At 36.8% G+C, this 72,089-nt stretch overlaps 2 protein-coding genes and 1 long non-coding RNA gene across 4 annotated transcripts; 1 reads left to right on the forward strand and 2 right to left on the reverse strand.

The window, feature by feature from the left end:
• Positions 1-3,541: 3,541 nt before the first annotated feature.
• On the reverse strand, positions 3,542-15,838 carry LOC134665502 (uncharacterized). The gene is made up of 9 exons (XM_063522476.1): positions 15,718-15,838; positions 11,513-11,622; positions 10,680-10,791; positions 10,344-10,424; positions 6,764-6,996; positions 6,150-6,282; positions 5,586-5,691; positions 4,771-4,860; positions 3,542-3,640 (listed from the first exon to the last, which is right to left on the reverse strand). Exons 4-9 carry the CDS (start codon positions 10,373-10,375, stop codon positions 3,542-3,544), a joined length of 693 nt encoding a protein of 230 aa, XP_063378546.1. The 5' UTR covers positions 10,376-10,424; positions 10,680-10,791; positions 11,513-11,622; positions 15,718-15,838.
• A 647-nt stretch (positions 15,839-16,485) lies between these two features.
• On the reverse strand, positions 16,486-17,551 carry LOC134665563 (uncharacterized). The gene is made up of 3 exons (XR_010098383.1): positions 17,471-17,551; positions 17,274-17,364; positions 16,486-16,594 (listed from the first exon to the last, which is right to left on the reverse strand). It is a non-coding gene; the product is annotated as an uncharacterized LOC134665563 (long non-coding RNA).
• A 26,508-nt stretch (positions 17,552-44,059) lies between these two features.
• Positions 44,060-68,678, forward strand: LOC134665048 (fringe glycosyltransferase). Of its 2 annotated transcripts, none has more exons than XM_063521837.1 (8): positions 44,060-44,563; positions 51,623-51,671; positions 51,904-52,006; positions 60,961-61,135; positions 63,055-63,140; positions 64,478-64,548; positions 65,433-65,610; positions 67,369-68,678. In XM_063521837.1, exons 1-8 carry the CDS (start codon positions 44,261-44,263, stop codon positions 67,421-67,423), a joined length of 1,020 nt encoding a protein of 339 aa, XP_063377907.1. In that variant the 5' UTR covers positions 44,060-44,260; the 3' UTR covers positions 67,424-68,678. The 2 variants fall into 2 exon arrangements, with proteins under 2 accessions (XP_063377907.1, XP_063377908.1); XM_063521838.1 differs by having other exon boundaries at positions 44,063-44,563; positions 60,961-61,120.
• The last annotated feature ends 3,411 nt before the right edge of the window (positions 68,679-72,089 follow it).

The raw sequence follows: 72,089 nt of genomic DNA on the forward strand, positions 1-72,089 counted from the left end.
TCCATGACGACTTTTATGACATATATAGTGCATGGCCGCCATTTTGGAATCCGAAATGGTCATCATTTTCGAAATCGGGGCCCCCTAAAACCTATAAAACGACATCCAGGACGACTTTTATGACATAGTGCATGGCCGCCATGTTGGATTTCAAAATAATCATCATCATCGAAATCTGCGCCCCCCAAAACCTATTAAACGACACCCATGACGACTTTTATGACATAGTGCATGGCCGCCATTTTGGAGTCCAAAATGGTCATCATTTTCGAAATCGGGGCCCCCCAAAACCTAAAAAACAACATCCATGACGATTTTTATGACAAAGTGCATGGCCGCCATCTTCATCTATATTTTGTTGCACACTTACCTTGGCCGGAGACGTTCGGAATTTTCATTCAGTTTCCATCCGTTCGGATTGGCCGGTCGAAGTATTTTGAAGATGGCGCCAGCATAGCTTGCCCTGTAAATCCCTAGAATTGTGTCAATTTTTTGTTTGTAATGAATATTTATGTCCTGGATGTCAGTCATTTAAGCCAAATCTCATAGACAAAGAGGCAAGCTATGATGGCGCCATCGCCATCTATGCAAACCTTTGACAATTGCCAACCCCATTTCGAACGTCTGTGGCCTTGTGGCGAGGCTAAAGTCGACAATTAATTGAAAACGCGTGCGAATATAGTTGTCAAATCAAATTTGTCAGTAAATAAGAACGAACAAACTGTACTCGTCCTTTTCTTTCGGGTGCTAGTACTGGTGTAAGACAAAGATAGTATGATTCTCTCTGTTTGTGTTTGAAACGAGACAGTCCTTTGACAAACTATAATTGTAAGCTCTGTGGAGCCTTTAACTGATTCACCATAGAGATTAAAATAAACTGTATCTGTGGTAAGCCGTAATGTTTCTTAGTGTAGAACCTCTACCTTCCATAGTTTCTTGCGAAATGTCAAATACCTATACTATGTTTATTTTTATCTTGCTAATTATTTCAAAATGGTAAATTTAAAGACGATATTATAAAAGTCATGGACATATATATTACTTCGTAAGGACGCGGCTAACGAGCACTAAAAAGGGGGCCGCTACATGGGTGTGATATTTGCATTTATCACACCCCGGCGCTCAGTCGTGTGGCGAATTGCGCAGTAGAAAGTTGTCACGCAGCATAACACAAAAATGCCTTATTGCGTTGTAAAAGGGTGCAAAAACCATTATAGGAAGTATAAGAAAAAAAATGGGATCTCATATCATCGGTAAGTAATTTCCAATTAGGTTTATTTATTGCTTAAAACCAATTTTAAACGATAATTTTATTTCATTCTCACGAGCAACTAATGTTCGCTCGTACGTCATAGCGCTAATGCATTAACCTTGTAAGGACGTCATTTCTCTTTGGAAGTTATTATGAAGTAGAAATGCATACTGCGTGATTTGTATAGGTAAATTTACTTAAATATGATTAGTTGATTACCTACCGGATATAATTACCGAAATTAAAGTACCTATTGTCTGTCTTACAGAGTTTGTTCCCGTTTCTTTTACATAATTATTAAAAACATTCGAAATAACAAGATCAAGTATTTGTTATTGTTTTATTCGTTGACTTAGGTACCTAGTATATTAATTCTTGTCAGGTTAAAGTTTTTAATTAACTGTAGGTAAAACTCAAAAAAAATTAACAGGTGAGCGCTAGAAACAAAGCGCGCATTTTCAAACACCGATTAATTCACATCGCTGTATTTAATACTTTCCATTACCTACTTATATTTTTGCATCATATTTGTGGACAGGTGGCACGCTCTCGTTTCGGAGGCCAAGATTCTCTTTGGATCACTGAGCCAAAATAGTTAGTTTGTATTGCTGTTTCCTTCTTTTTTACTCTACCTGTTTTGCAAGCAAGAAACTAACAGAAATAGTTGTTCGCCGCATTTTACTCGCGAAAGCTCGGGAGGTACTTATCGAACTGTACTGCTGTAGCTAGTAGCTCGGCCAACTTGTCGACCTTGACAGAGCCGGCTTACACAGGGCGGCACACCGCACTGCGCGAATGTTTAAAATATTGCATTGCCACCTGAGACGATAATGACATCACGAAATAACGTAGAAGAACGGAAACTTATAAGGATAAGTTCGCCCATTTTAATACAATAAATATGTTAACTAAAGCATTTATTACGAGAATCATAAGTAATACATAGGCAAAGGGTTAGGTTAAGACATATGTAGGTAGGGTAGAAAAGGGGTTTCAGTCGATGTGTGGAAGGGCGGCACCGTCGTCGAACCCAAGCCACCAGGCGGGGGACTTAAACCGGTGGCGTGTGCCTCGGATGCACATGGTGGTGGCACGTATAACGGCGTTACTGATCCTGCATCTCAGCCAGCCCAGTACAGTACTTAGAGATCGGTTCCAACGTTGAGATATGGTTTCTGCCATATGTTTTATAACGGAGGACATTTGGGGTGCATAGACGCTGTCAACAGATGTTACAAGTGGTGTGAAAGTTGCATGTCGCATTTCACAGGCCGTGGAATATTTTCTCTGTTTTTCGTCTTCAGCTGATTTTAGTACAGATGTCACGGGTCTTGAGAGGTAAGAAGGAGCGTCAGTGTCGACGACACGGATATCAAACAACGCCAACAAATACAACAAATAATTTTGATTAACCATAAACTTAATCGACGCTCTTCTGATATAAACCGCGAATAAACTTAACAAGCCTTGTACGCCCGTACAAAGTTATCGCGAGAGTCGAGCTCACGTAGTTGTACGCAGTGTGTAACAGATGGCGCTTTTTTGCTGACATGAAGATCGCAACGGGCAATTCATATGCATGCGCTCATCCATAGTTTATATCTATGATAAAAGTGCAAGCCGAGCGCTTTCATTTGATACCAAACTCGACCATACTTTCTTACAAAAAAGATGACCAGAAATGCATGACCCCTCACAAACAGCTTTTTAGCATTTTAAGCTCTTCTAGCTTAATAACCTCTTGATAAAGCCTGCTCATAATTTAATGACTAAAATTTACTGCCCTCAACTACACGTTTACCCAATTGCATTTAAATTAGGACAAATTTACTTAAGTTCTTGAGTATCAAACTATCTTCTGACAGTTCAGCTTAAAAACATCGAAATGCCGGGACGTGCCGCTAGCCGGCCGCGTGTCCGAAGTCGAATGTAAGAACTTCGCTTCGCTTCGCTCGCTCGTTCGATTATGTGTAAGTTGTTTGTTAATTTTAATTTTTAATCTTTAATCTAATTGTAATTTAAATTTTATTTCATTTAAAATATGGACTGTCAAGTGTCTGAAATAAATTATTTTTATTTTATTTTTTATTTTTTTTATAACCCGTGCCAAGTTCCATACAACCACAACTGGTCAGCGGAATCTCCTGGGAATTTGCGAATAGGTATAACCAGGGATATGTATTAGAATGACCCAGCAGTCCTAATTCAGTCGTGTAATATTTATCTGCTACCTAGGAATTTTGCTTGCTAATTTTGTGAGATGAAAGTCAATGAACTACAGGAGTATATTTACCACGACTCGTCGTAAAGAATGCCTCCATCATACATCATTAGGCCGTAGCCTCCGTTTACATTCACAGCTATAGGGCCGTGGTTGATCAAAGCGATCTGTAACAATTATTAGAACAATACAGTATAAACAACGCCCATTTGCTCAAACAACACGCAATGCCTTATTATTAGCCGTAAACATTAATGGCTATGCATTTAATGTTTACGGCGAATAGGCACATAAATATATCGAGTCATGGTTATGTTAATGTTTCCTATTTACAGAGTACGGATTCAAAGGAACTTTATTGACAAAGTACCCTCTACCAGGCGTGGCTCACTCCGCGATTTCATCGCTTTGCAACAGGTAGCTAAATACAAGTACATCCGTTCCACACCAATTTTGGTGGCTAGCGATAAGCCGCGCGTGGCCACAGAAGAAATAATAGAACTACCGTACAGAAAGGACACTTCCTACAAACCCGAAGTTTGACAGCGATTCAGGGTCGAATCATGCTATCCCTTTCTAATATATGGCACTATCCCTTTCGGCTATTTAGGGTTGTCAAAATTCAAGTGATTATCTTATCTGTGGTCGTGCACGCACAAGGAAGTCAAGTGGTGCCAACCCTAATAATTGCTCGGAGCAATGCAGAGCCGAACGGAGCCGAGTTCGACCGAAGTCAGGAGTGTCTCCCCACTGGCGTGGCGCTGTCGCCACCTAGCGGCCATATCAAGACAGATTCTGTCTTGATCGTAACAGACGCGTTTTGTTAGAGAGTGAGTCTTCTGTACCTAGTACTATTATTTATTCTGTACCTCTACCTTAAGAGAAAGCCACTACGTAACTGCTGTATTCGTGTTCTCATATAAATAAGGCAAATTGTCAAACAAATAGTTCCAGGACAGGTCCTGAAATGTCTCAGGAGACAGGTTACTACTTTTCTTAGAGTTTTTTATTCAAGTTACCATCCAGCAGATAGTAATTTAGAGTCAGACCAAGAAAAGTCTGCAGTGATTATGATTGTTTGACAAGTGTCATTCTAAGCGTAAAACTTATATATATACTTAGGAAGTTTAGATAAAACTTGCACTGCGTGGGCTATCAAAATTGCTGCAGACTTTTCTTGGTCTAACTCTAGTTAGCACAAATATTTATGTTCTATTGGTCTAAATGAATTTGAGTTTTATGTTACTAAAATTGTAAATAATTATTATTCTTATTCTAAATAGAATAAATAAGGCACCTTGAGGGCATCGACACTGTTAGGGATGACATTCGTGTATCCTTTGATTTTGAATGTCTTCGTCATATTTTGCATCTTACAAAATCCATTCTGAAACAAAGAACATAAATTAAAAACATAAAGCATAAAAAATCAAAGCTGCTTACCGGTTTCCTTATATTACCGTTACCTTACAAGTACTCCGTTATGAGTGTTATGACTATCAAAGGAGTTGTTTAGAGCCACACCGCCACACAGCGTCTCCCTAGCTAGCATCGTCGTTTAATCAACTCTATGGCTGCTGCTCGAAGCAACGTTGGTGCCACTGCCCAGCGACGCCATTTTCCATAGCCGCCGCTCAAAAGACGCTAGTGTGGGGTAGCCCTTATAGGTTTGTCAGTAATATCGTGTAAGGTGTCCAAAGGACCCAAACACAAACCCATGCACGAGGGAGGATTACCTGTATTTTTTGTAACCAACAATAAGTAAAAAAGGAGAGGAGTTATATACAAAATAAAGGTGACGTCATAACTCCTCTCACTTACTCACTTTTTTTTTGGTGCTTCAGGTCAAATTGATTCAAATGGCCTAACAATCAATCGTACCGATTTTCATACTTTTAACACCCTTTGTAATGTTTTTGGTGAACCGCTAGCACTATACCTACGGTACTCAAAAACGTACGAATTTAAATTTTTAAATTTATTTATTTAAAAAAAAAAATCAGCAATTTTTATCTTTAACCTAATTTTGCGGTTTTACTAGCGTTGTGAAACCATATTTTAAAGTTAGTATGTAGGTCAAATTCGGTCAGTATTGTATGTATAGGTAGGTACCTTGTTAGTGTATTGGCCATATTCCTGTTGTAAGGGTAATCCATGCTTCATTATCCACTCGTAAGACTTCGTAGGACTTCCGCCCTTACAACCTTTATTTCCGTATCTGTAGAATTAGAAAACATTCTATTTTATGAACAAAATATATTATTTGTATAATCTTAATAATTTACTGACAAACCTACATTTAGTTGTAGGGTACCTAAAATAATAATGGTCATTTCGTAGTGTCTTCTTTTTCTTGACATAGAACTTTTATTGCCGGTCTAACTAATTATATATAACGTACTTATCTTGTTCTGTCAATCGAAAGAAAAATGTGGTAAGTACTAGTAGGTACCTATACCTTTCGAGCAGCTAGTGTGAGATACGAAATTTTCATAAAGTAGTGAATATTTATATTATGGGGCTCGAGCCCGTGCCCATTGACAAACTCGTAATTTACTGTGTAACATTAGTCACCCTCTAGTTAAGCAATTAAATTTGAATTCAAAAGATCTAGATCACTTACAGTGCAAAAAGCTTTATAATAAAATGAAAAATTTATAGTTTAAATTAAATTACCCCCAGGAGCAGTCTACGAGAGCTTGTTCACTTAGTTTCATCCAAGTACCTCCGTTGCTCCGAGCCAGGGCACCTTCCACGACAGCCGTCGCAGCAAAGGCCCAATCAGACTCACATCCTTCATTTAACGCATCTGGAATTCATTCGTCTTTCAGTTATAGGGTTATACTTGTAGCATATACCGGGTGTGGCCTATAACACGAGCAAATAATTAAAACATAAATCGTACTACTCAAACGGTGACACTTTTGTTCAACGACTTTTAAAAATTATGAAGTATTTAGACTCCCTATTTTTCATACAAAATAAATATTATCTTCAATGGACGCCATCCCCACGCCATATCATTGTGATTGTCGTTGCTTGTCACGCCTTAAACGTAACAAAATTCGCAATATAAGCCGCAATGGCTTAGAATAAACTTTAAAGTGTATTAAAAATCAAACCACAAGTTTTGTTTAAAAGTCGCTGAACAAATGTTGGCCAGTATGAGGAGTACAGCCTACAGTTTAATTTTTTGCTCATATTACAGGCCACACCCGGTATGTGACACCGCTAACTTTGAGTGTATTCGATGTAATTTCTCTAGATCTGTGGTTCGTTCAGGAACTTACCCGACACAGGACCTACAAGGCCCTCCACCCTCAAATCATACTCCTTAGGAACAGTGTTTGCTATTTTTTTTATTTCTTCTTCTGAGTAAGGAAAAGGTATGCTTCCGGTTTTAGGCTTTCGGTTTTCACTTTTCGGACTTCTGTACTTCGAAATTTCTTCATCAATACGGTCGGATAATTTATTTAGTGCTAGTTTATAGCCCAGATTTTTATTATTTGTACTAGTTACTAGCCTGGAAAGAAAGTTTAGATTAAAATGAAACGTAATGTCTTCTTCTTTACCCTGCCCTTATCCTACGTCATGTAGGGTCGGCACAACATGTTTTTCTCTTCCATTCTCCTCTGTCTTTCGTGTCCTTAGCACTCACTCCTTTCTTTCTCATATCCTCTTTCACACAATCCATCCATCGTTTTCTGGGTCTACCATACGCTCTCCGTCCATCAACATTCATCCCTAACATTCTTTTACGTAATGTAATATTATGAAATATCAAAGTACATTTGGACGTACTCGTAGTTACGCGAAAACGTTCCAACCCACAGCGACCCCATTTTGAGATAAACGCAATTTTGTGTTTTAGCGGTACACTTTTTCCCTGTAATTATTTCAGGCAAATACTATTGGTTTTACTGTGGAATGCCAAACTGGTTATTGAATGATATGCATATTTTTTGTAAATACATAATACAAGGGGCATATAAATAGGTAAAACGAGTTTGAAACGTTTTCGCTAAATTTAATTTTGTATGAAACTTGTTAAATAGCAATTATGCATAAACGTTCCAAAACGAATTTAAGTGTATGTAATGAATTTAAATTGACCTAAAGCATATAACATTGTTTTCTTCTTTTTGGTTATTTAAGTTTGATTGGTTAAGTTTTGGAGGAGGAAACAGTCGAGTACGAAACCTCGATTTTTGAGATTTTTACGCAGGATGTTTCGCCTGTCCTCTAGGCTCTGAGCAGCCCTACGGACATCCGCCTCGTTTTCCCCCAGGAGGGCTAGGTCGTCTGCATACCCAATAATTCGGTGGCTACCGTTCAACTCTACTCCGCCACCAGAGGCTATAACTTTCTTGGTGACATATTCGAGCACCAAGTTGAAAAGTATGGGAGAGAGAGCATCTCCTTGCTTGAGACCCGTACCGACATCAAACTGGTCTGTTAGGCCGACTCCCGTTTTCACCATCATCCGGAGCCGTCCGGAGGGTCGACGACCGGTTGGGCGTCCTAGGTATCGCTGGAGCGATGAGGTCGTGAAAGATCTGAACGAGCTCGGTGCCGTCGATTGGACAGAAACGGCGCATGACAGAGAAGCATGGCGTTCCTTAGTGTCAGAGGCCAAGATCCACTTCGGGTCACTGCGCCACGGCAGTAAGTAAGTAAGTAAGTATGTTTCGCCTGTGCTGCAGTTGTACTTATCGCACTAATTTTAAGGGCGGAGTCAAGTTTCTAAATAAGTACACAGACAGAAAAGTGATGGGCAATCGTCGACATTTAATGTCGATAATCTAGTGATGTAAGAAGCGCTGGTGGCCTAGCGGTGAGAGCGTGCGACTTGCAATCTGGAGGTCGCGGGTTCAAACCCCGGTTCGTACCAATGAGTTTATCGGAACTTATGTACGAAATATCATTTGATATTTACCAGTCTCTTTTCGGTGAAGGAAAACATCGTGAGGAAACCGGACTAATCCCAATAAGGCCTAGTTTATCCTCTGGGTTAGAAGGTCAGATGGCAGTCGCTTACTTAAAAACTAGTTCCTACGTCAAATCATGGGATTAGTTGTCAAGTGGACCCCAGGTTCTCATGAGCCGTGGCGAAATGCCGGGATAACGCGAGGAAGAAGAATCTAGTGATGTAAGAAGTTATCGATAAACCGTCTTGTGTGAAAATATCTAGATCATCCTGAGAGACAAGGGGTTTTGGGTTGAGAGGGAACACATTTTTGAAGTTATGTACCTATAAAATCTATTTTGAACTTTTTGATTCTAATATTTCAAAATTGAAATTGATATGAAATTTATTTTATTGCATGGTCATGGGTTTACAAAATTCTTTAGGTACAAGATTGGCGATTCGAAATCTCGCACGAAATATCCGAATAGAGATTGGGTATAATATTTTAATTTTTTGTTTTTTTTTGAGGTTGGGTGTTTCGAGATCTCGAGAGTCACACTTTCGAGATCGAGATTAATATCTCGACGAGATCGAATTTGACAAAGTAACTAAAAATGAGTTATTTTAATCAAAAATCTCTAAGAATTCCATATTCATAAATATGTCGGCGGCACATCGGCATATTTTTTTTTCAGATTCCTGCTACTCTTTTTAAAAAAAAATTGTAATTATAAAAAAATTTAAAATACGTTATTTAGTCTTTTCTACTTTACTCACTTTTTTGTTCGAAAGGGCATTTTTTGTTCTAAAAATAGATTCCTTGTCCTAAATTTATCCGAAAATAATATATTACATGCCCTAATAGGTATAGTTTTAGAGAAATGCAGCTCCAAGTGAAGCGCGGCAGTGTTGTACTCCCCCCCCCCACTAATTGAGAGGTGGCTCTCGATGTCTCCCCGGTCTGTATCTGCTCAAGACCAGCTAAGAATCAACTGTGCCAAGTTTCAGCGCATAGTCACAAAGTGCAAGGTCCCCATACAACGTTGTGCGCTAACAAACCAGCTACATGACATTTAATGACAGGTAGGTCCGCGGCGGCGTTTCGTTTCACATGTGCGTTTCGTTGGTGCTGTCATTTTACGGGAGCAAAGAGTAATAATGTTGCCACCTTTATTGTGAATAGTCCATTGATTGTTTTGACTAAATACATAAACTTAAATATACCATAGTTATTTATTTTGGTAAAAAAAATTATTTTCTCTCGAACATATTTAATAGCAAAAATGGATCAAGTATACGTGGATCGTTTATAGCAAAAAATTAGAAAATAATATATTATAATAAAATGTTCCAATTTATTTAGAACAGTCTTCGCAGCTTAAAAAAACAGTATGGATTAATCTAATAGGTTTCAAATTACATGGAACATTTTTGCAGAAATAAAAAATGTATAAAGATTTTGCAAAAACGTTCCAACATATGTACATGGATCATTTAAGAAAAAATTAAATGTGCGTTTTATGAATTTAGTATAATGTTTCAAGACAAGTGGAACATTATAACGATATGTTATTCTATAAGGAGTTTTTAACAATATGTTTCAGTATGCATGTAATGTTTTTACTTTATTTTGAGTACACGTCCTTGGTATAATGGTGGGTTGGAACATTTGGGTCAAACTTTATTGATGAAACTAACCTAAAAATACTAGCATCTTTGTGTGCACATGATGTAATATGTCAAAAATAGTACCCTGGTTATGGTAACTCATTTTCGAGTGACTTGTGGGTTGGAACGTTTTCGCGTAACTACGTCCATTTTGCAAAAGCTCGACGAGAGTGTCAGAAATAACTATACAATATATTATTATTTACTCGTACAAATAATAAAATCTAAGTATATGTCTAATTGGCTCATCAAAAGTCACTCTTACTCTAACTTATTTTAAAATGTTTCTTTACCTCCAACTTTTGTAGAAATTGCGTTTTCTCATTTCACGTTCTTCGTTATTGGCATATTGTTTTCCAAACTGCTGTATATACCTAGGAAATTCAAGAATATATATTAAATAAACAAACACATTATGCAACGATCGTTTATTGTATTTAATATAACAAACCGACACAACTATGAAAATGTTGATTATTTACAAATGTAGTTCAAGTCAATATATTCCATTGTTCTGGAGGTAAAATGTTTTCACGATTGTGTGTGTATACTCCTAGTAACTGCTGGTACCTAGTATCTAGGTTGAGTATAGGTATTAAATAAAAAACATGTACAAAAATTGTCCTTACGTAGAAAATGCATTATCAAATTCCTTAATTTCTTCGGCATTTAAAGTCAGGAGATAGTTATCATTGAATTTACTATCAGCTTGTTCATCATTTTTTCTGGTTGTGCAATTATCTGTAAAATAAACGATACTCGTACAAGTTGTCCGTACCGCAATGGTAGTTTTAAGAAAACATTAATTTGTGGATATTAAAATATACAAGTCTTAATAACTAATGAAAAACAAATTTATATTTCCTGTAGGCTCAACAAATAGATACATTACATGCAACTTATGCGGCAAGAAGTGCCGTGCAGCTATAGGCTTGTATAGCCATAAGCGGTACTGCATTGGCCGTTTCATGGTAACATTCCATTTCTGACCGCAGCTGCACTACTAGTACTGAACGCGTCGGTGTAAAGGTGACAGTCCATTTCCAACGACAGCTACACTACTGTTCATTTTACTATGGAAATTGACAATGACAGCGACGCGTTCAGTACTGGTAGTGCAGCTGTGGTTAGAAATGGAATGTTGCCATTAGAGTGACATTCCATTTCCAACTGCAGCTGCAATACTGTTCATTTTCTATGGAAATTGACAGTGACAGCGACGCGTTTCCATAGTAAAATGAACAGTATTGCAGCTGCAGTTGGAAATGGAATGTCACTTTTATTGTCATTTTCCATAGTAAAATTAACGGTAGTGCAGCTGTCGTTGGAAATGGACTGTCACCTTCAACCGCTCTTAGTACATCGTTGCAACAATCATCTGACAGGGATGCAGCGGCCATTGGCTATTGATGAGGTAAATACTTGTTGTTAATGTTTTAATTTATAATTTAAGTCAACTTACAGGTAATTTTAAAAACATCTAAATCGATGTCTTCGTTAAAGTTATAAAAATCCCAAATCTCGTAATTGTTTAAATATCCATGCCAATCATCAACCTCCTTGGTTTTGTATCTAAAAGCATAAAGAAGAACAACAATCATATATTAAACTTTTAAATACCCCTGCAGTGATTTTAACATCTTGAAGACTGAATCATGCCAGCGTGTAAATTGAACTCCATCAAATTGACAAAAAGTAAAAGGGCTATGTATGTATGTACTAGTACAGTCGCCATCAGATATATCGGAGCGGCCGAGGTGTTCACAATATCTGAACACGCACTCTAACACTTTGAAAATAGAGGCGTGTTCAGATATTTATGAGCGCCTTGGCCGCTCCGATATATATGATGGCGACTGTACACCCTTTGAGTTTGTTTGTTTTAAGATGCAATGCAACAAAAGAATACTTTATTTATTTCATGAAAGATTCAAATTAGGATGCAACAAGTATGTACATTTTAATGTACATTTAGACCCACGAGGTTAAAGTAGGAGGATATCTCATCATCATCATCATCTCAGCCATAAGACGTCCACTGCTGAACATAGGCCTCCCCCTTGGACCTCCATTCGTACCGGTTGGAAGCCACCCGCATCCAGCGTCTTCCGGCGGCTTTAACAAGGTCGTCCGTCCATCTTGTGGGTGGACGTCCTACGCTGCGTTTGCTAGTCCGTGGTCTCCACTCGAGCACTTTTCGACCCCATCGGCCATCTTCTCTGCGCGCAATGTGGCCTGCCCATTGCCACTTCAGCTTGCTAATCCGGTGAGCTATGTCGGTGACTTTAGTTCGTCTACGGATCTTCTCATTTCTGATTCGATCACGCAGAGAAACTCCGAGCATAGCCCTCTCCATAGCTCGTTGAGCGACTTTGAATTTTGAGATGAGGCCGATAGTGAAAGACCACGTTTCGGAGCCGTAAGTCATCGCTGGTAACACACATTGATTAAAGACTTTCGTCTTGAGGCACTGAGGTATGTCGGACGAAAAGACATTACGTAGTTTCCCGAACGCTGCCCAACCGAGTTGGATTCGGCGGTTGACCTCCTTCTCGAAGTTGGACCTACCTAATTGGACTACTTGTCCTAGGTAGATGTACGAGTCAACAACTTCGAGTACCGAGTTCCCAACAGAGACTGGGATGGGCACAACTTTGGCATTTGACATAAGTTTCGTCTTGTCCATGTTCATTTTCAAGCCCACCCGTTGTGAAACTCGGTTGAGGTCATCGAGCATCATGCTGAGTTCCTCCATCGACTTTGCCATGACTACGATATCGTCGGCAAACCGAAGGTGAGTGATGTATTCGCCGTTGATGTTGATGCCAAGTCCTTGCCATTCCAGGAGCTTGAAGGTGTCTTCCATTACGGCAGTAAACAGTTTCGGAGAGATAACGTCTCCCTGCCTTACGCCTCTTTGCAATGGAATCGCCTTCGTGCTCTGCTCCTGTACTCGGACCGACATGGTGGCGTTACTATACAAATACTTCAACACTTCGATGTACCGATAGTCAATATGGCATCGCTGAAGAGACTCAAGCACCGCCCATGTTTCCACCGAATCGAAGGCTTTCTCATAGTCCACAAACGCTAAGCATAATGGTAAGTTATACTCTTCGGTCTTCTGTATAACTTGCCGCAGCGTATGGATGTGGTCTATGGTACTATAGCCTTTTCGAAACCCGGCTTGTTCGGGAGGCTGGAAGTCATCAAGTCTGTGTTCGAGACGGTTCGTGATGACCCTTGAAAACAGCTTATAGACATGGCTCAGAAGCGTGATGGGTCTGTAGTTCTTCAATAGGCTGTTATCACCTTTTTTGAAAAACAGCACCACCTCGCCTCTATTCCATGTTTCAGGCGTTTTGCCCTTGCACAAGACGGAATTAAAGAGCTTCTGGAGGACTTTAAGTACCGGTGTTCCACCCGCTCTCAGAAGCTCTGAAGTGATTCCGTCTTTGCCCGGCGCCTTGTTGTTCTTAAGCTGCTTCAGGGCCATCCTAATCTCGTACAGACTGATGTCCGGGATATCTTCGGTATAATGTCGGGACAGCTTGGCTCTTGGATCTCCTACCAAGCTGTCGACGGGCTTTGCGATCGAAGTGTATAACTGTCCATAGAACCTCTCGATCTCGCCTAAAACCTCCGCTTTGCTCGACGCTATGCTGCCATCTTCCCGTTTCAGCTTCGTCAGCTGGCTTTGCCCAATAGACTTGTCCTTTGCGAACACTTTGGAGCCTTGGTTTCGCTCAATAGTCTCTTTAATACGGTTACGCTACGTCTTACGTAGGCGAACAACGCGCGAACGCGGCGCGGCGCGGCGCGGCGAAAGCGGCCGCCGCCGCGCCGCGCCGCGCCGCCTGACATTCGCGTGCAAATCGCGCCGCACCGCGTTCGCAACGAGATCGCTTACGTAGGACACTTCTATGGGCATCAAAGGATTGATTTCGCCACGCCGCGCCGCGCCGCGTTCGCGCGTTGTTCGCCTACGTAAGACGTAGCGTTAGTATTAAAGAGACGCAGATCATGTCGCAAGGACTTAGATATACGTCTATTGAGTTGCCTATATGACTTCGCGTCATCGGGAGACTGCAACTTTAGCGAGCGTCGTTCAGCCATGAGGTTTAAGGTTTGCTCGGTCAATTTCTGAGGTCTATCTTTACGGCGGGGTCTAAAAAACTTAGACCCTACTGTGTGGACAGTTTCCACTAGCCCGTCGTTGATTTCGTCCACTGAAGCCAAGTTCTCTAGGCAAGCAAAGCGGTTAGAGAGCTCGAGTTGAAAGCTTTCGGGGTTTTGAACATGGGCTCGAGTAGGTCGGAGCGTAGACTTCATCAGGCTGGACCTTTCAAGTTTAATATTGATATTCAGTGAGCCTCTTAAGATTCGGTGATCACTACCGGTCTTTACCCTGTTGATCACAGAGACATCGCTGAATATCCGTTTCTTGTCGGTCATGATGAAGTCTATCTCGTTTCTCGTGGAACCGTCAGGACTCATCCAGGTCCATTTCCTGTGAGGCGGCTTCTGGAAGAAAGAGTTCATCACGAAGAGTTCCTCTCTCTCCAGAAAGTCGGCCAGCCTCTGACCCCTAGGGTTCCGTTGCCCATACCCAAATTGCCCCACTCTCAACTCATCACCGCTTCTCTTGCCCAACTTTGCGTTGAAGTCCCCCATAACAACAGTAAAGTAGGTTTTAGAAGTATGTATGGCCCTACTTACGTCCTCATACATAGCCTCTACTTCATCATCGGAGTGTGACGAGGTCGGTGCGTATACCTGAATGACCTTCAGCGAATATCTTTTGGATATTCTGAGTATTAGGTATACGACCCTGCTCGACACACTGTCGATGGTTATTATGTTGTTTATGAGGGACTTGTGAACGAGAAACCCGACACCACCTTGGGACTGTTGGTCGCCCTCCCGGTGGTAGAGCAAGTTACCAGACTTCAGGGTTGTCGTGTCCTCCCCCTCTCTACGGACTTCGCATAACCCTACAATATCCCAGTGTAACCTGCTCAGTTCCTCTTCCAGCTCGCAGATCTTTTCGTCAGTCCTCATAGTGCGTATGTTGTGTGTTACCAGGGCCAGTCTTCGTCGGGGTGGGTAGCCGGATCTTTGCCGGAGATTCTTAGCACCCCTGACCCCGCTAATGCCCTGACCGCTACCATAGCCAGAGCACCGGGGGTCGCCGGAACCTCGGGGCCGTGGTTTGATTGTGCTCTGCATGATGGGGGGTGAATGCCATAATCGCCACGCTTGGCAGGCGGGTTGGCGATCGCAGTCGAGTACACCGAATTTGAGGGACGCTGCTGCCCGTCCACCGATGGTCTTGGACGTAGTTTCAGGACATATCCGGGTCCTGGACGTAGTTTAAGGACATACCCGGGTCCGGGAGGATATCTAGTTTAAACTAAATTATTTTTGGTTCTGCCATCATATAGTTTTAGTTTTAGCTTTAGTCTTTTACCAGGCCTCACTGAAAATCAGCGTCACGTTGTGTGTCCTAGGATACACAACGTGACAAGAAGCCGAGTGAGGACCTTTTGCCACAAATATTTATGTAATTTAATTTTAGTTTTGTGTTATTAGTTATTTATTATTTGTGCTAATAAACATTTCTTATTCTTATTCTTATCAATAGTAGGGTTGGGAAAGCATGTTCACCTTACGGGTATCCAATAGTTGGTGCCGTTATCAAAGTAGGCCCATAATGTCTTCTCAATTTGTGGCCTCGTATCCTCTGCATTTGTGAATTTGACGCAATCGATGCCTCTTATATTTTCAATACCTTGTAAATTAAAAAACAGATGATAAAAACACGAATATACATTATATAGGGTAACTGCTATGGTTTTAGGCTACATAGCAATAAAATTGGCCACTCTTAACAATAAGACTTGTATTGGCTTATTTCTTTCTGATTTGTTAGAAGTGGCCAATTACTATGAAGTGGCCAATAATATTAATAACGTCGCGCCGCCACACCTCACACGCCGTTTTGTTGTCTAAAAAGTGTTCAGAATGTTATTAAATATACATAATATTGTATTTGTAATACAAGCTTCGTGACCTGTCCTCATCAAAATAAGTTTTTGGCAAATATTTCATTTTTGGTACAAGCTTTTATCGCTGATTGTACTTTTCTTTCCACTGGCAATTAATACTCATCGAGACAATTCTAAAAACCCCAAACACAATTAGGTTAATTTCGTTGTTTTACTTATCACAAAGTTCCTATTGCCACCTCTGGTCTACACCATCAGATCAGCTCGATGGCACCATAATATTGCATTGTCACCCGACTTACGTAATGTATGCAAAATTTCAGCTCAATCGGAAACCGGGAAGTGGATCAAATTTAACTTGCAAGATTTGATTACAGACAACGGTCAGGTGAAACTAAATAAAAGCTTGTAAAAAGCTAACCTTGCTCACTGAGATCTCGTACTTCGGGTAAAAAATCTTCTGGTCTAACCAACATTGGCTTGATTTTAGTACACACTATTTTGTTTGTCTCTTCCTCTGTTGTCTTGGGATAAATCTGTGTCGGTAAAAAGGAAATAAACTACACATTAAAACTTAAGTTGTCTTGGTTCTTATACAATTCAATTTATATGGTAGTACAAATTAACTTGAGATTTTAGACACTACTATTTATTTTTCATACATCTTTACGCAAAGTTTGTCCATCGCGGTTCAACGTGCCAACGGCAAGCGTGATGGGCTCCTTTGCATCTGGAGGGGCTCGGGGCGAATTTTGTGAATAGTTTTTGTGTTTGTTAGTTGTTTAAGAAGATTTTTGTAAGTAGATTTTACAAGTTTTGAATTGTATATTTTGAAATGATATACCGGGTGTTGCCTGTAACACGAGCAAATAATTAAATCATATATTATACTCCTCAAACTATAAAACTTTTGTTCAACAACTTTTAAAAATGATGAATCCTTTAGACTTCCTCTTTTTCATACAAAATAAATATTGCCTTCAATGCAAATTTTTCATTTTCATTTTTCAAACCTGACAAAATTTGCAATACCGACTTAGAATAAACTTTAAAGAGTAATAAAAATCAAAACATTAGTTATTTTTAAAAGTTGCTGAACAAATGTTGTTCAGTTTGATGAGTTAGTACAGACTACTGTTTAATTTAATGCTCCTATTACAGGAACCACCCGGTATATCCTGTTAATAAAGGCGTAAATTCTTATATGATTTGTACCTCGTATTTTCCTCTGCCCCTTCTCGAGCCTATCGCGACTTTAATTACTGCTCCATTATTGGCTTCCAAGCGTGAATTCGTAGATGATCTCCTGTAAATAAATTTTATATCAAAAGAAGCTTATTTAAATTTAAACGTCAACGAACGCGCTAAAAATACATTTAAGTATACTTAATTTATAAAAATGATAATCTTACCAGTATTTAAAATTTTCCATCAAGCCAGATGACATATAATATTTTGTTGCTTCGACAGAATACTTAGGCGGCCATTTCAGGGGACCCGCGTCTCCTACTTTTACTATAAAATTGACCAATTTGATAAATTACAAAAAGATATATAGGTAAAAAACAAAAAAAAACATTAAAACGAGTAATATGCAAACATCTTGTTACATTCACAGTCTAAATAACACGTTTAAAAATTATTAGTTTTCTAATGAATTTAAAAATCATTATGTTTTTAGGGTTCCGTACCAAAAACGTACAAAAAGGAACAATTATGCGACTCAGTCCGTCTGTTTTGACCAATAAATCGAAAATGCCAAATGCATAACACGCATAGCTAGGTATGGTTAACATACAATAAACTAGGTACTTATGTATAAATATTTGGCATAAAGTCAATATCCCTGGTGAAAACCTTGAAGTATGGAGAAGCAGTCTTATATTTACTACCCTTAACAAAATCATTAACTGTATAAAAATAAACAAATACATTAAAAGTTACCACGAGATTCTTCCCTTTAAATAAACTGTTACCTTTTCTATTACGATAGCTTAACTAACTTATTTTTAATAATCGGCCAAGAGCATGTCGGACCATGCTCAGTGTAGGGTTTCGTAGTTACCATTCCGTCAAAATAGGCCAAACGGGGGCTATTAGTAAGTACCATACGTAAGGGAGTACCTTTGCAGCGCTATGTACCTACAGTACGTCTTTTTACTAAGAAAAGATTTTTTGCAATAACTTACAAACGACTAGACCGATCATGTTCGCTATAGTTTTCATTGAAAGTATTTATTATGCTCTTGTTTCACAATTATTTTCATATTTTTTTTGACCCGTGGTTCAAAAGTAAGAGGGGGGGGGCACATATATTTTTTCTTTCGGAGCGCATATTTCCGAAAATATTTACTATATTAAAAAATGCCTTTGAAAGACCTATCCAACGATACCCCACACTATGGGGATAAAGCTAAAAAAAAAATTAAAAAAACTTTTTGTATGGGAGGTATCCTAAAAAAACTTGTACTTTTTATTTTACCGTTCTGTCGCAATTCATGATTTATGTATACATGCCAAATTGCAGCTTTCTAGCAATAACGATCACGGAGCAAAGCCTCGGACAGACAGACAGACAGACCTTGCGAAACTATAAGGGTTTCTAGGTGACTACGAAACTCTAAAAATGGCAATGGCAAGTTTCAAAAGTATTAAAAAAATCTAAATTCACGCAGCCTTTTTCCAAAGTTAGAATTTTCTTACCATGCCTTCCAGCAGTCATATACACTGAGCAAAACAGCAATATCACTTTCAAGATCATTTTAACGTTACAAAATGCATGAAAAACAATCGCACTACATTTATATACGGACTGATAAACATAATTATTAATTAACAATATCACATTATTGATATGCAATGTGATATTTATAATGGTTAAGGACTATAAAACATATTAATGGTAATATGATAACTTATTGTTCATTAACTACCTATAAGCTTAAAGTTCACATTTCAAATAGCAAATACATTTTTTTTTGTTTATTTAGCTATTTACTAAGATTCAATTACTTATGTCAATTTTCGTCTAAAATACACACCTATAGCCCGATTCAGATTTTTATCAATTTATTATTGATTTGAAATGGTTTTGATACTAGCTTGAAGATCGTTCATGCTTGTCGATATGTCAAAGTCGTGCGTGAAATGCGCGCCAATATTAAAGTTAATAAGGGGCCCACTGATTAACAGTCCGCAGGACGGTATCGGCCTGTCAGTTCTGATCAAATTTTTGACATTTCCGAACAACTGACAGGCTAATACCGTCCGGCGGACTGTTAATCAGTGGGCCCCTTCAGGTAATCATTATTTTACTTGCCGTCATTCCTTCATGTCAATCCCTACACTATCAGTAAAAACGTCATTCCATCAAAGTAATGTCAGTATTCATGATAGTATCCGGCCCATAATAGACATCTCACATGCACCAAAAAGTGCGAACGAAAAGTCTATAATGGGACGATTGCTGATTGTATTTCGCCAGCAATAATCGGCATTAACAGCAAAAGCATTCAGGTGTTGTTATTTATTATGAAATAAATCGCTAATTAATAATAGCAAACATGAGGAAAAAGTGGTTTTAGTCAAATCTCATGAAATTTTACTATGATGTAATAAAGTCACCTGATTATTTTTTTATACGAGCGCAACTCTCTCAGAAGTATAAAATTTGACTGGAACCACATTTTCCCCATGTTTGTTGCTGGGTCCTTTGTATGCTTTGTATGTATGGTTGTTCAGTTATCTCTGGAGCTACATGTATCACCATATGGTTTATTTTCATGTCGGTAAAAGTAATTGCTAACTCACCATAATCATGCTAATGCAATAAATTTGGTGACATATTTAATTACAGATTTTCTCTTAATGAAGTAGGTAGGTACTTAACTATTTTATCAATAGGAACACAAATTTACCGATAATTTTAATTATAAAATGAAATAATTACTAAGTTGATTTAATATTCAAACCCTAGTTTCACCGGCGTCAAAGCTGTAGATATATAGCTCCTAGAAATATTAGCTAAGAACGCGTAGAAGACTATCTACTCAAGAGAATAGGTACTTACAGTCTGTATATCAATTACACCTAAGTCTACTTTCTTTGACATGTTCTAATAGGGTATACACAACCCTATAAAAATATATAATATATATTTTTATAGGGTGGTGTGTTTTTAAGAAGACAATAAGTAAAAAGTAGTCCCTTTCCCTGTGCCAAAGATCATATCAATCACACTTATGTAAGTAGGATATTGATAAACACCTACATAAATATTTCCTGACAAAAACAGTGCCGGTCGTTTAGTCAGGGTTTTTAAGAATTTTCGGGGGGCTATTTCTTCTTTTTTACAAATATATTATTTCTTTCTCGCCGAAGCTGGCTTTTGGAATAATGCAAAATGGTCGGTGAGGAGCGATACGCGCGAAACTAAAACCAGCCTTATTCACTTTTGAAAATGTCATCTAGACATTAAAAGCCGCGGGCAAAAGTATGTTATAAGAGGCAGTCGTAGGTGTAGACGTGATGCTTTGATAAAAACAGTGCATAAAATCACAGAACGCACCGAACAATAACCGAACTTCCATTCAAACAATCTAAACGAGGCAGAAAATGCAAGTTTATCCTTAACAGAAATAATCAGTGATCAATTATTCAGAGAACACTAGGGTTAATATGAGAGAGAAGAGAAGAAGAAATAAATAATAAGTGTTATTATTTATATGGCTTATTAATATGGCTGCAATCGTGTGTTGTAAACGGAGAGGACCCTAGTTCATAAAACGCCATAAATGCCATAGTTGAATTACTGATCATCGCTACCTATGTGCCACAACCATATATTCCGGTAGTGATAGGTTTATGCCTCCCACGCGGTCCCTTGGGCCTCGATAAATAAGAGATTAGCTGACGCGTCCAAGATCTCTGCTTCGGTAATTAAATTTTATTACGACTCCCTAAGTAAAATCAATGAGTTTGAAACTGATTCCAAAAGTACGAGGAATTTAAATTAATTCTTGTTTGATGTTTAGAGAAACTTGTTCAACTCTGAAACGCTATTCGAGTGTATTAATGACAACAGACAGCTCAAGATATCAGATCATGGCCACTTTTGTATTCATAATAAGTTTTTGGGAAAAATTTCATTTTTGGTACAAGCTTTTATCGCTGACTGTAAGTACTTTTCTTACGACAGACAACTAATACTCATCGAGACAATTCTAAAAACCCCTAACACAATTAGGTTGCGTTGTTTCATCACAGAGTTCCTATGGCCACATCCTGTCTCCATCATCAGATCAGCTCGATGGTACCATAATATTGCATTGTCATCCGATACATGCATGCAAAATTTCAGCTCAATCGAAAACCGGGAAGTGGGTCAAATTTAACTTGCAAGATTTGATTACAGACAGACAGACAACGGTAAGGTGAAACTAAATAAAAGCTAATAAAAAACACTAATACCACGTCGGTAGGATACGGATCGCCTGATGGTAAGCAGTCACTGTAGCCTATGGAAGCCTGCAATTACAAGGGTTACATGAGCGTTGCCGACCCTTTAAAAACCTATACATTTCTTTTTAACAACTGAAGGACCTCTCGAGAAAATCTCGGAAACACTCTTCTAATTACATATAAATCTACCAAACACAGGGAAGTTTTTGACTAAGTAATAGACAAACGGTCAACTAAGTAATGTTCCGTGTGCCTCCGTTTGTCACTTAGTCGTCCCTACAAATTTACTGGTGATATAACAGTTATTCGAAGTTGGATAAAAGACAAAAGTTTCAGTGAGGGAAATTGGCGTTTCATTGTACTCAACATAATTACTACTAATTACAACCCAAGTATAGAAAAACTAAATGTATTTGTATAATGGTGTAGGGCAACGCTTAACAAAAATAGTGCTTGAAAAATTCGGCGTACTTAATCACTCAGGTATGGCCTCAATTACCTTTCATAAATTATATTATATTAGATTCGAATATATTTGTCACAGAGAAAAAAATATTTAAACTAGTGCTACCACCAGTTTCGCACTGACATAAACGTTAGCGCGAGATGTATAGAGATTAAATTATGTAGACGTTAGGGTATATGTCAGTGTTAACACTGTCAGTGAAGCCTGATTTAGACGGCGTGCGAACTCGCATGCGAGTTTCATTGCATTGCGTGTTTTGATCGGTCGGTTGAATTGGACGTAACCCATTGCACGCAATGTAACTAAAAACGCATGCAAGTTCGCGCGCCGTCTAAATCACCTCTGACTCATGGTACGGGTAGGTATAGGTACTTACCTATAGGTTAAATCCTAAATCTAAGATAGGCTACCTCCCACGAATCAGCCTACTCAACTGTCAGTCATTTGTTTTGAATAACGCAGATATAATGTAATTGCTAGTACAAAGACTCAACGTTTGAGCTGTGATTATGTCAAAGATTATCCAGTTATTTATTAACAGCAAAAGAACAGATGTGAACAAATTGCTTTAGTGTTTTATGTAGGCGTTTGATGCAAACAAAGCCAACTTCTCCTTAAAATATGATTAAACCTACTATAAGCGGTTATATGTAAGGTGGTAGACATGCAAGTATGATTTTTAGTGGAAAAGTTATTTTTGTGCATTATTATGTATTTGCCGTGCCTTATTTTCCAAAAGTGTTTTTCAATAAAAAAGACACGTCAAGATTGTTTACCTTTTTTCTAACGCAAAAAAAGACGAACTCGAGTAGGTTATATATACAAATTTCAGATATATGTAATAGCATTTATCCTGCCTGGAGGACATACTTAACGGGTTAGGGATAATAGAAGGAATTCCTGTGGGCGTTGCCCACGGCTTCCAGCCAAATAAATCTTAGGCCGCCCACAAAAAAAACACTGAGATCTTTTAATGAAGACGAATCTCTATGTTCCTTTTGTTTGTTTGTATCTGCTCTCACGTTGGTTTATTTGCTTTCTATTTAGATTAAAGGATAATTAAATTTCGCGACGCCGGTGAACTCTTTGATATTTATATAATATATAAGTCTTATTAGGAATATTGCAATCAATTTATTCTGGATTATTCTGAACCAGTTGCTTTTTGAATTAATCTTCCTGGCTCATTAGCGCGAAAATTTATTCCAAAATGGCATTTAAATAGAAAATGCAATTATTTTACGGTATATGATGTAATATTTCCACTTTATAGCTTTTTATCGTATATCTAGCTGCCCATATACCAATAGGTACTATAATTAATTAATTATGTCGCAGTCTCGACCGACGCAACTATGCCTACCGTTTTATTTATACAACTTACCAAACCTCTGTTCGACCCTTACCAACAAACACGAATGTCTAAATGACGGATAAAGACAAACGATTATCAAGAGCTTGTTAGATTTGACGGGCGTTTATGACTAACGCCAATACTGTCTACGTTGTGTCATCATAATCATAAGCAATATATTATAAAACACTAAAGTGTGTTTTAAATTTTATTACTTATACAAATAACAAAACAAATCACAACCGACTTTTAATAGTCTCAAAATTAATTGCATGTAACCTAAATACAAACAGATAAAATAGGCAACAACAGAGATCCCACAGAGTACACGTCTAATTGATTTGCGTCAGTAAAGTTTATCTCCACAGGCAGTCTACCTTTAACGTCGTTTCTCAGTGAGGCAGCTATTAATATTTCGGCTGTGGCCATTTGTTTAGCTGTCTGCAAGCCACAGTGCGCTATTGTTTTATGTTTTATGGCATATTAAATGGTTTTGTCGGCATTTCCAGTGTTAAAAGGGGCAGCAAATAGGAAAGTAGAACCTAATTTGCCGTTACTCTCAGTAGTCTCAGTAAGTGGGCATTTCTCAGGAGGGCCATTTTTACGTGTCCGGGGCAGTAATTGATTGAATTTACTGTTCAATAAATCTGAATTAATTTAGGCATAATCTTCAGCTTATATTTTGTCTGGGACACTATCAAATTATTTATTTATTATTTATATAATACAAGAAAAAAAAATTCAAATGCCAAAAATGATGTTCGGTGGGCGTGTCCCGCACCCAGATTTTATGAAACAAAAAATTATTACTCAAGATGGGGCATTAGATCGGAGTTATTATGGGTATTCACGCATAAGGTATTAGTTAGCTTATCATATTCTTTATATCACAATATTGTGTTTGCTCAACACATTGAATAAAACCAAATTTACGATGTGTCCCGGGCCAGTGACTGATATCGGTGTAATTTGCAAAACATGTCGGTACTCCTTCAAAGTTGTAGACCAGGAACTCAGTGTCCCAAACATAGTATGCTTTAGTTGTGCCTTAACCGTTGAATAAAGTAGAGATCCAGTCACAGTATAATAAAGTGATTTTTTAAACGTTTCTTCGTCCTTCGGTGGGTTTGGTCCTATGTTTTTTTGAGATCGGTGATGCAATTTACTCCGAAAGTTTTAGTGCAATTATCGTTATGCAAGTGATTAAGAAATCCTCGAAAGTACTTTAATCCACCATTATTACATCTCCTCTGTATCATTCATTCTATTTCTGTAATTGCTAAAAAGCGATTAATTTTGATATCGCTGGTGTTGATTTCCTTGGTTTCAGTGGATTTTTTGACCACCGATATCAAAAAAGTGGTCACTGAATTCAAATCTTGCTTTGTAAACTAGTTTGTTGTACTAATTTATCATATCTAAAAAGTGAAGGATACGTTGTATAAACGTAAAATTATGTTTGTAAGTAAATTTAGTCATAGTAGGTACACGAAATCACTAGTTCACAATGAGAAGTTTTTTTAAACCAGACGTGTAGACTCAATGTTTCTTTCTGTCTTGATATTCTTTTCAAACCAATTAAGTAAATTATGTTAATTTTCATCTGTATCACCTGAGGCCCTTCACCTCGAAACCTTTAAACATGTCAGCCATGTTAAATAAATGTAGTCAATTAGATCCCACTTCTTTTAAAATAACTTATGTATGTAAGTACTATGCAAAAATAAAGTGGCCTTCTAATGTCGAGATCGCGTCAAAGGCACTGAGCGTACCTACTGATCGATATTTCTAAAGGATAGCCATAGACACAAATTGAATATAGCATATGTTTTAACAATCCTCAATGTCTTTTGTCTTTGTCTACTTAGCTTAAGTGTATGAGGGTGCTGGAGATCATAATTAATTGGTGATTAGATCTTCAAGCATTACTCGACCACTTCAAATATTATCGTTTCAAATTGATGGAGATCACGCTTTAAAACTCTGTTATTAAAAAATTCTTGTTTTCCGTATTGTATCACATTGCTTTATAAGTAGGTACATTACATATTTTTTGAGCATTGAACACCACTCAAGAGTGTATTGTTTATCGGGTGCAGGTAACATAAATTTCTTTTTGATGCGTGTGCGATCGGATTGCGTGAAACAAACATCTTATCTTTCATGGCTATAATAATCAAATGATTATAATGTGCGAATTTGTGGTCGACATGTCTGAAACTCGTTCCAGGACCATACATCACCCTATTATATGAGGACAGTCATATAGTGTGCGATATCTTCTATAGATGTTGATTTACAAGCCGTAATTTGTTATTTTAAAATCTTTAGTCTGTATTTATTAAATTTATGTAAGCTTTTGAGATCATTAGCCTTGTTACATCGCTTATCATCAAATAGGAATGAAAAATATGATTAAAATGTAATATAATTGAGATATAAAACTGAAATGTGATTTTTGTGTAAGCATTATTGAATTCGGTGACGCAAATTGATTTCAGTGCCTGTACATGATTTCGGTGTTTTTTAAATCTCAAATATCTTGAAAACTATAAGGTTCTAATGGAGGCCTCCACTACCAATATTTTTTATATTAAGGGTAGATTTTAGGAAATAAAGTCGCATATCATATAAGTTAAAAAAAAATTTGGCACCGAAGTCAGGCACCGAAGGTCATCTCTGAGAATCGCCCAAGTACATATTTATACCGGGTGTGGCCTGTAATATGAGCAAAAAATTTAACTGTAGACTGTACTCCTCATACTGATCAACATTTGTTCAGCGACTTTTGAAAATAACTTGTAGTTTGATTTTTAATACACTTTAAAGGTTATTCAAAGACGCAATGTATTGCGAATTTTGTTATGTTTAAGGCTTGACAAGCAACGTCAATCACAATGATATGGCGTGGCGATGGCGTCCATTGAATATAATATTTATTTTGTATGGAAAATAGGGAGTCTAAATACTTCATAATTTATTAAAGTTGTTGAACAAAAGTGTCACCGTTTGAGGAGTACAATCTATGTTTTAATTATTTGCTCATGTTACAGGCCACATCCGGTATACATAATATGTATTAGAATAAGTAAAATGGTTTGGCCGCAAATGTTCAAAACATTTACCCTGTATTACTTTAAAAACGAATCCGTGCCAAACAGTGAATCTGACTTCTTATACCAAAACCAGCATAATATTTTTGCGATGCTAAATATACTATTAAATAAAGTGTCTATAATAGTAGGTAACCTATAGGTAAGTAGCATGAGCATGACCAAAAGTATCTCAATAGGTTTAAGTCATCTATAGAAGGTTTGTCATATTCATAACCTCTAAAATATGCTTCCTTATGCGTACCAACGACTTGTCACGCGTGACCCAATAGAACTTGTTCAAAAGAAGTCATGCCTTACTCGGAACTGACACAATATTAAATTAGTACAATTGTGCACTCGATCTTTAATGTATAAAATGCTAACAAAGTCCATGTCAGTTGGATGACTCACGCTAGACCGAGGCCGAGCTGTCCGACATGTCATTTTCTATAACGGCTGATCGGTGATCACTTGGTGCTTTCCATAGAAAACGAAGCACCAGAAGCTCCGGCCCAGCCCCGGCCCGGTCTAGCTTGAGTGATCCTTGACATGAGGTCAAAATGAACATCTTGTATATAAACTTAATATATAATAGCATAATAATGACGGATCTCAACATCGGTTGATTATAAATAAATATCTACCGTAAGTATATTTGTTTATGATTCATACGTATAGCAAAAGGCGTCATACCCAACTTACATAATAATAATTATCTTTAAAAAAATGGTTGTCTGTAAAGTCGGTTTACAGACAGTCATAAGAAAACATTGATGAAAAATTGCATACTTTGGCCGTGACGTTACCATGGAGATCTGTCCACAACGTGATACTTTCGTGCATGCTAAGACTGGTGTTCATCGATTTATAAGACGTTATCACGTCAAAAATAAACTCTTTATTTTATATATCTACACATAATTCCTATTTTCCCTTAAAACTACAACATTTAAATAAGAGTCACTCCAACGAAGTTATTTGAGTTTTAGACTATAGTTGGGTGATATTACAGTAGCGGTTCAGATGACTCAAGAGATCACCGCAACCTTTCCGGCCCTTTTATTATTTAAAAGTGGATTGAACGTGACAATGGGAATTAACGGATACTCCCAAGTTCCTGATAAAGGCCATTAATCCATCACTGGATTGAATCGGCGGAAAAGGGTTCGGAAAGTCAACTAAAGTTACCGGAACAGCGGGAGTTAATCTGCTTATTACCCTGATTTTAATGAGATACAGGAGTTTAAAGTTTTGATGGCGGCCAGTTGTTGTAATTGAGCAGATGGCTCAATGGGGATTGATTAGATGATGTAAAGTTTTAATAACGGAAACAGGTCCGAAAAAGAACCTAAAGCTAACTGTAGGTACTCGTACTTGGAATTGATCAAACTTTTTAGTAAGTACCTAATTCGTAATAGACTTTTGTTACTTTTGTTCGTCCACCATTTTGCCTTGTTGTTTTTGGCTTGTGTTGTGGGCACTAGACCACGATATACCGCGTGTGGCCTGTAATACGAGCAAATAATTAAAACATAGATTGTACTCCTCAAACGGTGACACTATTGTTCAACAACTTTAAAAAATTATGAAGTATTTAGACTCCCCATTTTTCATACAAAATAAATATTATCTTCAATGGACGCCATCGACACGCCATATCATTATGATTGACGTTGCTTTGTCACGCCTTAAACATAACAAAATTCGCAATACATTGCGTCTTAGAATAAACTTTAAAGTGCATTAAAAATTAAACCACAAGTTATTTTTAAAAGTCGCTGAACAAATGTTGGTCAGTATGAGGAGTACAGCCTACAGTTAAATTTTTTGCTCATATTACAGGCCACACCCGGTATATAATACATAGGTATATATACATAGAAAACTTCCATATAAACAAACAAATAAATTATCTTACCAGGATTCGAACCCGATACCTTCTGCTTCGTAGGCAGGGTTCCCATATTTATGTAATTTCGGTGTTGATCCATATTAATTATGGTACCACTGATGGTCCGATAAGGAGAGGGCGGTTGAAATGCGACTCGGAACTTAAATAGAACAAAGTATCTGTATTGAAAAGCTGTAACAAACATATAAATTCTATCCCAATGATGTCACAAAATGTTACGTAGTTTTTATCGGTATTACCTATCTCTCTAATGAGTCAATGCATTTCGCACAGCAATTTTGAAACATACCCGTCCCATGACCGATCGGACACATTATCATTAACAAAAAAAAATTATGAATTGAGCCTTTCCCGTATTAGGACCATTTTACATTTTTACGTCTGATGGACATCTGCTTCCATCTGAACTGACAGTGTAAACATCAAAGGGTTCGAATCAGTGTAGCAACAAAAAAAATGGAAACTTTATGTTAATTTAATTATGCTTCAATCCGTTTTAATCGTATCACAGCCAATACCAGACAAAACCTGCACGTGTATCGAAATAAACGTATTAAGAACACTCAATTTAATCCGAACGATGTCCCGTCACATCACACGTCGGCTTACGTCGAATTATCTATTATCCTCTTACTTATACAGTCGACCACAAAACTTGTTTTGGATAGACTTAAGACTAGTGCTTAATAAGCAACTGGATTTAAATTTGCTTGGGTTGCCCTGTATACTAAGCTACAAGTCTGACTGGGTTTCGGTTTCAGAATTATTGAACTGGCTTGAGTGTTTTAATACTCAATAATAACGTGTTTATGTGCTCAGACTCAGATGGTGTTGCTTTCTTAAAAACTAATGCCTACGCCAATTCTCAGGATTAGTTCCAAGCGGAGTAGCAGACCCCAGACTTCCATGAGCCGTGGCAAAATGCCGGGATGACGAGAGCAAGATGATGAATAAGTAATGTGTTTATGTAAATTGTACAAATATGTGATGTATGATAGAATAACTTAATATTGACTAACTGTTTACTCACCTACTACTGTACATATAAGTTTGATAACTGTAACCTAAGTAGAGAGCTAATTTGCTAAATATAAAAAAGAGTTAGCGTAGTGAAAAAAAAGCTTTCTTCGCAGACGACTACTACATTAATTCTAAGGTACTTAATTAAAGGTAATAATAATAGGTACTTAAGTACTAATAGAAGTATTCAAACAAATTAAATTATTTTCAGAAAATATTCTAATTTGTTTTTATCAAGTAGAAACACTACTATATAAATTATAAACTGAAATAAATGTCATATACTAAGAAAAAGTGACCAAGGCCTCTAGTAGCGTCCGCGTCAGCGTTAAAGTGACATTCCATTTCCAACTGCAGCTGCAATACTGTTCATTTTACTATGGAAATTGACAATGACAGCGACGCGTTTCCATAGTAAAATGAACAGTATTGCAGCTGCAGTTGGAAATGGAATGTCACTCTTAGGCACCTGCCGCGATAGCAGAGGACGCTGGTTCAATTCCAGCCTGGGGCACTGGAAGCCTTGGTCACTTTTTCTTAGTATATGACATTTATTTCAGTTTATAAGGTACTTAAGTAGTTTCAATGTAAGTATCAAATCATAGTTTATTTTTTTAAATATATATCGCGTGTATTTTTGATGCTACCACATATTATAAGTATAGTTAGTATACCTATCTACATAATACTGAATGAATGAATAATACATAATATTGCAGTCTGTTAAAATTAAATTAATGAAATTATATGGAATCGGAAATATTGTTTTCAATTTATTCAATCAAATCAATCCAATTGTTCCTGTATAATCGCAATATACTTAGTAATTTTTACCCGACTACAGCAACGCAAAAGGAGGGTTATATACCATGAAAAAGCAAGCCACCTTCATAAACAAGGAGTCTTGTCCAACTTGTTCCAGGGATCGGATACCGGTATTAAATATTTGGATGGGAACTAAAACGGTATTATTTCGTTCTTAATTAATTATTTCATTTCTAATTGGGCAATCTAATAATTCGAAGATGTTACCTAAAAACACAACTAAGTCCTACATTTTGAGTACCTACAAAAAGATTCTAAATATATGGTTATTTCGAAGTTTTTTCATACAACCGGTTCCGATCCCTGACTTGTCCCTCCGTATCAACGCGCGTAATAAATGAATTTAAATTGGATAATGGCCGCGTCGGCTGCGCCCGGACGTCATCAATCTGTTCACTTGCTGCTACCGAAACTGTAATAAATACGGCGTTTATTGTATTAAACCGCTTTCTGCGGGATAATGTTCCCTTGTTAAGACGGTGTTCATGTCGGCGGCCGATCGTAAGATCAGGCAGATCGTAATGTTCCTGTGTATTGTTTTGAGGTAGTCACATTAAACCAATATATAGGTAAGATAGGTTCGTTAGGTTGCTTTCAGACGCCCGAAGGGCAAACTGCCCAGAAATAGGAGCCCCGCGTAGCGGGGCTCCGTCGACTCAGGGAACGAGACAAAGATTTTCACGTTTTTCGATATGCCTAGGAATTTCACGATATGCCTGATCTTACGATCGGCCGCCGACATTCATATCGGATGCTTAAGGATGACTCACGCTAGGCCGGGCCCATGGTATAATAATATACTCCGCCTGGTACTCTCTTGCCGTCTTTTCGTGGTCACATGACTGACCCAAGCCTACGTCATCATGCGACAGCTCTATATGATAATATGCGATAGCGCTATATAAAGTGGCAATGTTATTGTGACGTAGGCTTGTGACACTCTGGGAAGAGAAGACCATGGTTAAGACGGTGTTCATATCGGATGCTTAAGGATCTCACGCTAGGCCGGCCCGTGCCTGGGCCGATGCTTCCGACATATCATTTTCTATGACGGATGATCGGTGACCACGTGGTGCTTTCCATAGAGAACGAAGCGCCGAAAGCTCCGGACCGGTCTAGTGTGAGCAAGCCGCTCCGATGTCCGATGTGCGTGCGGAACATCGTTAATTCGATATAAATATATCAATAGGTAGACTCTGACCACGCTAACTTTGCATAAACTTGGCATTAAGAATGCATGTATACATATTGCTATAAGCTCCATACTTGACGTAGCAATAGCGTTCCGGACCTTTGGGAGGCGTGCGCGGACCCGAAGCCTACACGTAGAGGTCCTTTTGACACTTTAACATGTAAGTGATACACCAAGCGGATGCTGTCCTTGTCCGTGTCATGGGACGCACATCACCCGCCAGGGTGTACCAAATAATTATATACATATATTGTTATTGTTAAATTTTACGCTTCATATATAATTTTTTTCACCACACCAGCTCGGAAAGGCTTACTTTGCACTTCAAAAACTGATAGCAAAGTTGCATTTTATTCACATGTGAGACAAAGTAATCAAATGCAAATTTTGAGTTGGTTTCTTATGTTTGCTGGTAGAAATGACTTTTAAATTATGATTTTGGATGATAAATATTTAATAACATTCATTTGAATTTGATTTTGTTTGATATTTTACATTTAATATTTGCTTCAGGTTGGTGTGGTGAAAAATTTTGTGTTTCACTCGGGGGCAAATTTTGTTTAACCCTCGTGCTTTGAAACCCTCGCAACAAATTCAATTTTGGAATCTTTCGCTTGCTCGGGTATCAATATTAGCACCAGCGGTTAAACAACAACTTTGCCCCCTTGTAAAACAAATAACTATAGCATACCTGCAGTCCCATCTACTGATACCTCGTCATTATATATTATTGTTTTCTGCAATAATTTTAATATATCTTTTCACACAAAACATCACATAAAACACAATTATCTTACATAGGTACATACAAAGGCACATATAAAATTTCGGTGTTTCCTAATAAGAGTTATAAGCAGTAATTTAGCTCGTAGACTTACTGTACAAAAGTCTAGTAGGTAGGTACCTAATAATTTAGCTTGCAATCACCATCATTTATTCACACAACCGCCACTTTGACCAGGACTTGTTTTAACTATAATTGCGCTGTGCTAATTGTATTTGCAATTTAATTATTACAGTATTCAACTATACCGGGTGTGGCATGTCTGTAATATGAGCAAAAAATTAAACTGTAGGCTGTACTTCTCATACTGACCAACATTTGTTCAGCGACTTTTAAAAATAACTTGTGGTTTGATTTTTAATACACTTTAAAGTTTATTCTAAGACGCAATGTATTTCGAATTTTGTTATTTTTAAGGCGTGACAAGCAACGTCAATCACAATGATATGGCGTGGCGATGGCGTCCATTGAAGATAATATTTATTTTGTATGAAAAATAGGGAGTCTAAATACTTCATAATTTTTAAAAGTTGTTGAACAAAAGTGTCACCGTTTGGGGAGTACAAACGATGTTTTAATTAATTGCTCGTGTTACAGGCCACACCCGGTATACGAAAATAAGATTAAGTGGGTTTTGGGGTAGCGGACGCGGCAAAAAATAGACATACTACATTCACTGTATCAGGATAGATATTTAGGTTTGATTCTTTATTCTCACTAAGATTCGACAATTCACTTTTTGTGAGAACTTAAAACTACACCAATACGTTTGTTTTGCATGAAGTTAGCGAAAGAACTGATATATATATACATACTTATTATACTCTTTGGAACTAATAACATATTTAAACATACAGTAAAATAAAATCTATGATGAGATATGTAGGTACTGATAACCGATTATGCGGTTTGCTCGAACGCTGCCCTACGCTCGGTGTCAATGGTGACACCACGACTGACGCGGCCCGGACTGTCAGACGAGGATCGCCCGCCATGACTGCGTCGGAGTGGAATTTAGTTGAAGCTCCGCCTGTTTTCCGTGTTTTATGTATTAAATCCTTTATTTAATGATGTATGGTGTTTTCTCTCTTAACAGTACTTACAGCGAGCTGGAAAACCGAACGGACACATTATGAATTAGGTCATTCATAAAATGGCCATTCAATTTTACTGTTGGTTGTGCGCTCGCAAGGTATTATCCTTCTTCACCAATAGAGTAAAAAATAAAGATATAAGTACCTACCTACACTTTAACGTTGTTTCATTGGAAGAGATCCCTTAAAGTAATAAGTTTGCCATCGCACCTACTGCCTATTCTGTACCATATTTGTGTTATTGTGTGTTCTGTACAATAAAGTTATCTACTTATAGGATGTAGTACATAATTGTTTTCCATCGTATTTTCTCGAAATCGTTCGTATTTGTCATGCTAGTTCAGTACTTTTTCTTCCAAAACTAACTGAGATAGCAAAACGCGTTCGTAAGTTTCCGTGATTATACGTTGGAAATTTGTAAATACTTACCTACCCTACCTACATACATAGAGCCCGATTCGGATTTTGAAATAGACATCTATTAGATATATTTTAGACATCACCAAGATACGATAACGATATGAGATCTAACCTGTCAAATTTGACATTTGCGCGATTCTGGAGATACTCTTTTTCGATTTTCGATTTCGAACGATTTCCTCAGGATATGACTTAGAGATCCAATTCACATCTAATAGATATCGCTACCTAACGTAAAAGTGACATTGGTTGCCCGAATTGCGCTGCAAAAGAGAACTAGTTGATATCTAAACTATAACGTATCTAGAATGAATCTAGTACGTGTCGTCTCTTGTGAATATCTTGAAGTTCGAATACGACAGACAATATTTTCTTTAGTCAGATAATTTTATTAGATTGCATGCTGCAAGCATCGCGAATGCTGAGGGTATCAAGATGTATACGAACTTAAGTTTTGCAAACATACAACGGTAACTGATGTAAGCAAAGTATTGGTGGTCTACCATTAGACTTGATGAAATAACGGGATGTAATCGTGGCATTATGAAAGCCGAACTAGCCCATCACTAATTGCGGGAGCTAACGGCGCGATTCGGGAAATGAATTAGATATTAACTAGATACGATACAGTAAAGATGTGACGTCCCACGGGTAAACCTTATGGAGGTTAGCGCTTACGCTAATAACGCCGCTCCAATGTTATTGCGGCGCTTTACGACGTAAGCGTCAACCACCATAAGGTACCTTTTTGCCGTGGAACGTCACATATCTTTACTATTTCGTATCTAGTGAATCTCTAATTCGTATCCCGAATCGCGGCGCTAGTCACCATAAGGTACCTTTTGCCGTGGAACGTCACATATCTTTACTATTTCATATTTAGTGAATCTCTAATTCATTTCCCGAATCGAGCCGTCAGTCCGTAATGAACTGTGCACACGCCAATATAGATCCATCAAGAAAAGACGTAAGTGTAACCAAATTATTGATGTAGTTAGGCTTTTATGGAATAGGGAACTCGGGCCATGACCGTGGGAATGAGCGGGAACAATAAATGTTTAGTTGATAATAGCGGCGAATTAGAATGAATTATTTTCTACTCCATTAATCGACACGGAACTTGGGGCTTCGCCATCGAATCGCTTTGTGTCTCTCTATCACTCTTCCATATTAGTGTGACAATGATAGAGTCGGACCAAAAAAGTCTTCAGCGGATTTGATAGCCCACGCAGTGCAAGTGTCATTTATACGTCATAATTTCATAGGAGTTTGACGTTTAAAATAACACTTTCGCTGTCCCCCTCCTCCTCGCGTCGGTTTCCTCAATGCTGAGGGTCGTGACCATCTCGTCGAAATAGTTTTGTGTGGACCACTCGGCGCCACACACTTCTATCTGCTGCCTCGTGAAGAGCGTCGTGTACGGTGGTGTCGAGGGTGGTGCGAACCTGGTCAGTCCAACGCATCGGGCTTCTGCCCCTAGGTCTGTTTCCTTCCACTTTGCCAGTGACCACTAATTTTTCGAGATTATCGCTGCTTTTCCTGGCTATGTGTCCGAAGTACTCCAGAATCCTTCGTAGGCAGGTGGTGGAAAGCCTCGTCTGGATCTTGAGCTCCTGAAGAATCGATACGTTGGTGCGATGTGCTGTCCAGGGAATCCCCAGCATCCTGCACTTTCGCTGTGTGGGCTATCAAATCCGCTGCAGATTACTCTTGGTCTGACTCTAGTTGCATTTCATTCGCTGGAGCGTTAGCGATTGGCATGTTGTCTACGGGGCCAGGGGGCTGATAGAAAACGACAACCGAAACTTAACAAATGTATATTTAATAACGTACATTTGGAATTCATCGAGAATAAGTTAAACATTTGAATGTTTCTAGTAGGTAGTGTTGATGTAACCTACTTGCCTTGTGTGGCAGTAATTTCATTCTAAAAGAACTTCATTAAAAAGAACCGTACATAATGTCCAATTGACCATGAAATCTAATCGAATAAACCACCTGTAAATTAGGCATAGCCAAGCCAATAGGGGATATTACTGCAATGTTCTGCCGCCAGAATGCAGCACTACCGACTCAGTAAATTCATAGACTAACTTATACATATTGTACCTTAAACTGTTTTTTGACAAGTTTTCACAGACAATAAAATATGACATTGATGCATCAAGGCGGTTTGTTAACAAGGGCCTACCGGTAAACGCAAAAATCGAAATTTAGTTATCTGCATCTTTATCGCTCGAATATGCAAGAGTGATAGAGAGATTAGGAAGATAACGAAATTTCGATTTTCTTGTTTCGCGGTAGGCCATGTGATTGACGTGACGTGTGATGTGTCAATGTGGTTTGTTTACTGTATGTGCCATGTAGAAGCACTAACCCTAATGCTTCCAAGAAATAATCTAAGCAAATATTGGCCATAAATATTAGTGATCGTCTAGTTCAAAATGTAGGACCCTCTACGTTGTGATAAAATATCTTTATGAAATCGACGGACCTATAATTAAAATTATAATAAATTGATTTTAATTTTCAATAAATAAAACAAATGAAGAACAACATATTAATAAATTAAAGAACCGTTAAATAAAATAAAATTATCGCAATGGACGTCCGTTTATAAAAAACGTAATCGCAAATACGAAATAATAATAATAACAAATATTCGTATAAAAATACTTTTACTGACGCAAAATAAACCGCCAGTATTAACCGTCCGTAATTGAAAGAACATCCGTACTTCAATAAATGTGTACGTAAATAAACAAAACGAAGTAAACGTAAAACATTAACTTACCCGTAAGCTCAAAATAAATAAAATAATAAAAAAATCTAACTACATAAATGAACATGCAACTCACCGAAAACAGCATGGCTAAGGAATAGAATTAATTAGTTGACTTAATTACCTGACTTTACATGTAGATTTACAATGTTGTAATTTAATAACTAGTAACTTACTTCTAACTTAAATATAAGCTCGTCGCACAGCAAAGCAACAACGATCTGAAATAAATGCCCGACCTCAAAGGGACCTTGTGAAACAGACCATAGGTCTAGAATGGGGAACCTAAGTTATTACTTTGTTTTTGAATGTCCAGGGGCTCCCTGCCATCCTACACCCCTGCCTCGCGTGACGTTGAGAATGGAACATGCCCGTCTACGCGTCCTTCAAAGCCGTCAGGAAAACAAACCTAGCTAAACCAAAAACATTCAAACCATCACACCTACTCATTACTCTACATTCTTCACTTTCCTGACGTTCTTAAAAATATATTTACGCACAATGCATTTTTAAATTACGCTAAGCAATCTACGCGCTGCGGTATCTACGCTTCCCTAACTCGGCATGCAGCTCGCGTATTTGTGACGAAGTTAGTGAGTGTTGTCGATTTGTACAAGGTGCTCTGAATATTATTTATACTCTACAACATCCACTGTACTGCAGCCCCTTAAATTGGAAAGAGAGCACTCTACCTTCACACACGACATCAGACGTCAGGGGTCGGCACATATCGAGTGGTTGAATCCCAGGACTACAGAGCGAAATGTTGCAGAAAATATAAACAACTCAGGCCTTGTGTGTGTACCTAGTGTGTAGGGTAGAGGCTTCAGACTTCTGAAGCACTGACACGTCAGATACTTCAGGCCAAAGCCAGTTTCGGCGTCCAGCCGGCAGGAGCTACTCTCAGCCACCGACCTTTTTCCGAGTGTACCTAAATGTGTGTATGCAAATAGACTAAACGTGTGGTGTGTCAGCTGTGTATGTATAAGTGTAGTGTGGTGTGTTTCGAATGTGTGTACATGTTTTCTGTGTGTGTGAGGCACAAAATACATGGTGTGTAAAATAGTTTTTTATTGTGGTTCACTATCTCATCACAAATAATAGGATCAAAGAAGCAATCAAATGCGTGACACTACAATTTCGTCATATTGTCGGAAAGAGCCAAATTATGGATTGTATTGTATGATATATGGTATTAAATTAAGCTCTTCCTTCAAAACAACTACATTGCAATGTCAACATTCAATTCAAACAAGCAGATCAAAATAAAAGTGATTTTATGGGAGTTTTATCCGCTTTCGTACCAAATTTAATAAAAACTATCTAAATAAAGAGATACGAATGTAGCCAGAAGGGCTCCCTATAATCTTCTTCTCGTTCGCTCGCTCGCTCAGCTCAGGAACATTGCAGAAGAGATCTATTATGTCCTACGTACAAATCGTCCACTGCATGACGACTTCCCTAACCCTTTGAAAAACGCTGAACTCAGCTAAAAAATACAACGAACACCCGACGTGATGACCTAAGGGGATAAGAGAATTAATTTCTTACACATTACTCTTATTAACTAAATTATAGATAAATATAAACACTTCCTGACTTCACTGACTCTATTAAACAATAAATACACTTTGCTCTATTATATAAAAAAAACACTTTATAAAAAGAAATAGAGTTTTAATACTTAAATTCTCTACACAGAGTTTATTGTCATTATAAACCACTATTACTAAAACTACACTTTTAGAACTTTACCTATTCTAGCTATGAAAAAAATTTACCTAACAAATATTTATCTAGTTACTGAATCGCACAATTAACTGGTTTCTGGCTAAATATCACGACACGAATTCAGCCAATCGTCTCAAGCTCTAAATCCCGACTGCCCTCCTGGAGGTCTATTTTTTAAAACAATAATATTCACACGAATTAATTCACGTAACAGAAAGACGTTATGTACGTACAAATTGCATTAACATACGTCATTTATGAATTCGATTAGTAAAAGTTTTTAACTAGATGACGTATGTGTCACCTTATTATAATTAACCTATGCCCTTTTAATACGCATTTGCAACAGAACTCTTTGTTTTAGCTAACGTACTTATGATAAGAATCAAGTATCCTAAGAGCGGCGCCGAAAAAAGGCAACATGAAACCAAAACTATGATTTTGTGTTTATATTAGGTCGGTTTCAAAGAACTTGCGACGTGTGAATATATTTTTAGGGATCCGCATTAAAATACTAGCTATTTATAAGAAGTCTAAACCTAACCCTGTAACACTGCTGTTACAGAGCGCCCTCAGATAGACGACACAATTTTGGAATCGAAGAGTTTAAAATTGTGAGGATATCTAAATAGGAATTTAAGCAAGAATCATACAACACTATCAATCTGTACCAAATCTGAATATAACAGTTATCTATTTTACGCCCTCAATTTCATTAGCCCGAATCTAAAACGAAAATAAACTATATAAACACTCTTTAATTTGCACAAGAATCGAACATACGCCCTCACGTTCAAAAGAATCTTGGTAATTTTATTGTTAACGACTACTCAGATAATGAACGAATTTTAAACTATCTGCAAATATTTTACTAACTTATAACTCAGATTCGTTCTCAAGTAATTAAATTAATATAATTAATTCAATTTTTAATGACTTGAATCCTGGTCACGGCACCACTGTAGAAGCACTAACCCTAATGCTTCCAAGAAATAATCTAAGCAAATATTGGCCATAAATATTAGTGATCGTCTAGTTCAAAATGTAGGACCCTCTACGTTGTGATAAAATATCTTTATGAAATCGACGGACCTATAATTAAAATTATAATAAATTGATTTTAATTTTCAATAAATAAAACAAATGAAGAACAACATATTAATAAATTAAAGAACCGTTAAATAAAATAAAATTATCGCAATGGACGTCCGTTTATAAAAAACGTAATCGCAAATACGAAATAATAATAATAACAAATATTCGTATAAAAATACTTTTACTGACGCAAAATAAACCGCCAGTATTAACCGTCCGTAATTGAAAGAACATCCGTACTTCAATAAATGTGTACGTAAATAAACAAAACGAAGTAAACGTAAAACATTAACTTACCCGTAAGCTCAAAATAAATAAAATAATAAAAAAATCTAACTACATAAATGAACATGCAACTCACCGAAAACAGCATGGCTAAGGAATAGAATTAATTAGTTGACTTAATTACCTGACTTTACATGTAGATTTACAATGTTGTAATTTAATAACTAGTAACTTACTTCTAACTTAAATATAAGCTCGTCGCACAGCAAAGCAACAACGATCTGAAATAAATGCCCGACCTCAAAGGGACCTTGTGAAACAGACCATAGGTCTAGAATGGGGAACCTAAGTTATTACTTTGTTTTTGAATGTCCAGGGGCTCCCTGCCATCCTACACCCCTGCCTCGCGTGACGTTGAGAATGGAACATGCCCGTCTACGCGTCCTTCAAAGCCGTCAGGAAAACAAACCTAGCTAAACCAAAAACATTCAAACCATCACACCTACTCATTACTCTACATTCTTCACTTTCCTGACGTTCTTAAAAATATATTTACGCACAATGCATTTTTAAATTACGCTAAGCAATCTACGCGCTGCGGTATCTACGCTTCCCTAACTCGGCATGCAGCTCGCGTATTTGTGACGAAGTTAGTGAGTGTTGTCGATTTGTACAAGGTGCTCTGAATATTATTTATACTCTACAACATCCACTGTACTGCAGCCCCTTAAATTGGAAAGAGAGCACTCTACCTTCACACACGACATCAGACGTCAGGGGTCGGCACATATCGAGTGGTTGAATCCCAGGACTACAGAGCGAAATGTTGCAGAAAATATAAACAACTCAGGCCTTGTGTGTGTACCTAGTGTGTAGGGTAGAGGCTTCAGACTTCTGAAGCACTGACACGTCAGATACTTCAGGCCAAAGCCAGTTTCGGCGTCCAGCCGGCAGGAGCTACTCTCAGCCACCGACCTTTTTCCGAGTGTACCTAAATGTGTGTATGCAAATAGACTAAACGTGTGGTGTGTCAGCTGTGTATGTATAAGTGTAGTGTGGTGTGTTTCGAATGTGTGTACATGTTTTCTGTGTGTGTGAGGCACAAAATACATGGTGTGTAAAATAGTTTTTTATTGTGGTTCACTATCTCATCACAAATAATAGGATCAAAGAAGCAATCAAATGCGTGACACTACAATTTCGTCATATTGTCGGAAAGAGCCAAATTATGGATTGTATTGTATGATATATGGTATTAAATTAAGCTCTTCCTTCAAAACAACTACATTGCAATGTCAACATTCAATTCAAACAAGCAGATCAAAATAAAAGTGATTTTATGGGAGTTTTATCCGCTTTCGTACCAAATTTAATAAAAACTATCTAAATAAAGAGATACGAATGTAGCCAGAAGGGCTCCCTATAATCTTCTTCTCGTTCGCTCGCTCGCTCAGCTCAGGAACATTGCAGAAGAGATCTATTATGTCCTACGTACAAATCGTCCACTGCATGACGACTTCCCTAACCCTTTGAAAAACGCTGAACTCAGCTAAAAAATACAACGAACACCCGACGTGATGACCTAAGGGGATAAGAGAATTAATTTCTTACACATTACTCTTATTAACTAAATTATAGATAAATATAAACACTTCCTGACTTCACTGACTCTATTAAACAATAAATACACTTTGCTCTATTATATAAAAAAAACACTTTATAAAAAGAAATAGAGTTTTAATACTTAAATTCTCTACACAGAGTTTATTGTCATTATAAACCACTATTACTAAAACTACACTTTTAGAACTTTACCTATTTTAGCTATGAAAAAAATTTACCTAACAAATATTTATCTAGTTACTGAATCGCACAATTAACTGGTTTCTGGCTAAATATCACGACACGAATTCAGCCAATCGTCTCAAGCTCTAAATCCCGACTGCCCTCCTGGAGGTCTATTTTTTAAAACAATAATATTCACACGAATTAATTCACGTAACAGAAAGACGTTATGTACGTACAAATTGCATTAACATACGTCATTTATGAATTCGATTAGTAAAAGTTTTTAACTAGATGACGTATGTGTCACCTTATTATAATTAACCTATGCCCTTTTAATACGCATTTGCAACAGAACTCTTTGTTTTAGCTAACGTACTTATGATAAGAATCAAGTATCCTAAGAGCGGCGCCGAAAAAAGGCAACATGAAACCAAAACTATGATTTTGTGTTTATATTAGGTCGGTTTCAAAGAACTTGCGACGTGTGAATATATTTTTAGGGATCCGCATTAAAATACTAGCTATTTATAAGAAGTCTAAACCTAACCCTGTAACACTGCTGTTACAGCCACAAAGGTACCACCTACGCAGAGCTTTGCCTAACATTCCCTATTTAAAAATCAGTACAACAACTACAGTAACAATTACAATTACAGTACAATGCCAAAACAAAAAAAAATATATCAAACATATAAACCTATAGCCTATAATTAAACTTAAATAGTAACACAGAGATAAACCAACCACATAATAGAAATTAAGAGGTATTTCTCATCAACGCGAGACAAAAAGACAATTGAAAATTAGTTGCGTGAATCAATATTCTTGTTCTTTCTCTCGGGACTTTAACTTTCGAGAATCATGCTGTTAATCTCGGGTAGGCAATTTCATCTTTTATTATCTCATTTGAGAGGAATTTAACGCAACAATGACTGGCTCTTAATTTCATTACCACCCACGGATGGACTGAGGGTATCGTTTGACATGCGTGGAAGAGGAAAGGCAGTAAGGGTACATGTTTTTAAGGGTTCCGTACCTCAAAAGGAAAAAGCGGAACCCTTATAGGGTCACTCGTGCTTCTCTCTGTCTTCTGTCCGTCAGTCACAGCTTATTTTCTCGGAAACTACTGGACTAATTAAGTTGAAGTTTGGGACACTTGTGTAAATTAGTATAGTGACCCAAAGACGAACATGTAACGTAAATAAATGAATTAAAAAAATGGGAGCCACTTTTGGGGGGTAAATGAGAAAATTTAAAAATAAAGTTTTCAAACTATATCGCGTTATATTATGTGAAATGAAAGAGCTCCTTTTGAGAATTTAAAATTTATAATTTTAAAATATATAGGTTAGAAGTTATTTAAGAGAATGTGGGTAGTCATCGCTGTCGGACGAACAATGATGTTTTGTTGACCAATGGAAACAAATTAGCGCTATGATGAAGTGAAACGTGACCGAACACTTAATAAAGCATCCAAATTTGCAAATGTAGGACAGTCTTTTTTATTTCTCAAAAATGATCTTTAAACAAAGACTTTAAGGATAACCTTTGCTAGACCGCGCTTCGTTTTCTATGGAAAGCATCATTGATCAGCCGTCATAGAAAATGACATGCAGGACGCCTCGGCCCGGGGCCGGCCTGGACTAGTGTGAGTCATCCTTTACACTGTTCATTCTATTTGATTAGAAATTATTAACAGCATACACATGTTATTATGTGTATATGTGCTCTACAATCTCGGAGTAATTAACAATGGAGCCGCCATTAACAGGCGTTCCCCTCTGTCGAAAATAGGCGGCCAATGGTCAACCTCTTGTCAACCATATGTATGGACTGACGTTTATCTGACATGACGTACCTATACATTTGATGTGCCCCTCCCCCGCAAAAAACGGCAGACTATTTTGTACCGAAAATTTTAGACATGGCGATGGCGTCTCCGTTGATTATATCCTCTAAGTCTACAATCGATTTTCTAGTGAATCTAGTGGAAACCCTTTGATAAGACCTTTTTATTTTATTATATTTTAGTGCTTTGTACAAAACTTTGTTCACGAAGCGCTTGTGGGATTACTCTGGTTTGGTAAGTCGGCTAAATGCGTTTTTCTCGGAGACTGTTTGATTTCCAAACTTTAGATATCCATATGACTAAAATTTAGAAGTTTTATAACAACCTTTACTACCACAAATAGGTACTAGAGTCGCACCAATAAGTCTGCAGCGGATTTGATAGCCCACGCAGTGTAAGTGTTAATGTATACGTCATCATTTCATAGAAGTTTGACGAAACACTTGTACTGCGTGGGCTATCAAAATCGCTGCAGACTTTTTACGGTCTAACTCTATGTAATGAAACCCGCTTATCATGAGGTTGTATTCCTATTGATTTGACTGATTTAGTTTTCTATGCTCGAAGTTGTCATGTTGCTTGTCAACTCTGACGTATTTTGGCATTGAAGTAAATATTTTGTGAAGATAATATATCACCATCTTTAAATCTTTACAAGTTGTCGATACTATAGGCGTCAATTACTCCAGCCATTGACACGGGAGTAGCTGCCGGCAGTGCAAGGGTTATTAATCCCATCACTTACTAGCTCATACCTCAATCAAACCAGGATAGTATTACTACTGACTGCCCTCAGTACTTGTGGATTTCGAAGTCACAATGATACTGGTTTTCTATGGGAGGGTACGGAAAGAGATGGGAACAAGAGGTCGCCAGCGCGCGCGCAGGTAGTTCAGAGCGGCGCCGCACATCCGATCTCTCGCTCGCACCACGTGGTGGGGCGGCTGCGCGGAGGCGCGGGCATGTTCGAAGCCCTGTGCTACATTTTTATTAGTTTGTAACCGTTCTTTGACTCAGCACCACAGCTTTCTTGCGTGCTGTTTATCAATAACATTTCGGTAAACAAAGTCCAACAGATGAGTGACGAGACGGTGAAGCTTTTTCAAGCTCATGCGCGCTTTGGCGTCATTCAGCTTGGGCATGGCGAGCCGAAAGCTGATTAAAGTTGCCGCGATCGTCGCTTTCTTGTACTGCACCCTGTTGGTGTACCAGGGCGGTGTCAACTACCAACCTCGAGTGCAAGTGCAAGAACTGACTGTAGATTCAGTGACTAAATCTAGTGTTAATAACAGTGATCCGATAAATAAGATAACATTGGATGATTTGTTCATAAGTGTTAAAACTACAAAATATTATGAAAACACAAGACTGCCAATAATATTGAAGACATGGTTTCAATTGGCAAAAAACCAGGTACCTAAACATTTTGTATTTTCACATTTAATTAGTTAAGTTTTTAAGATAAACGTCAGGCCAACTGACAAACTTGTTTGTTTAAGACGTCAGTTGTACCGGCAAAGGATTTATAAAGATGTCAAAACAAGTTAACCAACAAGATTATTCAAATCAGATAAAGTGAGTAGGTACCTTCTCGTACCTTGTTAGTGGTCAACAATATTTATTTTTACAAGTGCTATCATCCGCCAGCATCTTAATGACTGTTCCGAACTTGCAGGGGAAGAATTTTTAGGCATCTCCAGTCGCCATCAGATACATCGGAGCGGCCAAGGTGTTCACAATATCTGAACACGCACTCTAACGCCCTGACAATAGAGGCGTGGTCAGATATTTGTGAGCACCTTGGCCGCTCCGATATATCTGATGGCGACTGTACCTACTGAGTGAGGCAAATAATCGGGGGGCACGGCAGTGCCCCCGCCAAGTCGAGCGCGAAGCAAACACTGCCGTACCATCCTTTACTGGAACCATTTCGCCGCATTTTCAGGCCCCTATTTGAGAACCTCTGGATAAGACCAGAACGTAGAAATTTTGGTCATCCAGTAAGCTATAATCACATACTTAAAATCCAAAATTTCAAGTCTGTAGGTCATTTAGTTCCGAAGTTAAGCGAAAGCAAAGTTTCGCATTTATGAAACTCACTCATGATCATCAGAATAGAACTAGTACTTCCCATAAACTCAGAGAGCTGAAATTTGGTACAGAGTTAGGGTTTAATGGCCACATAAAGGGAAAACTTAAAAATATTGCAATATCAGTCACGTTTTAAAGATCTAAGAACTGCATAAGTAAGTTTGTAATCCCATATAAATATATGATATTACAAAGTTACTGTTGCAGTTCCTACAAATAGTAGGTAAAGTAAAGGTACACTACGATGTACGATGTGAGTATGAATGAAGATATGTTTAGTTATGATATGTGTATACATAGTATGGGTATGAGTACCCGAAAAGAAGGACTGCCTACAAAAAGAGATGAGATCCCACCAAAAACATTCTGTAAAAAACTAGCCAAGTCTCGATGGAGCTGCTTGTTTATCTCTAAAAAGTAATGAAATCTAGACAAAGCCGTGCCAAGTCTAAGGTTCCTTACTGCGATTTCTTTATTATTATAGTTAATGTTGTGTGACTTGGCCGTTGAAGGGTACACAAGGGTACAAAACCAGGTGCTCCATGACACCATTGCACCTATATCTGATGGCGACTGTACCTACTGAGTGAGGCAAATAATACTTTTTACATCAACAACTCGGTACATATACTATTTACATTTCCTTGTTTGTTTTGTTGTTTGTTAAAACGTGAAAAACAATGATTAACTTAATTTATAAGGGCCACTTGCACCGTTCACTAACCCGGGGTTAATCGAACCGCTAACCCAGTAGTATCAAATTGTTCTGGTACCCCATGGTAACCCCAGGTTTAACCAGTTAACCCCGGGTCAGTGGGATGGTGCAAGTGGCGCTTAAGGCCCACTTGCACCTTTCCGCTAACCCGGGATTAATCAGTTAAACCGTTAACCTAATGTCAAATTGTACTGGTAACCATGGTAACGCCAGGTTTAACCGGTTCACCCCGGGTTAGTGGAATGGTGCAAGTGGGCCTAAGAGAGACATAGAATCCGTCATAGAAAATCCGTCTTCCAAACAACCCTAGAAAACTATGTTAAAACGTTACAAATTTTAAATTACAAAATAGGTTAGTAATACATGTTTGCAGTTGATAGCTTTTGGCAAAACTATGCAAACTATACAAACCTTTATGAGCACCTTCGTTCAGTTCATAGTAGATAATATAACATAATGGCAATAAAAAGACAACCCGCAGAGTTAATTTTCAATACTAGGGTGATAAATGCACTAGAAAGATCACAGCAGGCAGTCTTCACAAGGTCAATATTGCCATTACCTTCGGAATTGCTTATAAAACATCGACTTAATTTTCTTCTCTCAGCATCAGCATGGATACGCAATGAATCTTAAACAAGCTGAAAAGCCAGGTTCCTATAGTAAACACGTTTGAATTTCCAACACATTATTATTCCACGAGCATACGGGACAGGACCGACACAACATTATTATGCAAATATTTTTGGTGATTCCATTTATCACTCTCAGTATAGCAAGTGATTTGGGAATTCCCGTAGCGAAATATTGTCTATAAAATGGTCATGGATATAACAAACAATAGGGAACGGTCCGGATTCAGTCGTGCACTCGTTCAACTTGCATTTCCTGCATGGAACGTGCATAATCGACCGTTAATCCGGCTCGAAGGACCAGCATTATATATTGTGCGGGCGCTGCGCCCGCGCGTGGCCAAGGCGCGCGCCGGCCACGTGACCCGATTGTGATGTTGCATTAGCCCTTTTGTATCGAAAGCTCGATCGTATTTCGAATCGTGGTCTTGTTTAGAAACTGTTTTACATTATGTTATGTTGCTAACTGTACCGTTGTCGGGTTGCTTTCAATCAAGTTCTTATTATTTAAAGCCCCAGTAATTGGATTTTCTGTTAGGTGTTCATTTATCAATTGTAGAAGAAACAATATTTACATACCTAATTTATTAATAAAAATGGATGGACCAGCAGTATTAATTAATTTTCTATTATTAACTAAACCATTAGGTACCTACGAGGCAAATTGTTTTCTTTAACTTATATTTGGTAGATACAAAATCATAATTCCGTCTGACGTAAAGTTATAAGGAGAGAATACATACATCGTTTTAAACATTATGGATTTATTTATATATAAATAATATAAACGTATTTACAGTCCACAATATTTGATTTTTATTAGAAATACACTTACTATCTATGTAAATTCAGAATTCATTTCTAAAATTTTGCATATCACCGTAAAAGGGACAACATGTATAATATGTATACGTTTAACCTATGATAGTTACCAAGTATCGAGTCTCCTCAGCAATGCACTATGCCTCGTTTTTTTTAGCATTAGAAAAAAGGTAAACAATCTTGATGTGTCTTTTAATTGAAAAACACATTTTAAAAATAAGTTACGGCAAATATGTAAAAATTATGAATCATAATTGTTACATATTTGCCGTAACTTATTTTTAAAATGTGTTTTTCAATTAAAAGACATTTATGAATCTAATACGATCATTTATATTCTTCTGCTTTCATAAGTAATAGTTTTTGGTTTTTAAAAAGCGTTTTTCAATTAAAAGACATGTCAAGATCGCTTAACTTCTTGCAAGTTCTTTCTAATGCTAAAAAAAACGAACTATAGTAGGTATAAACATAAAACTCGCACCCACCCAGGTAATGACAACAGCGCTTAGCTGTTTGCCGACGGACGTCGAAATGTTTCCGGCTATCGTGTTTCTTTAGGTTATCTGCGTTATTTTGAAATTGTAGCACGCACCTTAGCTAAGTTCTGAGAACTGATGCTTATCTCGTGTTGTGTTACTGAGGAGGGTATTTTGTTAAAACATTTACACTCATGAGCTCATGTTAATTAATAAGGACCTAATGTGGAGGGAGAAACACCTATTTTCGAATGACAGCCATTTATACTTTGCACAAGTTTTTAAATATAGACTAATGGTACCCAACAATAAATTGTAAGAGTGTAATGTTGACTTCTAGCAACGATTTGTGATTAATAGAACTTGATTTTTAATTACATTTACTTACTTTTTAGTTGCGATATTTAGTTTTACTTTGTTATAAATATAAGTAATCAGCAACGGAATCTTTTGTTTTTTATAATATATCATGAGTATCATGACAAAAAATTACACTTAAGTACCTTCATTGTTTTCTATTATTAACTATAAGCAAAAAACCTTCATTTAGAAAATTAAACGTTTAACAGTGCTTAGCGTAATTAGCTAACAAAATTAATAGTACAAAGAAACTCTCCTTTAAAGATCTCAAGTAAAAACTCATTAAAAATTAATTACTTGTTCACAAAGCAATCGAAACGAAAAGTCTTCCTAAGCCATTGTGATTGTCTTGTCGTTTTGAGGAAAAGTATTTTTAAGTTGAAAGCGTCACTGACACCGAATCATAAATGATTCGAGTCTGTCTGTCGTTAAACTGGAGAAAATTGTATATAAAATATAAGACTGCAAAATATTCCCTGAACTAAATTAAACGCATGTCATGAATTTTTAAACTGGAAGTGGTGTTAGGTATATAGGTACTTGTTACGATTGGTAGTACACATTTAGGTACCTACTATGTTGTAGTGTTATTATTTGAAGCAAAGTTCGAAGAAAATTCATTTACTTTTTAGGAGTATAGCGATTTTAAGTTCGGTTTATGTTTTAAGGCGACAGCAAGTAAGATAACACAGAAAATGCTCTTTAAACCACCAGCTTAGTTTATTTTCAGCATTTTAAAGGCTCTCCTTATTTCTCAAAAACTCATAAGTATGCATTGTAGATGCATTTTCTACAAAAGAGTTGCAAAGTAAGTTAATGATTAAAATTTATGTTGTGTCTATAGCGTTTCGTGAAAAATCTCGGTAGCAAAAACGAACCCTCGCAGCCCTCAAGATTCTAATTTTGGAATTTTATTTCACTTGCTCGGGTATAAATATCTCCACAAGACGTTAAACGACAAGGGATTGAACTTTGCCTCCTTGCAAAACGAATTAAAATATCCTACCAAAACAAAAAAAAACAATGACTAAATAGTTCATGAATAAAAACGACAAAACAAACGACTATTTTTATGTTTTGCATATCCATCTAAAGTCATTTTTCCGTAAACGAGTGCCACATGTGTGAATCTTATCAGTGTCACAATAAATCACCAGTTTAAGCCGCAATCCGCTTACATTTTGCATAACTTGTATTTTTTATCTTCTTTGCGAATAATATTTCTCATGAATACTTTTAAAACAAAAATATCAGACTAATGACAAACAATATACCCTATAGGAATAAAATATTCACTCGTACTACCTATTCGGGTCTGAATACATAATAATTGAATTCATAAATTGAATAACCTTAAGTGTTTCTTAAGGTAATTGCATTTATTGAAACAGATATTAAATAACAAAATAATAAATCTAGTGTTTCAAGTGTTCATATATGTATGTACTTAGTAAGAAATAGGTATTTTAGGCTCACGTATCTATTGAAGGAGAGTAGGTCGATCCAAGCCGTGCTCTGTCAGCCGGCAAGAAGATTGTACACTCGCCATCAGATATATCGGAGCGGCCAAAGTGTTCACAATATCTGAACAAGCACTCTAACGCCTTGACAATGGAGGCGTGCTCAGATATTTGTGAGCAGCTTGGCCGCTCCGATATATCTGACGGCGACTGTAGATATGGTAACTCTTCCGCCCCAAATGCTAATGTAGCGATATCATTTGCAGCTTAGACTTGAGGTCGTACTCAGATAAATGCCTATTTGAGGTGTGCAATAAAGAGTATTGTATTGTATGATGACTGATAAAAATTTAAGATCATTATCTGAATGGGGCGTTCAGCCGTTCACGCTCATACAGTACGGCTAACATCAGTTTGGCATTGACATAAACGCTATCGTGAACGTAATTTACTTTCTATGCATCTCGCTCGTACTGACATATTAGTGCGAAAGGGATATATAGAAAGTAAATTACGTTCACGATAGCGTTTATGTCAATGCCAAACGATGGTAGCCGTACAGGTTGTAAAAACACCCTGTTAACAATCCTTATAGATCGACGCGCTTCATTTATATCATATTTAGTTTTTTTTTCTGAATACGCTCCCTGGTAAATTATGTGAAACGGTAGGTACTTAGCTCATATTATTATATTAAACAGTATAAGTTATGGTCATCTTCTGGACATTAGGAGCTTTAAGCTATTGGAATTATGAAGTTATGAAAGGACTACATATTTTCTTATAAGTAATTATGATTATTGAATGAGGAAAGGAAGATAATCAAATTGTATTTAGGACATTTAGGTTCCTACATCTGTTTCTCCCGTACAGTTGCCATTTAGTTCAATAAATAGTGTTTTAAACAAAGGGTGAACTTTTAGGCCTAAAATTGTATCCTGATTTTATTAGGTTCGCCAATCTATGACAATTTTATAATACATACCTAATTATATTATTTTATTGCGTTAAGAAAATTTCTTGCTTGATTTATTTTTCTCCAAGATATTAAAACAATACCCATAATGAATGTGCATTATTCGCGATTCAGTTACTTTTAAATGGCATAGAATTGTTTACATTAATTAGGCATAATATAAATTACGTTGTTACATTAATTAGTTCAAAGCGTGACAATTTGGGTAGGTAATTAATCCAATTGTATGCGCTTCTGTTACTAAGCAATCATACAATTTGCGTTATTTGTTTTTTTTTTCGTACTTAAACTTTTTTTTGGATATTAACCGTACTAACCTAACGGAATATTTGTACATCAAAATCGTTTACATCTACTTAGAATAAGGAAGCAAGATGTACGCTACGGTCCCTATCTGAGACCCTAACTGCGATATACGAAATTCGAAATTTCCTAATTTGCCTCTCTATCGCTCGAATATGCAAGATCTACAGGAGGGCTTACTGCGAACCACGTTCGACGTGTTGCCTCCCTGTCACACTTACGTACGAATTTACAAGTGCGACAGTGAGGCAACACGTCGAACGTGGTTCGCGGTAGACCCTCAGATAACGTTTGTCGATGTTGGCATTGTTGGCGGTAACTCGGTAAGCCCTCTGGCGCGAAGGCTTAGATAATAGACAAGTAGGTACTTATATGTGTCCGCGGCCGGCAAAAAGTCCTACATTGTCGCTTGCCACAAGGACGCCTTGACAGGTTATTCGTATAAAGATACAAGCAAATGTCGTCCTTATGGTAAGCGACCTTAGGTGGGACCTTTGACTAAACTTCGTCACATTATATTAGAGGGCAAGCGGAGTAGCATTTGAAAACTTCCTCGGACTTCGTGGTCGAACTGTAATTTTGAATTGTGATAAATTCCTAAATATATATTATTAACTGCGTGTCATTTTTGTTACAGACATGGTTTTTCACCGACAGAGATTATCAATTTCATCAAATCCAAACAAGTAAGTTTTTATCTCAAAAACCTTTAAGAGTTAGCTATGATCGGCATTCACATTAATAGTGTTTATTAATACGTATTAAACATTGAAACATCATTTCTTTCTTGGCTATTTGTTAATTTCATTATACTGACCACGTTTGAATTAAATATTCAATACCTCAAAAATAGATCAATATCTCAATGTCTCTGAACATCTAAATATCATATGCTAAAGAAAATTATTTTGTTGACAGATGGACACATGGTGAACACCAAATGCTCTCCAACTCACTCCAGAAATGCGCTTTGCTGCAAAATGGCAGTCGAATACGATCGCTACTTAGAAAGTAAAAAAAAGTGAGTAACCATAATCATGAAATTCTAGAATAATATTTCTGCTTTGCGACACTTTTTAGGGTTCCGTACCCAAAACGGGACCCTATTACTAAGACTCCGCTGTCCGTCCGTCCATCCGTCCGTCCGTCTGTCACCAGGCTGTATCTCACGAACCGTGATAGACAGTTGAAATTTCCACAGATGATGTATTTCTGTTGCCGCTATAACAACAAATACTAAAAAGTACGGAACCCTCGGTGGGCGAGTCCGGCTCGCACTTGTCCGGTTTTATTATTTCACAGGACGTTAGGATGTTAAAGAAGCATGCGCTTCCGCAACAGGCAATATGCAAAGACTCAACAAGAATAAATCTTAAGCAATTATTTTATTTCCGACTTGATACTATAGAAATAATAAAAAAAATAAAAAAAAAACAAAATTTTGGTGCACCAAAATATTAACGGGCTGATGATAATGATGAAAGTATTAACATCGACAATTGTCATACACGCAAAAACAACAATTCAGTAAATTATTTAATGACTCTGACGTCAACACCGATGAGACCAGACATCAATACGGCACATCACTCATCCAATACAACCGGGCAATTATAATGCAATCAAAGCTGAATCTCACATACTAACACTATTAATCTGTATAATTATACCAATGCCTGCAATTAGTTATACAAGCTTATAAATAAAGTTGCGTGTACGTCAATCTGGATCAAACGGAAATTGAGGGTTATTTAAAAATAGGCGGGGCCTGTCGTGGGATTAATCAGAAAAACACTGTTATACTTCATGATTTTTTATTGTTCTAGTGTGAAACAAAGAGTTTTAAACCAACGGTAATAGAATAGGTAACGATATTTTTAAGTTTCTTTGAAAACTTATTTGAAACGTACCTGGTGTAAACGTACGTCCAGCATACATGCAACTAAAAGATAAAATATATTTTTCTGTAAATATCAATAATGTGACACACCTTTCGATAAAATTGCAAAGTGCGTATGTCATTGCTTCTATTGATCTTAGCCAGAACAGCCGTTAATACTATGAAGCTATACGGATGGTGTAAAATTGAATGCACCAATAAAACCCGGTTAGAGCAAATTACACTCCCCACCGATCTCATTCGCAAACAAATTGAATTTCTACATAAGTTAGGTACTATTGTTCCAATGAATTTTGACATAATTTCTCGTTATCTCAACAAACTTGGGCTAGATTACTTAAATATTATGGTGGTTTGCACTGCGTACACATACCCGTGGAGATCGTTTTTGTTTTTATTAAAAACAAGACGCTCTTAACTTCTGTTTTTAGAAGCTGTGCGGGTAAATATTGGGTTTCCGTTTTGTTTGTGAGGTATAATGATCGTTTGATGAGTCTTCGCCTTCGTATGCACAGACCCCGCATTAGGTTATCGACAGCAAAATGTTTATGTTCATTAAAGAAATGAGAATAAAAATTAGCACTTAAAGTTTTTAAAGTTAGTAAAGTTTTAAGTTTATTATATGCATTAAACAAAATCTTTTACTAAGTTCTGTAATTTTGAAGTCTTAAATACATTTAACGTAAATCAAACCAAGAATTTAAAATGCGTTTGTGTGCGAAATCAAGGAAAAAATATTTTTTGTGCTCAAATATTTTCATCATCCGTCGTATAATCAAGAATATTTAAATCACTCTCGCATCTGCCGAGTCGACTAGAATATCAAAGGATCTTAATGGACATCTTATTACACCATCGGTGTCCCCAAAATTTGTTTAGGGACCACCTTTCAAGAAAATAGGCAAAAAGCCTATGCTGGTTCAAACATTAATCCGCGGTCTGATCCCGAACCTCGGTGTTCAAACACACAACAAACGTTAATGGTTTTTGGAGAGCAAGTCCAATATTATTTTGGGCTCACAATAATTTTCACGCGTTGACACAGCGGCGATGGGTATTTTTATTGGGTTTGTTTTCCCATAAAAGTCACAAACTGGGGTTTTAGTTCATATTATAGCGATGCACTCAGTGGTTATATAGATTACAATTTAGAGACGATAGCGACTCGTTTAAATTTCTTTTTATTTTCAGTATTTTGAAACAGTATTTTGTTTCCTTTCTGCAGACGACTCATCATCTCGAATACCTATCTATAGACAAACATACCACACGGATGTACGAGTAAATACATACGCAACCAATCGTGGAATATTACGACGCATTAGGGCAGAATTAAATTATTTTTTACGAATTAATTATGAAAATAATGACATATTTTTCACCAGACATTCCTAAATATAGTACCACCATTTCGACAGACAGAACTGTAATTTTATAGTTAATAACCACGATCAGATCGGTTTAATAGTTTGGGAGCAAGAATTCGTTAAACAATCCTCTTTTTGCTTCGATTTCAAATTAAAGTGACTATTGGGTAAGCGGAATAGTAAACTTTATAAACTGTTTTAAGTACATATATGGAAATGACAAAGTAAACCGCATACACATTAATTATTTTAAGTGTGTAATATCCCCAAAGCTATAAAATTGGGTAAGCCATCAAAAGCTACCGTGTAACCCTAACTATCAAATTTAAGTCCTGATAAACCCCAGTAAACCTATAATGGCATTTTAGGAAGTTTTAAGAAATCCCGGTGCTATTTGCTCTCGTGCGGACCGCGGCAGGATTTAAGAAGTGACGACCGCTTCCCCATACAAACGTAGTCCCCAAATTCCTCTCTGGATTTTTACAATAAAAAGCACAATTTGATGTTAATTAACTATGCTCCTTCGCTAGATTTTATTGCAATTTAGTCAAGAGTAAAAATAATTATGTTCGTACCTATTTATTTTCTAATAATAATTAAAAATCGATAAAAGTCTAATAAAGGGGCAAAGCAATGGTTAATATACATCTGTTTGATTAAAAAAAAAGATTTATTTTGCATGTTAATAGTGAATAATCGGAGAGGAAAATAGGGACTACGTTTATATGAAAAGCGGTATCCACTTGCCTCTTAAAAACGGCCGCTAGTTGGCGCCGAACGATCTTTTATTGGACCCAGGTGGATGGTGTAATAGGATTATGGGCCCTGAACAACGAGTTAAATATATCTGGAATATCTAGATGGTTGTACGGGTTTACTTGAAGGCAGATGTTTTTTCTCTTAGATTTTTTCTTATTAAGTTTTTTATTTAAATATAGGTACTTATTTTTAATTTTATACATAGACGCGTTACTGGCCTGAATTATAGTCCGTATTTTTTAGCATTAGAAAGAACTTCGCAGAAGTTCGCTTGTGGTTCTAAATCTGGCATTTTTAGCGGTAACAATTTGAATTATTTTTTATGTATTGACCATGCTACATTAGATAATTCAATAATTATTAATAATTAACGAGCCTGATAAAAACTGCTCGCTTGCTTCTGCGGAGTTCTTTCTAATGCTAAAAAAAACGAACTATAGCTAGTGTGTCCGGGTCTGATTTAGTTAAAGGAGCATTCCACGGGCTGTCCCGTACAAACGGATTTTATTTCCTGTGTTGCGACTTTTTTTTCTGCATTTAAAGTAGCCAATTATTTTTCTGCGCATAATTTTGTGTAGAAATTTGTCATAGAAAAGGAAACCCTTGTACCTGCAAATCTTCAGAAAATCGCGTTTGTACGGGACAAATGGTAGACAATTTCATGGAATGCTCCTAAATTACCTACCTGGTTTATCCCTTTCTTACAAATTTATAAGTCAAAATGACTGATAAGAACAAGCAATTATAAAGAGCTTGTTAGACTTGACAGGCGTTTATAAATATAACGCCATATAACTCTTACTCGCGGAGGAATAATATACCTTTCAAACTATTCATAATAACATATTGTTCTAACCTCATTTAATGCTCGTATAGTATTACACCATCTGTCAATCAATTATTTCTGAGGGCCTACCGTGATCCACGTACGATATGTTTCCTCTCTGCCGCATTTGTACATTCGTACGTAAGTAAGAGGCAACACGTCGAACGTGGTTTGCGGCAGGCCCTCTGGGCTATAACTATAATCGCGAAAATCGAAGTTCGCAAATTGCGGGCATTTTTCTGGGTTATCCGCAGATGGTCTAGAACGCAAAATGACTAGTGTGTTGTTTTGCCTAAATCGCAATTAGTCTACATCGCAAACGGTCTAGAACGCAAAATGCCCACTTTTTATATCACCACATTTCACATAGGTAGGTTAGGTTCGTTAGCAAAGAATAGAAGCCCCTCGGAAGTGGGGCTCCGTCGACATCGCCATAAGTTAAGATAAAACGGAAAAAATAATTCGGGCATTTTGCGTTCTAGACCGTTTGCGATGTAGACTAATTGCGATTTAGGCAAAACAACACACTAGTCATTTTGCGTTCTAGACCATCTGCGGATAACCCATTTTTCTCTGTCACTCTAATTACGCCTTCATTGGAGTAAAATAGAAAGATACTCGCAATTTGCGAATTTCGGTTTTCGCGATAGCCCCTCTGTTCCTCGCCTTTTAGCTCCGTGTTCGGCCACTTAAACACCTTGCCTGCCCGTAGGATCGCTTGTCCGACACCTAATCTCCCCGGCACGGCATTAACGGCCTCCGCTTTGACTTTCAGTGGAGTTTCGCTTAGATTCAATATTCATGCGTAGATACCGTATAGGAATGCTACGTAAGCAAGACTAGTAGGTATTATACCCAGTTAAAACCTACACGGGTGTGTACCTATTGTTAGCAACACTGGCGATCTTTAAAAATAAAACAAATAAAATGTAGGTAAGAATTGATTTTTAGTAAAAAAATAACAGGCGGGTATTCTAGAGAGGCAAGATGATCGAGATGTAACGGCTGGTTCTTTGTTAAAATAATATAAGTTTAATTAATTGGAAAAGCAGAATACATTGATTTACAAATCAAAGGCTGTATATATTTCTGGAAGCAGATGACCTTTAATACTATATACGGTTATACTTATGACTTTAAAATTAAACAAATCTTTTCACAATTCTGAATTCTTCTTCCTCGCGTTATCCCGGTATTTTGCCACGGCTCACGGGAGCCTGAGGTCCGCTTGACAACTAAACCCAAGAATTGACGTAGGATCCAGTTTTTACGAAAGCGACTGCCATCTGACCTTCCAACCCAGAGGGGAGACTAGGTCTTATTGGGATTAGTCCGGTTTCCTTAACGATGTTTTCCTTCACCGACGACTGGTAAATATCAAATGATATTTCGTACATAAGTTCCGAAAAACTCATTGGTGCGAGCCGGGGTGTGAACCGACGACCTCCGGGTTGAAAGTCACACGCTCTTACCCCTAGGCCACCAGCGCTTTCACAATTCGGATTTTTTTAATAATTATTGAGAACATCCTCCATTTTAAAAATCCGTTGGTAATTTAGTTACAGGACGAAAATAATATTTCCTGGAACAAACGGGTGAATGAAATAGGTACCTACCTAGTGTGTAAAGTACGTTTTATGACACTGACTTTACACAAATTTCACTTTTCGTATTAAATTGACAGAACGAAATAAAATTAACGATCTTTAATAATGTGTCTCCTTTCGTTAAACATCTGTCTCGCCGTTTATGCTTCATCGGTTAAACATTGCATCCAGTTCGATCGAAACAGATTATTTTTTCAACCTCGTATCTCAATTTTTCTTATTATGGAATATCAACCCTATTAGTAAGGAGCAAGGTTTCCTTTTCCATGCTGTGATTTAGAAAGATTGTGTATTAACAATGTAACCAATGTAGAAGAAACCTGATCGTGATTATAAAGATAGCGGCAGGAGGCCTACCGCGAACCACGTTCAAAGTGTTGCCTTCCTGTCACACTTACGTACGAATTTACTAGTTCGACTGAGAGGCAACACGTCGAACGTGGTTCGCGGTGGGCCCTCAGAGCCGTGTGTCGTACGCCTTGCAATCATGTGGTCTCACATCGTAACAGTGCACAGAATTTAACAGTTTTAAAATATTATTCCTTCGCAGTTTGAGCTCATTCTATGCCTTTATGTAAAAAATAAATATAACACTTCAATAATTATAATAAAATTGTTTATTAAGCTTCCTTCTTAATATTTCCTTCTTATTAGGTACTTTATATAAGTACTATATAAGTTTTACTTATTACAAGCACAAATAACACTGTAATTATTTATATACTGCATAGAAAGTGATTTTAATTTCGTTTTCTACAAATAAACAAAATACACAAATACATTATAAGCGCAAATAGAAGATAAGTCATAATATAAAAAAAGTTTGTTTGTTGAAACGATGAACTTATACACTAGTACCCATTAAGTAGAGTATGTGCGCAAAGAGAAGAGTCATAGATTTTTTTGATTCCCTTGCATTGCACGATTATTTTCTTATCTGCACAGATCTTACTAATCTTTTATCTCGAGCGATCCTTCTTGCTAAACGTCAAATGGATTTTATGTTTTTTTTTTAAGTTATTACGAATACCTTACTGTTAACCTGAGTACTGCGGGCTGCGCCAGCGCAGCTCCTGTTATTTGCGTCGGCGTAATGCCACTAAATTATACCGCACTAATTACACGACGCTGGACGCAATTCCACCACGCTTTCACAAAAAACGCTCATCTTAATGGCAAACTTACGTCACTTATGACATTCTAAACTGTAGAACCTAAAGTCACCATGCAATGTTAGCAGAATTGTATCCCAGATCCCCATAGCCTTTTATATCGTAATCACAATTAAGTACTTGATGTTTTAATGACATTTAATTCTTGTGAGACTTTGTGTTATTTTTTAGTGTTAGTAAATTGATATGGGCGCCATATACTTAAACCTATAGAATCAAGTAAGCCGACAGGTCTTCTATTTGTCTTAGAGTGGATTAACCTGGTTGTTAAAGTTACATACCGTAAAAGTATAAAACATTGCCTTTACATAGCTTTTCCCACCGCGTCACAGTTCAGTAAAATCGAAATAACTTAAAAGTATTTAAAGATACACTTTCTTCAGAAATTGTTAAGTTATTTCGTTTTTATTGAACTGTGACGCGGTGAGCAAAGTTTTATACTTATGTATACTGAATGGTTCATTACAATTATCATAATAAGTCAACCTTTTTTACGATTTTATTTTCTTATGTGCAATGAAGATTAAATAAATAAATCATACAAAAAATTACGCTCGGTTAATCTTGAATGAAGTATACAATATTTATATGTATTTTGGTTTCAACGAACAAATATGGCCAATGTAATATTGCGTTCTTACATAAACAAACACCATAACAAAACCAAACAATACTTGGTAAAACAATGAAAAATGGTAAATTTTGTACTGAATATAATGTACAGTCGAGTTTAGGAACATATTTACAAGCCAACGTTCCACAAATATTATTTATACGCCTCAGACACTGAAAATATTAAGAACGGGAAAAAAAAATTTGTAAGATTGCCTTGTAAATATGTTTGTGAAAGTACTCGACCGTACAAAACTAGGGTGACGGCACCAATCATGGACATGTTAAGCGCACTAAATTAGAATTTCGTTTAAAAATGGGATGTTTTTTGACGATACAAAAATGGTGATTTTTTTTTCGGTACTCAAATACATGAGGAACATTTAAACAAAACCAAAAATCCTGTATGTTTAATATATAATTAATAAAAAATATATAAATTGAAATTTACGAAATCACCATTGATGGACATCAAAAATTCAGTAATGGACACCCAGTCATGGACATGCACCCAATTATGAACATCCATTAATGGACACTTTTGTATTGAACACATAAATGAAACAAATGATGTCACAAATCAACTTTTACTAACGCTATTTGAACTTTCAACATGAACAGCCTTAGATTTCCAAGTTATACTATCAGACTTTCAATCAACCCTCTGGTTTTCAGTCATTTATTAAACATTAATTGAGGCTTTACCTCTTGGCCAGCAGCTGGAGCTTAGAATTGGTAACATAATAATCAACTGAGATCTATCAGGTAAAAAATTTGAATCTTAGCAATACAATCATCATGAAGCACAATATAAAATATAAAGAAAACGATCAAAAAAGTTTACTTTTTCTCATTGCAACCATTTTACCAGAATTTCCTTTTCCTCTGCCGTGAGGAGTTTGAGGCCCCATAGCACAAACTGCAGGACTTTTGCCTGTCACCTTATTGTGCAAGGTTATTCGAGGAACCCCAAACCGGAGGGCAGCTGTGCTGTGCTTATCTTTTCTCCCATCCTTACAGCATCCAATACTCTCCCCATTTGTTCGGGGGTGTAATTTTTCTTTGGTGCCATCTAAGACAAAACAAAGAGCCCAATTATGGACAACTAAAAATACCCAGTTATGGACATCGTCCATTATTGAAAAATAAAGAGCAATCACAAAATCAACTCAACTCAAATGTTTAGTGCAACAAATTAAATAATGTAATACAATAAACTAAAAAAGTAATAAAAAACTTAAGCATGGACACTTGTCCATTACTGAATTTCATAAAATATCGAATCCAGTAATGAACAAACCCCACAAAAAACTTATTGCTGTGATTGGACATATTCAACTTAGCTCAATTTACTTGCAATATAGTATTATTGAGTAAAAATAACATCAAATCTCATTACAATATAACACAAGATAACACCATGCACAAATATGTACTCAACTCCTTAACGATTTCAACAAGAAAAACGGATTTATATGACCACCGCGCGCAACGAGATTTCACTTCGCAGTCATCTTAGAACAAAATGACCGATTTTGGTGCCGTGTGTCAAAATTACAGCTCAAACGGCTATTGGTTATGCTTTAGTGTTTCCAGTTGAAAAATGTTGGGACAGTTGCTTAATAAATTCGATCAACGTAAAAAATGTCCATAATTGGTGCCGTGTCCATTACTGGTGCCGTCACCCTATTCCCAATTTTTTCCTTTGCCGTAACAAATATTTTTGTTCCAGATGGTTCTGCCACTTTGATGATGACAACTACGTGAACGTACCACGCCTAGTCGAAGTCCTCCAAAGATACGATTACAAAAAGGAGTGGTACCTCGGCCGGACCTCGGTCTACAGGCCAGTGCTGATCTACCATAAGTCCAAAAGGAGCAAAAAAACTAAGGTTGAATATTCAAAAGTTAGCATGCTATTCTAAAATTGCATACTGTTTTCAATTATTATACTGTTATTCCTATTGTAACCAAATCAATTCGCAGATTAAATAGTACCCGTACCATGAGTGTCAAAACAATGTCAAAACATATATGTTACCGTCTACGTAATTTACTTCCTATACATCTCGCTCGCACTAATATGCGAGTACAAGCGAGATGCATAGAAAGTAAGTTACGTTCTCGATAGCGTTTATGTCAGTGCCAAACTGGTGGAAGCCATACAGGTACCTAATTCAATACGAATACGTACGGCTGCGAGGTATAAATATACGAATGTACATTAGGAATGTACGAATTTGCAATTAACATTAATCAATGTGTCAATAAGCCCCAGTATAATCTGATGATTATACTGGGCTGATGCCACACTTACCCGTATTGTACTGACCATATCCAAATACATATTTGTAGCTTGCTTGTATACTTTCAGCATAGAATAGACTAGAATAGAAATGTCTATTTGCCAGAATACTTTACAATTAGGTCTTAATACAGTTTTACAGTCAGTATTCAGTCGATATAGATTCATTAGATATAGTCAACATGCAAAAGTTTTTGTAAATTACATTTACTAGCACGGTAGGTACATCAGGTAGGTACCATAAGGAAGTACATATACTGTAGAATTAACACACTAGTTTTTTAACATTGTTCTTAGGTACCGTAAACTGGGACTATTCGATACAATTTTTTGAGTAAAACATCAATAGATACATATTTAGAATCATTTATTTACATACACTATATATACAGTGGTACTACTAAACGAAATTAATAACTAGCTTAAATCTAAAATAGCCCCCTGAGGCATTGTACCAAGGATGCTGGCGGCATTTTCTCGCTGTATCGCAATGCTGATAGGTTGTGCTAGGTAGCCGCCAGCTCTTCGGTCACCAGTTACGTCAACCAGACGCTATACTCCATATTTTATATTAAAAATATATATTTTTTATATATTTTATTCAGTATTCAGTATAGACAAAAACAAATTTTAATTGATAAAACGCATCTTTCTCTATCATATTATGTACTACACATGTTTGAATTGTTAACACAGAACAAGTATTGATTTTTTAAAGAGGTGTTCCAAAATATTTCATGGAACCATCGATAAAAAAGTTACTGAAGTGTATTTGGTAAATCCACATGGTTCTTAAATAATAACAGGCATGAATAGTAGTGCCAATAATAGTCCTATTGTTCGCAGACTTAACTTTTTGTTACAGTCCTGAAACGCAACTATTGCCTTTTAAGTACATGACATGTAGGGTAGATTTTTGTCCTAGGGCATCTATGATACGTAGTATTATCTTTATTTTGCAGCGTTATCCCGTTAAATATAAAGCATGGATACCCTACTTTCAAAGAGATGTTTATAATAAGGTGGGTATTTGGTACTTGAAACTAATTAACCCCAAAAATCGTCTTAATAGCCCCACTTCACAAAATCGTAAAAATTCATTGCAAAATAAAGGCCTAAAATTATGTCATATAACTTAAAAAATCCCAAGTATGTATACTATTACGTAGGTACATTTAAAAAAGCTTTAACCTAACAAGAACCAAAATCTGAATAGAAGTAGGACGACGTGTTATCGCTCTGATTTTCCAACAATACACACAAAAATTGTTTAAGCACGCGTGTGAATTTGAATTCCTCGTTGTTATTGTAACCAATACTACATTAGATTGAATATTGTCAGGCGAAGATCCACGGTTCTACCACAGCCATGATGGAAAATATATGGGTTCAACACTTTTTAATTTTAATTTTTAATTTTTTTCCGAAGTAGCCCCATGGTTCTCAATTAGCCCCATTTTACGGTACCTATTGTAAATTACTGATTGATAGTAACACTAATAAAAAATATATTTGTTCCAGTTAAAATATTCGTTTTGGTTCGGCACGGGCGGTGCTGGAGTATGCTTGAGCCGAAGTTTGGCTTTAAAAATGTTACCTTTTGCGAGGTGAGTCGAACTATTTCAAATGTAGTGCATAATTGTATTCCTTCGTATTTTCTCGCAAACGTTCTGGCTGACAGTATCTAACAAGAGTCGTTAAGACGAAACAGGAGCTGAGTTTTAAATATTTTAGGTAAATATACCCGTCTCGCTAACGGAAGCGGCTCCTAAAACCAGTGCGATAAGGACAAGGCGAAAAATCCCTCGTAAAAATCTCAAAAATCGAGGTTTCGTACTCGACTGTTTCCTCCTCCAAAACTTAACCAATCGTAACCTGGAAATCTAAATGATTATAAAATTATCTGTGTCGGACCGTTATGCTTTTTTGAATACTACGCCTCTCATTGCGGCATAGTCAATGAGGCCATTATGGCCATTTTTGAAGGGCTCTAGTGCCTTAAAAAACAAAAATATCAAAAAAAGCAAAACGGTCCGACACAGATATTGACAATATTAATCTGTGTTGAAAAAAATCATTGCTCTAGCATCAAAACCCACGGAGGAAACAGTCGAGTACGTTTGTATGGAGAAATGACCACTCCTGTTGGCTCTTAAATAATCAAATACATACCTATGTAGGTACTTATAAATGCATCACCGAGTTTATATTTTACGCTTACGCTACATTAAGTTATCGTTTTCTGGCCGATAATTAAAATAAAGGCCTATTGTTAGTCGATACTCTTTTGTGATACTCTAGTGTTCTCGGACACTGAAGTGGTCGTACAACAACTGCCGGACATCCAAGCCAAGCAAGCGTGTAGCAAGGACTTCACACGATTACTTTCATCTCTGTCGTGTAGTACGCTTGAACGTGCACAAGGGCCTTTACTTTGGCTATTGGCTATAATACAACAAAGCAGACAATTGATATGATGTCAGTTTTTAATAAGCATTAAATGCTAAGCTGATGTAAATAATTAATCGTCAGAATTAGTGCCAAGGTTGTTAGTTTCTGACCACCAGTTGCATTGCAATTCAATAACAGCTCCATGTTTATGATTTACTGTAACCAAGTACGGCTTGACTTGCAATTTATATTTCATATTAGGTATATTATTTTTATATTATGTCGCAATTGACCTGATTCAAACTTGTGTACAGATTAGTACAAATGTTGAAACTATATTTTATCTTTTAATTGACTCTGAGTTTAAAACATAAGTGCTGTCAACATACGGAACCTTGATACAAAACTTATTATTATTTATGTATTTTGACATACCTACCTTCGTTTCTCATGACTTGGTTAATAATAGTATAGAGCTAAATCCTTTTTTCGTGAAGGGTAAATATCACACAGCTATTTGAGGTAAATGTTTAACAAGTAACTTTCTTTCCAGTGGTGGGCGGTTCATCAGTTTTTGTGATAACGTTCGGTTTCCTGACGACGTATCCCTTGGATATCTTATAGGTAAGGTATTAAGGCTTAATATCTGGGAGACCGAGCTTTTCTCGAAAAACATATTATATCTCAAAATTGCGCATTTTCCCAGAGATAAGACCTAACTAGCTAGCTAGATTTTTCACCCCCGAAAACCTCCATATAGCAAGTTTCATCGAAATTCGTTAGAGCCGTTTCCGAGATCCCCGAAATATCATATGAGCGTTGCTTTATTTCCCGCTATTTTTTTTTCGTATCCAGAGTTTATTTATGCAGTTCACTAAATAAGCTACAGTCAAAATTAAATTTAAATTCCAACTCTGTTGTCAAGCTAACAAACATTTGGTGTAAAATTTGAAACTTGCCGTGGCCGATTCTAGAATTTGTAGACGCAGAGCAATTTGGGACTTCCGTAGAATTTGAATTAGTTAGTTAGTTCCTAATTGTGGCCAACATGATAAAGTTTCCATAATGTTTGTGCCTTTATTTCCGAAAAAAAAAAAGATTTGTGAAACAATTTTTATTTCCATTCTATTGTCACGTCTTTTTAGAAATTTGATCAGATATTTAGATCCAAAATAATATCAATGCACTGCTTTCGTACTTAAGTTATATTTATATATTTTACTAGAAAATAAATACATACCCCCTTATTCATAAAACTTTACGGGCCTGATTTAGTAAAATTATGTTTTATCCCGTTCTTACAAATACACAAGTCGAAATAACAGATAAAGATAAACGATTATTAGTTAATTGAGGTTTGTAGCGCGTTTATGAATAATGTCGATTACTCCACAAAAATATAGATAGCGCGATTCAGGCAATGTCTAAGAGAAACAGGGCAAACTACATAAAAAAAGTCGAGATCGGAAGAACTTAACAAATCGTAATTGCCTCCCCTTTGTCCACAGAAAACATAATGAAAATAAATCTAACGGTGGTACCAGAGTTTCACTCACATTTGGAGCAAATGAAACTCTTGGACACAGATAAGTTGAAGGATCAAGTCTCCTTCGGCTACAGCTTGGTTAAGGATGAGTGGAACGTAGTCAACGTGCCGGGTTTCGACACACGATATGATCCTACTAGGTGAGTAAATATCAATATCGTCTGTAACTAAAATATACTACATATCTGCAGTAAAAAAAATATTTGAATGGTAGTATGTAAGGTCAGAAGGGGAAGTGTGGCATCCTTCACATTGGGGCCGGTTCACACATTGATTAGTGTTTTACAACTTTATAACTCTAATCAATGTGTAAACAGGCCCCAATGTGAAGGCCGAAGGACAACCATAATTACCTTACTAATACATATTAACTTACATTAAACTTATCTATTTTGTCTTAAAACGTTTGTAACATTATTCATTAAGTCTGTAACTTGAAAAAATGTGAAGAAATACACCAGTCATTAATAGTATTTTATGCAACCGTTGTTTAAGAGAGGTCAAAAAAGGCGAGTGGCGTGAGTAAAAATTTGAGGCGAAAATTGTTAATAAAGACGCCTCGAGTATTTTTTGACTCAGTTAAACAACGTTGCATACAATACTTTTTCTACGACCAAGCACTTACTTTGAAATAAAATTGTAAATATAACAAATATTTTTAAATCAAGAAGTAGCAAAAATGGAGGGTACGGGCGGGAAAAGAATGAATGAATAAAATAAAAAAAAGTCTATGGTTCACTTATTTGTCAGAGATGACTAGAGGGCGGAGTACCGGTGGCAAATTTCACACAAAAGGTATGGAGTCGTTTTTATAATTATTATTTTAGGCTTGAATAATAAAATTATTCCTTTACCTAATGTACTTAGTATGGTACCTACTCGTAAATTGGAAGTAAGTACTTAACACTATGAACTAAAATTCCGATAGAAGAAAGTTTTCTGGTAATAGATTTAGTTAGGACTATTTTAAGCCTCCAAGGAAGTGAAACCGTGCGAAATAAACTCGAATTGGTTCTAGATAGAAACCCAGATGCTGACGAATTAAGGAATACGATTACAATGCAAAATTATAAACAAGTCCTTAAACATGCAACCATGACATCGGTAGATGTAGAGCGATCGTTTTCCACTCATAAATGGATCTTCAATAAATTAAGAAACCGATTCACTCCGAAAAACCAGGAACATGTGGCCATAGTCCAGTCATTTTATAACATGGATACGCACTTAAGTGTAGATTGTGAGGAGGACCTCGAACACATAATTCCAGTCCTCAATTGTAATTGAATGGTCTTGAAAATAATGTATCGTTTGGCAGGTATAACTTCTTAGTCTAGTATTTAGTACCTAATGATAATGTTTTGATAAGAAAACATATTATTATGTATTATAGATATTAACAACATATTACATTATATTTGTATGCTCGTAAGATACTTTCTATAAGTTCCTAAAAATTATTATGCAAAATTAATCATTTATTCGTTATTTATTTAATCATAAGAATACTTAGGCGACTCCATACATTTAGTGTGAAATTTGCCACCGGTACTCCGCCCTCTAGAGATGACATTTAAATGAGGTTGGCAACACTGTATTTCATTCAATATTTTTTAAGTGGTCATTACACGAAGTATCGTAAAATCGTCAAAAAGATACTGCGTGTATGCACAAATTATTTTTTGGGGAATAGACTAAAGACTTGTCTTGATAACTATAAGGTTGGGTTTTAAAGGTGTGTGCACGACCCTTTAAATGACAAATAAAAGTACGGGAGTAGAAAAAATAACAATATCTGTCTTATCTAATGATCTTCGTGGGCTAACTTTTTAAAGAAAACGTCGCTTCCCGTTACGTGAAGATAAAAGCAAATTACGACTTGGCCTCCATTGTTGCAGGTTCCTGTCTCTGCATTGTTTCCTGTTCCCGCATTTCAAGTTCTGTCCGAGATAGCCAACGTGTTACACCTGTGTGGAAAGCTAGTTTATCTAATTTATCTTTGGTTGCCTGACATAGTTTTAAAATATTTTTCTTTTCTTTTTGTTTATGGCTTGATTTTAACGTACATCCCAAATTGTTATTTTCTAAAAATATATTATTTTATTATGAGGAAAATTTAGATCGATATAGAGATGATGCGTTTCTAAATTTCAATTCTTTTAATATTATTTTTTTTAATTACCGTAAAATCAGGTAACTTTAGTCCACAACTTACAACTATGGCCCGAATTCAAGTTCCAGTAAAATATGTAGAAGTATTTTTCAAATTATGTTGAGTATAATATAATATAATTATGTAGAGAGAGCATTAGTGTATCTAAGCTCCAAAATGAATCTATCGAGTACACATCATAAAGGCTCGTTAAGAATCAACGTTAAAAACTGGACCATAGTTGTACTTAAGGGCTTAAGTTACCCGATTTTACGATATAATTTTTTATTTTTTTTTACATTATTATTTTTTATATTTTCTTTACAATAACTATTTTGTTTAACTCGTATTAATTAGAAAAAAATCAACACAATAATTGATAATGCTAAACTTGTATTTATAGATGTTTTGTATTTATACATAATGAATCTAACTTTTACATAAAAATGAAGAGTTGTGAAAGTGCAATTGACAAAACTAATGTCACTGAAATTCGCACACAATCCATTTTGTTAATGATCATGTTTCCAAACATATTTAACTGGTAAATTAATTTATAAAACGTAATGTAATAAAACTTGTTTCTCAGTTTGCTGTGAGACATTAATGTAAGTAGCTTATCACTGAGCCAATCACACTCATAAATATTATACGAGTATAATCTACCATAGTTCTACTGCAAAAAGCAATAATATTTGAAAACTCATTATAAACTTTTGGTCATGTAAGAACTGTAAGAAGGTACAGAATAAAATGTACATATTGTACATACATAGTTCCTGTGCCTATTTGAGCGCGGATAAATTATATATGTCGAAGACCTCGCTGTCAAATAAATCTGAAAAGTATTTCTAAGAATATAAATGTCACGAATTCAAAACCTACATGGGTGATGTAATAATTGTTGTCTTTAAAAAAAGTCTGTGATATTAGCTGATAAATGTAAGTAGACGCAAAATGTGCTATTAAAATGTTATTTAAAATCTCTTTCAAGTCAATGTTATGATATTGTTTATAAAATAATTATTTGTTTATAAAATAAACAATTTCAAAAATTATGATATATTTTATTTTCGTAATATTTAGTTAAAGTTATACTTATCGATTGTCAACACAGCCTTTGGCATCATGTAATTTTTATCTATTACATCAATCCCTAAGTCAATATGAAAACCGATAACGAGAAGACCGGTGAGAACCGTTCTTAAATAAACATAAAAAGCATATTGGCGATGTTCTTCCCATAAGCGACTTCCTTTTCCAATGAAGAAATGCGTTAGACTTTTAATTGACGTTTACTTTAATGTTATAGCATTTTTATAGTCTCCACATTTTCATCTTCTCGGGTTAAGTTACTGAGACGTCTGCGAGGTATGTGTATATGCATTCGATATCTATTCGAAAAGCCACCAAATCCATCTCAGCTCACACCAAATTCGACGTAACAGAGTTGTAATAAGAATTAAATTTCGACACATGTTTTGCTCAACTTAATACATTTCGGTTTTGAAAATATTTGTGTGTTTGGAAGTGTGGGCGGCAATAATCCGTCTGCCTTCGCCCGCCGTGTATGGTCAGCTGGTACGGTATTATTTTATTTTGGTTCTTGCTCTCTTGGTCATTATTTTGATCCTTAAGATTTAGATATTGTAGGAACCTTTTTTAGATACCCGTTTAAGACCCGTCCTAGAGTAAAAAATCTTGTATGATTCTTAGGCATCTAAGTGTGTCTTTGACTAGTGTATAGCGCCACTATTCATGTCCAGTGATACATGTTATTGAAAAGTGTATTCGCTATTATTAAGTAGGTAAAGAAAAAAAAACTTAGTTTGTACAAATAACTACATAAGTATTAGGAGAGGTGATTTAGTTACAGAACCAACACTGCGCTAGTTTGATTTTTACTCGGTCAGATTTTCTAGTCCAATGTCGTCCATAAATTAGGCAAAGCCCAAAGACAAGTCCGATCCCTAGAAGGCCAGTAAGACGCTTGAATAGAACATTAAGCACGAAAAGACACCTCTTAACACCTTCGATAAGTATTCACTGAGCACGATCTGTGAGCCGTAATCGGATAGATTTACCGAACTTGGCTGACATACTGCCGTGTTTTCCGATACAAATGCAAATGATTCAATGTTTAGCGAAAGGTGTGCCGCTTAGGGGCAGAAGGCAAAACATACAGGGCTGTCATTCCAATTGCTTACAAAGTCGTAATATAAGTGCACTTTCCAACTGCTCATAGTTTTTACAGGTCTCGAGGTCGAGGTACGCCTAAGAACTTCATGCGACCACGTTAGCGTAACCAATGAGAATATACGAAAAGGTGAAGTAAGCGTTGAAGTCGGAAACGTGCACCATTCACCCTTTCCTAATAAGGAAGATAAGTCATATGATATCTCACGTTTAAAAACCTAAAAGTGGATAAGGAACTGTCGCTGCGCCGTGTGTATTATGAATATTTTAAGAGGCATAAATACCTACTGTCTCTTTATTGGATGTTTGACGTCTGGCTAACACAAGACAGTATATATACACTAAAATATTAAAGTCACATATAATAAAAGCATATCTTTGGAGAAGAAGAAGTACCTACAAGTAACTTATAATATTACTTTTTATATTTGTTATATAAATAATTAATTTAGAAATGTTCAATAGAAATTAGATCGTGTCCAATAAAAATATTTTACTTAAGTATAATGATTTTTGTATATTTATACCCTGTCACCAAAATGTTGGGTACTAGGTACATTGTCATTTTTAATGCCGAAATAACGGCATCTCCTTCAAACAAATTTACAATACCGGGATTCATAGCCAGAGTTGCAACTGACTGGTCAACAATTTAGCTAGAAACTTCTTCTTCTTCTTTTGTCGCGACCTTTTCCCATCTACTTTGGGTCGGCCCTCCTTATCCTTCTTTTCCACTGTGCTCGGCCTTGAGCTGTGCTGGCGTCCAATCCTAATTGTTTTAGGTCTTTCTCGACCGTCGTAAGCCAAGTGGCGGGTGGCCTTCCACGTCCCCGTTTCGTTGTTGGCAAATCTTGGGCTAGCCTTACTATATGGTCCTCTGGCCTAGGGCATGCTCCCGGGAATTCCCGGTTCTCATATTCCCGGGAATTCCCGGGAATTTTATGGTGTCAAAAGAACCGGTACTGAAGATCCGGTACCGGTACTTCCCGGTTCTCATCATATGACTATTTATTCCCATTTCAATAGTAGTAATGTTTTAGTACTTTAGCTCGGGATATTATATAACATTTAATAATGGTGCTATGAAACGGGGGACCCAAATAACCCGACAAACTAACCTGGTAAAGTAGGCATTCGTGCCGGCAGGCCGTGCCGTCATATAGTGCTGAGTGCATCGACTACGCTACGGCCGTGTGGCTCGGCCCAGGCGGAGGCAATGTGTGCCGGTTAATTTCGTAAAATAGGTTGGAACGCCAATTAAGTCTTTGTTTATAATAAAATAAGTCATTTATTAATTCTTATGCAATTATTTATATGAAAATAAGTCATTCATAAAGATTGTACGCTAACAGAAACAATTTCTTAAAAGTAATCAAAAGATGCCTTGAGAACCGGGAAGAACCGGGAATCCCGGTTCCGGCCATGCTCAGAACCGGGAAATGAAATTCTTGGTACCGGGACCGGTACTGCATGCCCTACTCTGGCCGTCTTTGGATATGCCCGTACCAGCGGAGGCGGTTTTCTTGAACTTTTTCTGTGATAGGCAGAACCTTAAAGCTTCCCCTGACAAACTCATTCCGGATTTTGTCTAACCTGGTGACACCCGCAGACCAGCGAAGCATCCGCATTTCAGTTGCGCAATTTAGCTAGAAACTGTTTTCAAATATTGTATGCACAACCAGGCATACCATACGTTACATTTGACCATTTCCTTGCGAATATAATATAGTATTTATGTGCCATTGTGTCAACCAGTCTGCGCCTATTTAAAACGTGCACGGAATAAATAAACATATTTTATTCCTGATAGATGGAACTAGAATATTTACATAGGGGAAGCAAAAACTGTGTATAGCATACAGGACTCTTAAAACAGTAATAATATCGCCCAAAAAATAAAAAGAATGCGAAAAAACGACTTGGAAAGTATTAATTAAGAGAAAATTTTCACCTAAGAAATAAAATTGATATGGAAAAAATATTTGGTAAGGAATAAAAATGGTGTGTGTTTCAGTAGATCAAATTTGAGAATAGAGAAACAAGCGAATGACAAAAAAAAGGTATATCTTCAAATACAATAACAATTTTATTTTAGATTCTATCCATTGGTTCCTCGGCCTTTTTTATTCAAAGGACATTTTATCGGGTATGATCTGATTGTAAAAACCCTTAAACTCATCTCTACTTCGCGCCTATTCCCTGTTACGATCGGTAACTTGATTGTCTTTGCATTGCCGATAACGTAACAAGTAAAAAACTGATCGAAAAATA

The sequence above is a fragment of the Cydia fagiglandana genome, chromosome 6, assembly GCF_963556715.1.
Source record: "Cydia fagiglandana chromosome 6, ilCydFagi1.1, whole genome shotgun sequence".
NCBI lineage: Eukaryota > Metazoa > Arthropoda > Insecta > Lepidoptera > Tortricidae > Cydia > Cydia fagiglandana.

Bases quoted from the DNA above. Each gene is read 5' to 3' on its own strand.
- LOC134665502 (XM_063522476.1), bottom strand. From the start codon at position 10,375: ATGAGAAAACGCAATTTCTACAAAAGTTGGAG. The intron at 5,692-6,149 runs GTAATTTAATTT...CTAATTCTACAG, and splicing joins CTCGTAGACTGCTCCTGGGG to ATACGGAAATAAAGGTTGTA. The intron at 3,641-4,770 runs GTGCCTTATTTA...TAATTGTTACAG, and splicing joins ACAGTGTCGATGCCCTCAAG to ATCGCTTTGATCAACCACGG.
- LOC134665048 (XM_063521837.1), top strand. From the start codon at position 44,261: ATGCGCGCTTTGGCGTCATTCAGCTTGGGCATGGCGAGCCGAAAGCTG. The intron at 51,672-51,903 runs GTAAGTTTTTAT...TTTTGTTGACAG, and splicing joins ATTTCATCAAATCCAAACAA to ATGGACACATGGTGAACACC. The intron at 63,141-64,477 runs GTGAGTCGAACT...CTTTCTTTCCAG, and splicing joins AAAATGTTACCTTTTGCGAG to TGGTGGGCGGTTCATCAGTT.